Source organism: Anopheles merus, chromosome 3L, assembly GCF_017562075.2.
Source record: "Anopheles merus strain MAF chromosome 3L, AmerM5.1, whole genome shotgun sequence".
In the NCBI taxonomy this organism is placed as follows: domain Eukaryota; kingdom Metazoa; phylum Arthropoda; class Insecta; order Diptera; family Culicidae; genus Anopheles; species Anopheles merus.
The window spans coordinates 940,641-1,010,780 of NC_054085.1; the positions used below are offsets into that span (position 1 = coordinate 940,641).

Below are 70,140 nucleotides of genomic sequence, written 5' to 3' on the forward strand. Positions count from 1 at the left end.
CTAGTATCTCACTCCGCTAAACATTCCTTTTAAATCAGAGGTTTGAAACCTTTGGGGAATTCCCTCCAAGGGAGAAAGTATTACTGTTTGGGCGGGATTTTTGATCAAAATTGCCCTAAATTCCATTGTACCATGCGCTCTCCAACCGCTCAAGAGCTTGTGAGTGAGGAATGAGATCCTACATGCACCCTCGAAGGGCGAAAATCAGCAAAAAGGTAGAAAAGCACTGCTCTAAACACTCGGTGTGATATAGCATTGTTATATAGCGGAAGCGATATAGCAGAAGTAGGCCATTGACAATTTCAGCGATTCTGTAGAGCTGACACTTTCGTACCCCTTGGGCTGCAGCTTGGATCATTCTCATCAGAAAGTAAACAAGCGGTTTTCTAAAAAATATGCTTGTTACTAATACTAATATAGGATAAACGTACCTATAGTGGTGCTAGTACCAATAGTGGTGATATTGCACTAAAATGCGTCTCATACGATAAATTAACAGTAGTTAAGTTATCTACGATAGTGTGAAATGTTCTCTAGCCTTTTGCAAAGGATTTAAAAATGAAATGGGGCCATTCCGTTTCTTAGTGACCGAAAAATCCATTGTTTATTGAAAGGTATCAACATTTGTCCAAAATCCTTAGGATTTAATAACGATACTCATAATTTTGTTAACGTTCTAAATGACCACATGACAACGCAATTATAAGTTTTTTAACATAATTGTTATCAAAAGATATCGTTTTATTCTAATTCATTGGCTTTTGACCATATTTACGTATGTTTAAGTGTTTTTTACGATAGTGACATTATAGGTACACCAAACAGACATGTTCCTATAGTGATCCTAGTTCTAAAATCAATAAAAACAGGTAATTTTTGAATTTTTTCGACGACATTTTTGACATTGTACATACTGTTTTCATTAAAATAAGCAACAAAAATGAGTTTTCTGTAAGTAATTTACCAAACAAAGGTCAAAATTCGCTTACTTGGCTGAGTGAAAAATCGACTTCAAATCAAGCAAACTCTTCTGGGTATGGGTTGACGACAGGTGTAATGCAGTACTTTAGTCAATAGCTTCATCGATCAAATTTATATTTTTTTTACGATCAAATTACGCAAGAAACCAATATTATGGCAGTAATCCTTGCTATTCATACGAAACAGGTTCGAAACTAAGTTTCATTGATATTATACACCGTTTTTGATGCATCTTTGTTTACCACCACTAAAGGAACACAATACGACGACTATAGGAACCATACCACTATTATAGGTACAACGAAGCAATCACAAAAATATGTATTTTTTCGTAAATTTGATGTGTTTCATGGTAAAAATGGTTATGATTGCGAAAACATATTCCAACTGTTAGGTGTTAAAATATTCAGAAATTGTCCTTCCTGACACTTTAAATCCATTAAAACACATCGGTACCACCACAAATTGCACCACTATTGGTACATTTACCCTATGTATTAAACAGCTTGGGGAATGTTTATTTGCTAAGGACAAAGCAAAACAATCGAACAAACGTATCAATTATATGCAACAAATTCAGTTACGTTTCTTAACAGTTACAGTATTTTTTTTAATCCATGCTTGCATAAGTGGGTTACGCAAATTAAAAACTTATTTCGGTATTGAAACTATAAAAGGAACTGATATGAATATTACATGAATTATTTGATGATATGTGTAAAGTTGTTCACCAGTTCAAATTTTGAAACAAAAGCGCTAGACTGCCTGGTATCGTTTCTTTCACCACCTGGCTGTCAGCTTTCATCACTGACAGCAAACATTTTACTCCAATCATGCAGACATCAAAAACTGTCAGCCCGTTCACAGAATTGGGCAACACAAAATTGATAACTAAAGTGCTTTTCAACACCATTTTTATGAAAATGAGAGTATTCAATAAACATTTTTTCTACCCATTTCCATTGAAAATGGAAAAAACACACAATTCCTGTAAACGAAGTAACCGAGAGTAAACGAAGGAAACGCGTGTAAACGTAGTAACAATGTATTTATCGAAGTAGTCTTTAATACATTTAGGAACGATCGATTCATGTTACTGTAAGTTGATTGCAAATAGTTCCTATGGGTTATGGGTTCCTATGGGATGATCTCTTCATTCGCGAAAACGGCTGTGAGAAGGCTATAATGAAACATAAGAAGGATGTGATTGCTGTGGCTCATACTCGGCGAAACCTTTACGAGTTGTAACTAGAGCTGGAGACACCCACACGCCCACTAGATAGGATACATTTAGATATGTGTGGTCCTATTGATCCTGTTGCATGGAACGGATCCAAATATTTTGTTAGCTTCATAGATGATTTCACACACATTGCGGTAGTAGGTATCCAATTACAAGAAAGTCTGAGGTATTTGAGCGATTCAAGGAGTATGAAGCAATGATAACAGCTCACTTCGAGAGAATAACAAGCAAAATAACCGTAGATCAAGGCCGTGAATATTGTTCCAGTGAGCAGCTAACATATTAAATGCAAATTTGGATTCAATTGCAGTGTATGGTAGCCTATTATCCACACCAGAATGGCGTTGTAGAACGTTTTAACAAAACGTTGGTTGAGAAGCTCAGAGCCATTGATTGTAACATGACAAAACGAATGTGGTCAGAAGCGGTGTTGACGGCTATATATTTTATCAACCGCAGCCCAACAAGTGCGTTGGAGGGCTATATGAAACCTGCTAAATGTTGACTGAAGGTAAAGCCAGATTTTAGAAACCTTCGAATTTTTTGATGTAAGGTTTGTTTATGGATCCCGGACCAGAAAAGAAAGAAGCTGGGCAATAAGAGTCTTGAGGGAATAATGGTCGGCTATGCTCCAAACGGTTATCGTATTTGGGATCGTATATCTGAAAAGATTATTATCGCGCGAGACGTTAAGTTCGACGAGAAGTGCTTCCCGTTTCGTGAAATGAAGGATGTTGAAAATCATAATAAACAAGTTATTTCACGATGATGCCGACAATATCATGCAAGCACTTCAAGATGTCGCATGTAATGATGAAAATGAAACCACACCTCATGATGCATTTGATGAACACAACGAGGAATATCGCGATGCAGTATGTAATGACGAATCTCGTGAATCTGGCAAAAGAGAAGAATCATAGACAGTTGTCAACTGAATCACCATGTACATACAGCGAAATCGTGGATCGGAAATATCGTACATTATAGATGGAAGCTATCGAGGATGATTTGTTGTCATTGGAAAATAAACAATGTTTGGACATTAGTGAAGCGACCGACATCGTATAGACCAGCGGTCGGCAAACTTTTGAGGCAAAGGAGTCTAAAGTTGGAGTAAATGATCGACTGCCGCGGCCCTGGTGAATGCGGTTTTTATTCTTCTTCTTCTTCTTTGGCTCAACAACCGTTGTCGGTCAAGGCCTGCCTGCACCACTTGTGGGTTTGGCTTTCAGTGACTAATTGATTTCCCCCCATAGCAGGATAGTCAGTCCTACGTATGGCGGCACGGTCCATTTGGGGATTGAACCCATGACGGGCATGTTGTTAAGTCGCACGAGTTGACGACTGTACTACGAGACCGGCGGTTTTTATTATTGCGCTTAAATTATTATATTTAATTCTTTTAGAAACATTTTAAGTAATATTGTTGTTTTTCTCTAATTATATCATCCAAGTATGGTTCAAAATTAATGATACCTACTTTAAAAACTAATTCTAATCTTTAATCATTTGAGAATCGGCAATAGAGGGCTAAAAATGTGATCAGTCAAAAAAATAATAAAGACCCCATCTTCCCACACCACAAAAAATATTTAATATATTCCGGGGATGATACAAAAGTCTGAAAGGCTGAAAAATTATCGAAGCAAACATAGATTCAGTAATTATAAAAATGCTTTATGGACAAGTCAGATGTCATGCCATGTCAGATCAATTGATAAATTATGTTGCCCATGAGACAAAAGAAAACTCTAAACATGATGACCAAAAAAGTGAACCAACCAACTTATAAGCGTGCGCGATCAACGAATGACATCCCGTAGCGTCTTAAATGGACTGCGTACAGAAGTCTGACGTCGGACAAGAACATTTCTGCTTATTGATCACCAACATCTTGGCCCTATTAAGCAACAATCAAAGCATCGCAGGAGAGCCCAGGTTCATTTTTTGAGTTTCCAAAAAACCAAAAAATAAAGACAGAGGCACAAGTGGCTACATTACTGGGTTACCTGGGCCGGGAGATCGATGCAACCCGCCAAACAGTGAAATAGTATGAGAAAATTAACACACATATTAGGAAGCAGAAATCACGTCCACTGACTTCGCAATGGCAAACAATGACGCCAAAACTCAATGCGTTCATATTAGGTGAATTTCGGTAGAATTTCGACATGACACCCTAGTCCGCAAACTGGTACAACATCCGTCACATGTGTTCCATCGAATTTTTCTGGGCCAATATGATGCAAAAGCTCTACTCTGACAATTTTGTCGCGAAAACTTAAAAGCGAAAGGCCACGGGAGTGACAAAATGCTGACAAATTTTTCAAAATGTGAGCTTTTGTCACTTTTTTGAGCTTTTGTCAAAATTTTGTAACCTGGAGCAGCCAGGAAAAAAGTTGACAAAAGTTGACAAAATTTGACGTTTGTGAAAATGCGTAAACAAATAGCTATTTGGCGCAGTTTTGACCCATTGTTATGATAATAATGCTAAAATGCATGATTCTAATTGATTAATGTACCTATTTAGTGCTTCTTAAACAAAATATCGATGATATTCAGATGTTGGAGCTTTTTGTCGCTCTTGTGTATGTTTTTGGTGCGGCCACGAGAAAAGCTCTTTTTTGCAGATGACAAGCAATTATGACAAAGTTGAAAATTTTTTCAACCTTTTTTCACCCCCGTGGCCACGCGCTATAAGATGCCTACAGGCATGTCTTCGTCCATCATGGCGAAAATTCCGGATAACTGATGAAAGGCAACTCCCCAAGTCTTAGAAAGGTTAAAGAAAGCTTAAAAAAATTCCTTTCAAATTATGTACATGTTAACAAATTGTCTCTCCTAGTTTTTTTCCACAGCCAGCCGAAAAAAGGCATTTTTTTCTTGTAAACGTTACGGGGATATTGATCACTAGTTCGAACATACTGAACGATCATTCCATAGTACTTTAATTAAAGTTGAAAGAATACGATGGTATAAAATGTTATTCTAAAAGATATTCAGTAATTTGTATACGAATAGTTTCTTCACATCTTTCAAAATCAGTCAAAACCTTTCGCGGGCCGGATTGAATGTTGCGGCGGACCGCATTTGGCCCGCGGGCCGGACTTTGCCGAACGCTGGTATAGACCATTGAAATCAAAATGGGTCTTTCATGAGAATGATAATCCAGTAAAGTATAAAGCGGGACAGGTAGTGAAGGGTTTTCTACAGAAGCCTGGAATGTATTATCACGAAACATACACCAATTCGAGCAGTAACACCGGTGGCAAAACTAACAACAATTCGAGCAGTACTAGCCGTTGGTGTCCAAAAGAGATGTTATTTCCATCAAATGGATGTCACGACAGCATTCCTTTACAGTCAATTTCAAGAAGAAATTTATATGGAATTCCACAAGGCGTAGAAACTGTTCTGGTATTGGTGTGTCGTTTAAAGAAATCGTTATATGGGCTAGAGCAGCTGTGTCAAACTCATTTCATCAGAGGGCCGCAACTACAAATTTTCAATGATTCGCGGGCCTCAAAGATGAGAATGGAAAATATACCCCAATATTTATGTAAAATACTTTTTTAGATTTTTATTGTTAAACAAATTGACTTTTTGTACACCACGCTTCTTGTCTGGAATCGTTTGTTATATAAATTCGCTATGCTATTTTGATATGTGCTCTTTATTATATGAGAAAAATGTTTAATGTACTTTCAATGTTATTATTAAAATAGGACATTTTTCATTACTCGTGTTCTGCTAGAAAATATCTGTCAAACACACTTTTTCACTGAAGTAGGGCAAGTCTAGCAGCCTGTAGTGAATCTTTTTCAAACAATCCGAGCTATCCATCGCTGGATGAATAACAAAACTATTTGCTTGCAATTTTTTGACAGATCAAGAGAAAAATTGTAATAACACGTGTTTAAACATTATTTTTCGCTAATTTCCAAGTTCCTAATGTTCTGGTGTATATTCATTTCTTATAACAAGAACCCGAATTTCACATTTTTTTATATCCGAGTCATAGATACGACTTGTAAGTTGATCCTATCCTAGTGGGTGTATTAAGTTATTTTCATTCCTTTTTCGTTTGTAGACAGTTGACGAAAATCTATTTTTCCATACAGAATGTGCAATCGGGTGTGCACAAAATTATGCTAATATTCAGAATTTAATCGAACCATAATACGACTGAGCATGCATTCGATCCAATGATTCTTAAGGGTCTCGATTGATATGTACGATTGTGTAGAATAAGTTTATGAGATGTTATGGGTACATTCATGTTAGTTCCGAAAAATATACCAACAAAAGGATTGTTCTTCTTTGGAAAATTTAAAACACTTTGACAAATAGTAATAACAGATTTATGGTTTGCAGTGCTTTTAGCAATTCTCAAAATATTCTCGAGGGCCGCATTCAGAATCAACGCGTGCCGCATGCGGCCCGCGGGCCGCCAGTTTGACATACCTGGGCTAGAGCAATCTCCTCGTTGCTAGAATGAAAAATTCAATGACGCATTTTTACAGCTAGAATTTGTTCGTTCGAAGCCTTTACACATGACCAGTGCTGCAAAATGTCATGAGTATCACGAGATTTTTACCAACGAAAACAATGAACATATCCGTGGTAGCTTGATGCTCATTGCTGATAGTCAATAAAAGTGCGTCATGACATGCTGAACACGACATGTGAATTCTTGAGTCCAACGCAATGCTCTGACTGACAAGCTTAGCTTAATGCCGGCGCAAGCATAATCATGATTTTTTCTGGCTGTGAACAGTGCTGCCAAATGCCACTGTTTCAATCATCAACACTCATCACTGAAACGAAGCTCAAATCAGATCACGTACACAACTGAGATGATCAGTGACGATACTCAAACAGTGGGAGAATCAATCACATGCTTGGTGACATTTAGTTTAGCACCCAACTTTTGGTCACTCATTTGGTAACGACATTGTTGTCGGCGATAATCGCGACATTCTTGGAATATATGTACTTGGCGCGTGGGCTCTAGCAACAAAATGAGCATGCTTTCTCCCTCTATCTGTTTTGATTATCTGTCGGGTCAAACAGAGCGAGAAAACATGCTCATTTTGTTTCTTGGAACCACTCGCACGCACCGCATATCTCCCGTGACCATCGCAATGATCACCGACTGAAAATGTCGCGACCAAGTGACTGACCAAGAGTTGGTTGCACACAATGTCACCAAGCATGTGATGGTCGCACCAATTGTTTGAGACTCGCCTCTGATCTTCGCAGTAGATTTCGTGACGCTGAGATGATTTTGTTTCAGCCGGAATTTGTCATGACAGCAAAAAAAAAGTCGTGACATAGTGACTGACTAAGCGATGGTCATGAGCATGTATTAGTCACACCAATCGTTCTGAGTATCACCTCTGATTATCACAATTGAGTACGTGACGCTGATATGGATTTGGTTTCAGTCAGATTTTTTTTATGACATTGATAGTGACATTTTGTAGCACTGCACGTGACTCAGCAAAGAAGGTAACGAGTACATATATATTGTACTATATATCAATGATTTAATAGTAGCAAGCACAAACAAAAATACCATCATAGAGCTGAAATTGAAGTTTATTATTATTATTATTATTATTATTTATTTAATCTTCAACGAGCCCGTATGGCCTAATTAAGATGTAACAGTTCAATTGAAAAAAACACATAGCAAAAACAAGATTTGCATCGCAATTCACTGCGGCCACGGCTAAAGCCGGAGACGTTCCTTGAAGCACTGAGTTAAGATGTCGAAGTCGAAGCAATCCGAGACAGTGTTGAAGACAGCCGACATGCGGAACATAGGGTCCGACCGACCAGCACTGGAACGGAGCTGAGCGAGCCGTAGAGTTTCTCTAGACCTAAGTGTTCGGGATGGTGCATAGATAGAGTTAGAGGAAATATTCGAGAAGAAGGATTGTGGAACTTTTTGGTAATCAAGATCGACTACGATAAAAATGCAGGAATTATAGAACTGTCACAGGTTGCCAATATCGATCGGGTTCTTGAAAAAATTGGAATGGCAGATTGTAATTCTTCAAGAACACCTATGGAGAAAGGTCTGAAACTTGGAACATAAGATGCCGGTATAACAGAACCTTACCGTGAGCTTCTGGGAAGTCTCATGTATGCTGTGATGTCCACCCGTCCGGAGATCTGTTATTCTGTTGGATATATGGGTCGATTTCAACAGAATTCTGTGACACCAACACCAGATCGCTCTGAAGCGAATTATACGGTATCTCCAAGGTACAAAGAATTTGGTACTGACTTTGAAAAGGAACGAATAAGTCGAACAGCTCTTCGGATTTGGAGATGCAGACTGAGCAGCCGATACTACATATTCAAGGCTTATGGAAACACAGTTTCATGGTCAAGCCAAAAACAATCAACTGTAGCCACATCATCCAGTGAAGCTGAATACGTCGCTTTAAGTGCTGCTACGGCTGAAGCTATCTGGTTGAAGGGACTTTTGGAGGATCTTGGACTAAGATTTACAAAACCTGTCCCAATATTTGCAGATTACACAGATCGGTAAGTCGAAAAATTTATAATGTAAACGGGTCAAGCACAAAGATATCAAATACCATTTTGTGCAGGACCATATTGCAAAAGAAAACATAATCGTTGAACCTATTTCAACTTTCAATCAACTAGCATATATTTTAAATAAAGCTTTACCGCAGGACTCCACACAGCATAACACGGAGCGCATCATAACAACTGACAGCTGCCAAACGCTTCAGAAAACGCATGGGAAAGGAGGTAAAGCGTTTCATCAACTTTCGGTCATCGGAGTAGGTTGGTAGCTTTTCTACGAGCAATGAGCGGCCTACTAAGGATATTCAAAACATGGTACCAGCAATAAAGCGTTTGCTGAAGCGTTTGGCAGCTGTCAGTTGTTATGTTACGCTCCGTGTTATGCTGTGTGGAGTCCTGCGGTTAGAAGTCGATTCGAAGTCCTCAGGAAGAAACTTGGTGTGAACGATCGAGAGGGGGTGTAAACGAAGTAGCCGCGTGTAATCGAAGTAACAATTTATCGAAGTAGTCTTAAATAGATTTAGGAACGATCGATTCATGTAACTGTGAGTTAGTTGCAAATCATCTGTTGAAGAGAACGGTCATATAAAAAACTTGTTAAATAAAACTTCTTAAGCGTTTCAAAGCAGCGGGAGCAGGAGCGAGACTATCCGGTATAAGGTATTTTGCAAGCCACAAATGGCTTGCAAAAAAGAATGTTAGACTTTAAGTATAGAATTAATCAACCGATTAAAAGAGGCAAATGAGGCCAATTGGCTTAAAGTCTCTATAAAAATAAAGGGAAAAAATCGACCTCCAATCTATTTAAAAAAGACACCAGAGTTTATCACTTTATCATATTCATCCAATCCATGACATATTAAAAACATTCCAGCAAAACAGCGCATGGTACATCTTAAGCTACCAGTTACATATTGTCAGAATATAATTGCTTAACGCAAAACAAGACCAAGTATTGAATCAACAACTATCCAAATAAGAAAATGAATTTATTTTAAAATCTAAGAGCAATGCCAAGAAGTAATATGCTTAACTTAAAGTACTCAAACGGAAAAAGACATCAATTTTCATACTACAGTGGAACGCCGTTTATCCGGGCTTCTCGGGACTTGACCTCGCCCGAATATTCGAATAACACGGATAATGAGTCAAATGATATACTTTATCACTAATTCCTGATAAATGTTTGGAAAATTGTCTCATATTTTGATTAAAATAACCCAATTTTTATTAACTTCATGTTTTTCCAATGATAATATTTGAAAATTGTCATGAGTTATCATGTCTTTTGTTATGACAATGTGCTCTTTTAACCGCTTTTTCAAATATCTTCCTCATAACGCAATGTCACCATTGTATTGAACTGTCATTTCTCAATAGCACGGATAAACGGACAGCCGGATAACAGGTACCCGTATAAACGGCCACAAACCAATTGCATCTTGAAGAAACCACACGTGCCATTTTGAGCAGACAGTTTACAAGGACAGTGAACCCAAAAGCACAAAAGATAGAGACATGTGGAGTGATATTTTGTGAATTAGACGAAACAAATCGAACAAATAAGTGAAAAAGGACACTAAGCATACGAATTAGCGAAACGATGGGGGTCAACGACCCCGGAGGGGGGGGTATTTCCCTCTCAAACTATTATAGTGGATTAGGAGTAGATTTCCAAATAAGATCCGCAGAGGAACCTAGAAGGAAAATAAAAAAGAGACCCAATTGGGGAAAATAGACGAAGTGCACGAATCGGAAGAAAGATTTTTGGTGATAGAAGCGGAAAAAGAAGACAAAGACTTAAGTCGTGCAAACCCATTCTTAGTGCAAAAGACAATTGATGTGATAGTTGGAGAAAACAATGCTAATATTACGAGAATAAGAGGAGGAAAACTACTTAAAAGTCTAAAAAAATCGGGGTGGGAGAAAACGAAACAATTATTGCAGTGAAAGAACATCCCACACTAAATACGTGCAAATATTTAATAAGGTACCTGGACATCGAATTCCTCACCGAAAGTGAAATCATGGAAGACCTCACCGAGGACACAGTGACGGAAATAGTAATATTAAAAGGAAATGTTAATGATAAAGTAATAAACACACGCACGACAGTAATTACTTTCAATACGACCAAGGTGCCTAGAAAAACAGATTTTGGTTGGTATCCGTTAAAAGTAGAGCTATACATACCGAAGCCAATGCGATGTGGAACATGCTTAAAAATAGGACGCACAAAAAAGGGTGTAGACGATAAAAATTATGCGCCAAATGTAGTGAGAATGTACACATTGAAGAGTGCAAGAACCTGAAATGCGTATCTTGTGGAGGAGATCACCATACACTTGACAAACAATGTCCAGTGTTTGTGGATGAGATGGAGATCCAAAAAATAAAAACAGTGAACAAAATAACGTACGAAAAATACGCAGATCACAATGCCCGAGTATTCCAAGAATATTCACTAACGCACAAACATACGCTAAAAAAAACAAAAATAACAAATAACACAGAAAATAGAAACTAAACAGAGAGTATAAAAAACATATTCAAAAAAATAATAATTCAAAACACAACACATACAGAAAATAACAAAAATAATGAAAACATAGCAGAAAAAAACACAAGAAAACACACAAAAAGAAAGTAACTTTTTTTAAAGAAAATAACACAACAGAAAAAAACAGAAAACACTAACAATACAGACAAAACCATTCACATCAGTGAAACTAGACTATCAACAAATTCTAATACAAAATGAAAACGGTGAGCTAATCCCACTGCAACATGACGAAAAACAATAGAAAAAAAGAGTAAATAAATGTAAAAAGAGCGAAAAAAACAAAACATAATATGATATCCCTTTTCTCCATAAAAAACAATATTTAAAAAATAAAGATAAACAACTAAAACTAATCCCTTAAATGAATGACTTAAATATCTTACAAGCAAACGTACAAAGCTATAGAAAAAACAAAGATGAGATAGAACACATACTAAAAATGGAGAAAATCAATATAGCATGCATCCAAGAAACATGGATAAAAGAAGAAGATAATACAAAAATAACGGGATATAATATTATAACAGAAAACAAAGAAGATGGATATGGCGCAAGCACGATCATCATAAAAAAGGGAATGAAATTTAAACAAATAAAAATAGGAAATATGATTAATAACATACACATATTAGCAATAGAGGTAATAGAAAGTAATATAAATATAATATCGATATACATGAGCTCAAAAACAACGCTACAAGAAATAACAGAAGTAACACAACAAATCTATCACAAATCTAATCAATGACGAGCTATACAAGATGTACGGCGACCTCACTGTCGTGCAGCGTATCATGCTCGCCAGGCTCCGGTGGGCTGGCCATGTTGTACGCATCGAAACGGACGACCCAGCCCGTAAAGTCTTTTAAGGCCGTCCACAAGGACAGAGGAGGCGTGGTAGGCCCAAATTGAGGTGGCAAGAAGGCGTGGAGGCGTCCGCCATTAAAGTCGGGATAACAGATTGGCAGACGAAGGCGCGAGACCGTGAGCGGTTTCAGACACTCCTGAGGTAGGCCAAGACAGCAAAGCGGTTGTAGCGCCGGATAAGTAAGTAAGTAACACAACAAATCAACTCAATATTCAACAGAAGAACAGTTATAATGGGAGATTTTAACTGTCACCATACATTTTGGGAAGACAAAAAACAATCGATAATAAAGGAACTAAATTAATTGAAGAATTTGATTATACAAACTTTTTAATTTAAAAAAATGAAAAAAAAACACATGCATATCAAAAGATCCAAACAAGAGAGACACTTCATTAGATTTAACCATTATCACACAAGATCTATTTACCAGAATAGAAAAAAAATAATAGAACAACATATAGGAAGCAGCAAACACAGGATAACCAAAGCATGCATAAAAGAAAAGACTTAGAAACAACAAAGAATACAAAATAATATGGAAAAAGTACTTAAAAACTTGCAAACCCTTAAAATAGATACTAACAATTCCAAATAACAAAATAATGAAAAAATAATAAAACAAAATAAAACTAAGGTAAATTATGAGCCTAAGTCGTGGTGGAATAAAGACATTAAAACGACACTAAAAAAACAGAAATATAGCAAGAACAATATACAACAATACAAAAAATATAAAAGATGCCATAGAGTACAAAAAATGAAGCACTACTAAAAAGAAAAAGAAAATTGAGTAAAAAAGAAAATTGAGTTCTACAAAAACTCAATAGAAAAAATAAACAAAAACACCACGACAAAGGAACTATGGAGGCTAGTTAAAAAGTTAGATGGTAAGGAAGAAATGATAAGAGAAGAAAATACAATCTAAAACAACAAAGAATCGACGAAAGAACTTCTCAGAAAAACATATGGAAAAAATGAAAAATTGATATTGAATCAATAAACATACCTTAATTTATAAACGAAAACAAACTGATAGACGAAGAAGAGTGGCATAAAATTCAAAAAAAAAAATCAGCTCCAGGAGTAGATAAAATAACATACGAAATGCTGAAAAACATGAACCCAGAAACATAAAAAATTAGAAGGGACGAAAAAAACGAGATGTGGGAAAAAGAGAGACTAAAAAAAGAGCTAAAAATAATAAAAAAAAACCATAGCAATACAAAAACCAAACAGGGACAAAACAAAAGTAGAAAATTATAGATTCATATCATTAATTAATACGATCATGAAAGTAGGCAATTCGGCAGTCCTAAAAAATCTTTTGGTTTCAGAAAAAAATAAATCAATTCAAATGTGCACAAACTATTTGCTAAACTGGATACAAAAAAAAAACACACACAAAAAGGAAAAATAGGTATTATCTTTGCAGACTTAGCAAACACAGATAATATCGTAAAACTAAAAATACTTAAAGAAGAACTTGTCAAGGCAAACATGAATAGCCAAATAATAACCTGGATTAGTCAATTTAAAAAAAATAGGACCATAGAATTAGAATGTAATAAAAAAAATCAAAAATCTAGTCAGTGATAGACTGCCACAGGGTGACGTGATGTCCCCAACATTATTTAATAAATAAAAACATAAATAGATAAAAACATAACACTACTAAATAGAACACTCCAAAGAGGTATAATAGAATTCCATACAGCAATAAGCGAACTAAAATTGCGAACTAGTATTGCTTTCCTGACGATAACTACTGTGTTCATGATATTTTCGGCTTCTATTCGTGGCTCTTTCGACGTTCATCCACAGCTTGCATCTAAAATGGAGGACGTGTGTCATGCATGTTCTGATGCACTGGGCCCGGTTGAAGGCTCAATTACGTGCCTGTATTGTGAGGGTACTTACCATCTGGCGTGCACGAAAGTGCCCATATCAGTGATCGACGAAGTGAAAAGGATGCCTTCGCTGCACTGGAGTTGCATTGCGTGTACTAATGCGATTGGTAATCCGCGAAGCAAAGTGTTTAAGGGTACGGGTAGGCAAGTTGGCTTTCAAGCCGCCCTCACAGCTGCCGTTGAAGCAATGAAGTCCAGCTTAGTACCACCGGTAGTGCAAGAGATTCGGGATGGCTTTGCCGGATTCGCCGCGTCCCATTCAGCATCCTTCCAGCACTGCATCCAATTTTCCCCGGATGCAACGGAAAAACGGAAAAAGACGGAGATTATTCCGCGAAGTAGTTGCATCCTCGGATACCATGTTTGTTGACAGTGCAGCAACCTCAAACATCACAAATACCAACAACACTCACCGGATCGATCGACATACACTACCACCTATTATAACAGGCACCAATACTACCTCAGCTCCTATACCAACTGTGCCACAAATATCAAAAACTGATTACCTGTGGTTGCACCTATCAAGACTGGCTGCATCCGTCACCACTAAACAAGTTATCTCGATGGTGAGTTCGCCGCTGGACACCCCAGACGTAATCGCTTTTAGCCTATTAAAAGCTGGAACGGTTCCTAACTCCCTGAGTGCGATAACATTCAAGGTCAGGATCCCCGCTGTCCTTCGTAGCAAGGCGCTTAACGCAGCCTCTTGGCCGGCCGGGCTCGGTGTGCGTGAGTTCATCTCGCTCCCGCCGCGATCTCTTCAATCACGTACACATCACATGAACACTTACATATCACTACCGCAACAATCCCGAACTCAACATTCTCCGGTAGCGCCACAGCCCTGCACTCAGCTCTCACCGTTACCACAACAGTCTCCCATTCAACACAACAATCCTTACTCACCTGCACTTATCCGTGAACCTTCGCAGACACAAGCTGAACACTCACCAACCGATATGTATCGCACTCTCACTTCACCTACTCTTCCGTCCACATCACGAGCAAAAACGCGTCAAACTACAATGGCTCAATTTTTTCCGAAGTAACCGCACCACAGCAACGCAGTCATATGGTACTCACACGGTCCGAGCAATCCCTTCGACAACACAGACACTCATCATACACTCACCATCTACGATAAGCTCCGTCATTTCCAACATACCAGCTACTAACACTTGATTACATCAAGCACCCAGCGATCAAGCGACGCGTATAACCGCGTTTTTTCAAAATGTGCGTGGTCTGCGCTCTAAAGCCGATGAGTTCCGCTTATCGGTAATGGATACTGAATACGATGTATTGGTGCTTACCGAAACCTGGCTTGATCCCTCTATTCCCACCGCTCTCTTGTTTGGTGATGAGTATCGTATTTACCGTTGCGACCGAGATACCACCAATAGCTCTCACTCTCGCGGGGGTGGTGCTCTAATTGCATGCAGTGTTTCCCTCTCGTCGTACACGAATCATGTGCTGTCCCAGACACTCGAGGTAACATGCATCTGCATTCAGCTAAGCAACCATCGTTTGTATGTTGCTGCAGTCTAACTTCCACCAAATCACAGCACAGACGAGATGAAAATAAATGAATTGCTAAAATGGATCAATGAAATTTGCGCCTCCTTATGTCCGGATGATAGATTTTTACTCATCGGTGACTTTAATCAGCCTACTCTCTCTTGGTCACCTGCACCTGTCGAACAAGATACGGCTTTTAGTTTTTTCGAGCCTCATACTCAATCAGCACGATGTGCCCAATTAATTGACGGATTGCACCTGAACGCTTTATATCAACTCAACAACAAGAAAAACTATCTGAACAGAACTCTTGATCTGATTTATGCAAATTGGCCAGCTGCTTCAGCCTCATCGTCCATAAGGACCTCTGATACCCCTCTACTACCGGTCGACCACCACCATCCACCATTGGAGTTCAATCTCAACATTGATACTCCTACCGCCCAACTACCATCTAATGTTGCGGAAAGGCGGCTCGATTTTAGTCGTATTAATTTGCCTAAGCTCGAGAGATTGATCTCACAATATGACGAATCTTTTGACTGCTCGAACTTTTTAACTCTTGACCATGCTGTCGATGATTTCTCTCAGTTTATGCGAACGGCACTTAACGAATGCGTCCCCGTCAAAAAGCCGCATCGAGGTGACGCACCGCAGCCTGGGGTGACCGCACACTACGTACATTGAAAAGAGCGAAACGTGCTGCATATCGTAACTCGCGTGATCCAAGGTGTCCCGCTTTGCGGGTTTACCACAATAGCGTCCACGCACTTTATCGACGTTATAACAGAATCTGCCACCGCAGGTACTTACGTAATATAGAAAAAAAAAAGCTGCGCGTGCATCCTCAACACTTCTGGACCTACGCAAACAATAAGCGCAAATCTTCCGGTTTCCCAGGTTTGATCCGCTACAAGGGGAACCGAGCTTGCACACTCCCAGATATGTGCGAATTGTTTGCAACACGTTTTGAGGAAACTTTTGTTTCTGAAGACATGCACCCCGAGGCTCTTCATGCTGCACTTACTAACACACCCGCAGATGCACTTCGTCCCATGCTTCCGGTCATTAATACCTCGTCAGTCACCCGCGCCATAGACCGCCTAAAGATGTCCTACACCGCCGGCCCTGATGGCATCCCGGCAGTGATCCTGAAAAAGTGCACTGCGTCGATTGCTCCGATACTAGTAAAAATCTTCGATGAATCACTACGTTCATGCACCTTTCCTGTCTCCTGGAAGGTCTCATGGTTAACACCAATCCATAAGAAAGGCTGCAAGAATGAGGCTTCTAACTATCGCGCAATTACATCGCTAGGGGCCATTGCAAAAGTGCTTGAGCTGCAACAACCACAAACCTTATGCAATTCGTCAGTAGCTGCCATAAATCCATTGATGCTCGCCTTCAAGTAGATGTCATTTACACCGATTTAAAAGCCGCCTTCGACAGGATATCTCACGTCATATTACTAGCAAAACTCGACAGACTTGGCCTCCCAGATCCCCTAGTTGCTTGGCTGAGATCATACCTAATGGGCCGCACTTATTCCGTTAGGATGGGGCCCCATTTATCTAGATCCCTCCGTGCTTCTTCTGGCGTCTCTCAAGGCAGCAATCTGGGACCTTTACTATTTGTCCTTTATATAAATGATGTTTCCACGATCCTTCCTGCGGATAATCACCATCCTGCGGATCCTCTATGCGGACGACACCAAAATCTTTCGGCAAATCCAGGGACCAGACGACCATCGCATACTCCAGGCTTCACTAGAAGAATTCGATAACTGATGCATGCGAAACTCCTTAACCATTTGTGTTGATAAGTGTGTTACCATCACCATCAGCCGTTCGCGCTCTCCAGTGCATTTCGACTACACGCTAAACGGGCAAACTTTGCAGAGAGTCGATTGTGTCAAGGACTTGGGTGTTTTCGTCGACGCGAGACTCACGTTTGAGCAACACCTTGATCACGTTGTAACAAGATGCAGTCAATTGTTAGGTTTAGTCGTTAACATGACTCGCGAGCTCTCTGACCCAATCTGCACCAAAACTCTTTATTGCAGCGGCCGGCAAACTTTTGAGACAACGGGCCAAATTTAGTTATTGATCTGCAGCCGCGGGCCAGGAGAATGCGGTAATTCAATTATTGTGATTTAATTATTACTTTATTAAATTTTATAAAACAAAATAATTGATTAATGATATCAAGCAATGTGATTGGTATTATTGCTGTTTTCCTATAATCGTGTAGCATATCTGCTATACAGAACATATTGTAATACACACTATCAGCCATAGACACATAGTAACACACTTTGGAAAGCCAAATCACACCATTGCAACACATCCATTATAAAACACTCAGCAAATCAGATCCTACCATACACACCCGGAAGAGCTCAAGCCACACCGTTCATATAAAAACAATTGTGACACACTTAACAGAACCAACCGAAACGTACAACATAAGCAGGAACAGTTTATGCATTATAACCCAAAGCAGGAACATTTTATGCATTATAACCCTAAGCAGGAACAGTATAAGCATTAAACCCAAACAGGAACTTAGTGACAAGAACCATCATTCTTGTCAACAAAAGACAAACGTAACTAGCTTAGTGAAAACAATAACTTTCCAACATACAACCCGGAACTAAATGTGAGAAACCCTTAACTTCTTTTGAGTATAAATAAAACCATCTCCGATCATGGCAGGTCAGATTCGTTCGGACTGTCAGGATAGGACTATGCCCATCCTACATCTATCGAGTTCTCATTTAAAGAGTTTAGATATGTCCCCCTGCCCAAGGTAAGGCCTCTAAACTCCAACGTTTCCAGTAAGGGAAACCTCCTAAAGGTTTCTATGATCGCCTGGACGATCAAGTGTCGAACGTCCGCTTCGAAACAGTATCCACCTCAGTTCTACTTAATTCGGCAAACGATGACGAAGGCCACCCTGACCAACGCGAGTTCAAAGTTACTACATAGCAACCGTCCCAAAATCGAATATACCGTGACTATCCCAAAACATACCACATGGCAACCGTAACAGTCATCAAACACATTACAATCGTGTCATCCAAGCATGGTTCAAAATTGATATAACATACTTATTAACATTTTTTTTAATATACAAAAATATAAATCATAAAATTTCGTATGCGATCTTCATTTCGATAGGCTTATTATGGTGTTAAAATGATGTTAATATTACATAACGGTTGCATTAAAAAATGGACAACAATTATCGATTTTTCATGGGTTTATCTTAACCCGCACTAACAAAACGTCATTACACTTTATCACCAGTAGTATCCCATTAGTTAACAGACAAAATTTGACTCCTCTATCAGTCGAACTCTAACCATGATGGCCAAAAAGTGAATCAAAAGCGTGCGCGATCAAAGAATGGCACCCCGTAGCGTCCAAAATGGACTCCGTGCGGAAGTTTTTGGACGTCGTATATACCCGTTTTTGCATTTTGGTCGCCAACGTCTTGGAACTATAAGGCAACTGTTGTGGTCACGAAGTGGAAGGCTCCCTACATTCGGCGTTAAGGACGTATGCAGCCACTGAGTGACTGATGAGCGGTTAGCAGACGAGAGAGCGCCAGACGCTCGTGGGACACCGTCGGGAACACAAGGGCTGATCGTGTAATAAAGTATTGTGTATTGTTTATTACGTGTTCGGTGTAAATATAAATTGTATACTCTCGGCCATCCGAACACAACAGTGGCGACGAGGAAAACAAAATAGACTTTTGGGAGTTTTTCGAGTAAAGTTTACATGTTATGCGTGTGTCAGTCGTTGCTATAACTCTCGTGCTAGCGTCGCGCGTGTGTATGTGCGTCGCGTGATCGTACCGTGTCTCGGGTCGTATTTAATTTGTTTTATCGGGTGTTCTGTGCGTACTGCAACAATTCCTTCGTTACGGAAGCGGAGAAGAATGAACAGCCCAGGAGATCAGCCCCCATCGGAAGAGCAGCGTCGAGCATCGCAAAATTGGTACAGCGTTCCCGGTGCAGCAAGAATGCCGCAGCAGCCGCAGCAGCCATCATTAGTAGCAGTGCCACCAAATCTACAAAGTGCAATGCCCTCAGCATACCAGAATCCAGCGCCATCGCAGAATTTTGTTGAAGGGTCATCGCACCAAGCAGCGTCATCGCACCAAGCAGCGTCATCGCACCAAGCAACGTCATCGCACCAAGCAGCGTCATCGGAGCAAATGATGCAACTGATCATTTTAATGCAGAAACAGATAAGCCAACTCACATTAATGCAAAATAATTCGGCAATTGCCAAGCCCCCAGAAAATGTATTAACTTCCGCACCTTTTGCAGAGCAAATACTCGATTCTTTATCGCACCACATAAAGGAGTTCCACTACGAGGAGGAAGCAAAAATGACCTTTGCTTCGTGGTTTGCTCGATATGAGGATTTGTTTGAACGAGATGCTTCAAGGTTGGATGATAGCGCAAAAGTGCGGCTCCTCATAAGAAAACTGGGCGCAGCAGTATATGAAAGATATACCAATTTCATATTGCCAAAGAGTTGTCGTGATTTTTCGTTCAGCGAAACGATAAAAAAGCTGTCATCGTTATTCGGAGTGAAAGAGTCATTGTTGCATAGGCGTTATAAATGCTTGAACCTAATGAAACGACGTAGCGAAGATTATCTGGCATATTCTTGTCGTGTGAATCGATCCTGTGTAGATTTTGAAATTGGAAAATTAACTGAGGAACAATTCAAGTGTCTGATATACGTATGCGGACTGCGGGACGAAGAAGACGTCGAGATTCGAACACGTCTACTTGGAAAGATCGACGACCGAAACGACACAACACTGGAAAGTTTAACAGCAGACTGCCAGCGTATTTTGAACTTAAAAAAAGACAGTGCTATGATCGAGAAAGCAGCAACCGAACAAGTTTTCGCTGTGCAAAAGAAAACTGACGAACCAAAGTTTTCTGAGCGCCAAAATTTCCAGAGCAGAAAGCACGAATATAAGCGTCCTCAAACCCTACCTGGAAGAAATTGCTGGCTTTGTGGAAAAAATCATTGGGCGCGTGATTGTCCTTTTAAGTCGAATGTGTGTCGTGTCTGTAAGAAAAAGGGTCATAGAGACGGTTACTGTCCAAAACCGAAACGTTATTCAGATAGTCCAACATACAGAAACAAGTTTTCATCACGAGTGGTTTCGGTGAATACAACGAATGTTCAGCAAAGGCGAAAATATATCAATATTTTTATAAATAATGTAAGCACTCGATTGCAGTTCGACACAGGATCTGATATAACGATCATTAATCGAAACGTATGGCAACGTCTTGGAAAGCCTGAACTAAAACGAACAGTTAGCGCAAGAACAGCATCAGGAAGCGGACTCTTTCTGTTAGGAGAGTTTGAAGCGAATGTTACCATCGGAAGCGTAACTCATGTGGCTTCTTTAAGAGTAGCACAGGCAGACATACTATTGCTCGGAACAGACTTAATAGACCTGTTCGCACTTGGTTCTACCCCCATGGATGCTTTTTGTAGGCATATCTCATCTGAGGATTACTCTAAGACGGTTGAGCGGAGATTTCAAGAGGTCTTCAACGGCATGGGTCTGTGCACAAAGGCTAGTGTAAAACTGCAGCTGAAGGAAAACGTTCGTCCAGTATTTTGCCCAAAGCGACCGGTAGCTTATGCAGTACAGGAGTTAGTCGACAAGGAACTCGATCGACTAGAGCAGATGAGCATAATATCTCCAACGGATTACTCTGAATGGGCAGCACCTATCGTCGTCGTCCGCAAGGCAAACGGCAGCATTCGGCTTTGCGGGGACTACTCAACTGGACTAAATGACGCGTTGCAGCAACATGAGTATCCTTTACCATTACCTGAAGATATCTTCGCTAGACTATCGCAATGCAAAATATTTAGCAAAATTGATCTATCCGATGCTTTCTTACAGGTAGAAATCGACCCTGCCTACCGATCTTTACTCACCATCAATACACATCGAGGTTTATTCACCTACAATAGATTGCCGCCTGGTATTAAGATTGCTCCAGCAGCGTTCCAGCAGCTTATCGACACAATGCTGGCTGGTGTAAAAGGAGTGTCATGTTACATGGACGACATCATTGTCGGAGGAGCCACTGAACAAGAGCATGAAGCAAATTTAATGGCAGTTTTGAAAAGAATTCAAGAGTATGGATTCAGCATTCGATCGGAAAAATGCGCTTTTAAGGTTCAACAACTAAGATATTTGGGTTACATCATCGACACCCACGGATTGCGCCCCGATCCAGCGAAGATCGATGTCATAAAAAGGCTTCCAGAACCAACAGATGTGAGCGGCGTCCGATCCTTTCTAGGAGCCATAAATTATTATGCCAGATTTGTCCCAAACATGCGAGAGTTGCGATATCCACTGGATAACTTATTGAAGACAAATGCACAATTTCGATGGACCGCCGATTGTAAAAGAGCGTTTGAAAGATTTAAATCCTTGCTATCATCGAACTTGTTGTTAACGCATTATGATCCAAGGCATAAAATAATAGTATCGGCAGATGCATCATCAATAGGTATTGGTGCCACTATTAGCCACATGTTTCCCAATGGTACCATACGTGTGGTTCAACACGCCTCTAGAGCACTTACAAAAACGGAAGAAGGATATAGCCAAATAGATCGTGAAGGACTGGCAATCATCTTCGCGGTAACGAAATTCCACAAGATGATATTTGGAAGGCGTTTCCAGCTTCAGACAGATCATCGTCCACTACTGCGGATCTTTGGGTCGAAAAAAGGGATCCCAGTCTACACTGCCAACCGCTTGCAGCGTTTTGCGCTCACGCTATTGTCATACGATTTCGGCATTGAATATGTACGCACCGAATCATTCGGAAATGCCGATGTACTCTCCAGGCTAATTAACAAGCATGATAAACCGGATGAGGATTGTGTAATCGCTTCTGTTGCACTAGAGATGGATGTAAAGTCTATTGCAACAAGCGCTTTAGTTACGTTTCCCTTGAGTTTTAGAGAGGTCGCTCGAGAATCGAATCGTGATCCTATAGCAAGGAAGTTGCATTACTACATAAAAAACGGGTGGCCACGTAACATTGCCCTTGGCGCAGATTCATCTCGTTATCACAGCAGGAAGGAAGACTATTCAACGGTGGAAGGATGTATTTTGGTCGGAGAGAGAGTGTTAATACCAGAGAAACTACGCAAGCAATGTCTGTCCCAGCTTCATCGAGGACATCCTGGTATCCAGCGCATGAAGGCGATTGCGCGTAGCTATGTGTTTTGGCCGTCGTTAAATGAAGACATCATCGATCTCGTCAGTAATTGCCATTCATGTGCTCTGGCAGCAAAATCTCCTGCTCATGCTGATCCTTTGCCGTGGCCGAAGACAACAACGCCATGGGAGGGTGTCCATGTGCACTACGCGGGCCCAATAGATGGAGACTATTTTTTGGTAGTAGTCGATGCGCATACTAAGTGGCCAGAGATCATCCGGACGGCTAGTATCACAGCCCGCATAACCGTTAGTATCTTGAGAGGGTTGTTCGCGCGTTTCGGTATGCCCACGACACTGGTGAGCGACAATGGCACACAATTCACCAGCGGTGAGTTTTCAGAGTTCTGTTTGAGTAATGGTGTGCATCACATTACGTCTGCCCCGTTTCATCCGCAATCAAACGGGCAGGCAGAAAGATTCGTAGATACGTTTAAGCGCTCGTTAACCAAGATAAGAGTAGGATGAGCACCGCTGCAGGAAGCACTGGACCTATTCCTACAGACATATCGAACCACGCCAAACCCTCAGTTAGAGCAAAACAAAACACCTGCTGAAGTTATGTTTGGACGACCTATACGAACGTGTTTTGATTTACTCCGTCCCCCAAGGAAAATTCAACATGATTTTAGAGAAGGGAATGAAAGATCGTTCGAGCGTGATGACCTTGTCTATGCTAAGGCGTATAGTAGGAACAATTGGCATTGGGTTCCAGGAAGAGTGATTCGGAAACGTGGAAATGTTACCTACGAGGTACTGACTGGTCATCGCAGCGTCATTAGACACATTAATCAACTGAAAAGGCGTGGACCATTAAACAGCCAGGGTCCCATGACGGAACGTTTCAATCCATTACCGTTGGATGTATTATTGGATTCCTGGAGCATACCCGTTACACCATCAGCGCTCCCAGATGTTTATCCAACACAACTTGCACCGCCAGTGGCGACTCCAACTGAGCCGCCATCTCTTCCCCCACATCGATCCATTCCTCAGCATCAACGTTCACCACGTCGCTCTTCTCGGTCTAGAAGAGCTCCACGTCGGTTCGATCCGTACCTACGCTATTAAAAAGGGGGAGATGTTGTGGTCACGAAGTGGAAGGCTCCCTACATTCGGCGTTAAGGACGTATGCAGCCACTGAGTGACTGATGAGCGGTTAGCAGACGAGAGAGCGCCAGACGCTCGTGGGACACCGTCGGGAACACAAGGGCTGATCGTGTAATAAAGTATTGTGTATTGTTTATTACGTGTTCGGTGTAAATATAAATTGTATACTCTCGGCCATCCGAACACAACAGCAACAATGAAAGCATCGTAAGAAAGCCCAGGTTCATTTTTGAGGAAGAACAAAGAAGCTGAAATGAAGACAGAGGGACAAGTGGCTACATTACTGCGTTAGCTGAACCGGAATATCGATGCAACCCACCAAACAGTAAAATAATACCTGGGAAACATGAAGAAACAGATCAGGAATTAGGAATCGCATCCACTGGCTTCGCTGTGGCAAACAATTACGCGAAAACTCAATGCAATCATTTCAGGTGAATTTCAACAGAATTTCGATATAACACCCTAGTCCGCAAACTGATGCAAAAACTCTACTCTAACAATTTTGTAGCAAAAACTTAGGAGGAATTGATGAAAATCGAAGGTAGAACTTAAATCATGGATGTCTCCGTCCACCGTGGTGAAAATTCCTAATAACTGACGAAAGGCAATTCACAAAATCTTTAACTTATTTGTGCAAGTAATCTGAAATAATTCCCTTTCAACAGATGTAAAAGTAAAGAAATTATCTTTCCTAGTTTTTCTACAACCAGCCGAAAATGGCATATTTTCATCACAGTCGTTATCAGGTACACGGTGGCGGTGCAAATCGAACCACAAAACATGGTTGATTGAAACTTGTAGTGTTTAATTAAAACCTGCTCCGAAAGGTCACAAAGCACAAGCGACTAACTGCACTTTAAAGTTTTCAAGTTTTTTACATTATCATGCTAAAGTTACGGGGATATTGACCTCGAGCTCGAACATACTGAACGGTCCGTCATTCCATAGTACTTTAAGTAAAAGTTGAAAAAGTACGATGGTTTAATATGGTATACTAAAAGATCTTCAGTAATTTGTGTACGATCGTTTCGTTTCTTCGTTTCTTCCCATCTTTCAAAATCAGTCAAATCCTTTCGCGGGCCGGATTGAATGTTGTGGCGGGCCGCATTTGGCCCGCGGGCCGGACTTTGCCGACCGCTGCTCTAGAAGGTTAACATAGGCTCTCCACCTCCTACTCCTTCTCAATACGTCCCCATCGTACAGAACGATAACATGTCTCTCAATTATCCATGCTTGGGTATGCGGAGAAACCCAACCCCTTGGGCGGATGGGTTGCATGGCTAAATTGAGAGGGGGGTAGATGATTGATTTTCATGACTCTACCTGGGAGCGTCTGTTCTCCATGTTAGGAGCGGCTTCCCCCCAACGTATGTCTCTTCCCGAAGGGCTGCGCTGGCTTCTTCCGTCTTGGCTCGGTGCAGGAATCTAAAAAGCCAACGAGCGTAGGCCCTACGACAAGACTGGAGGTTAGGGGAGAGGCCTTGCAAGCCACCCTTGTAAAAAACCGCATGCAACGAATAGTCAACAAGAAGAAGTACCGTATCGGACCAATCGATTCAGACCTACGCACCGAAAAAGGATTTACGTTTGGAAGCTCGGGACATGGAACTGCAAAACCCTCTCATCGGATGTGAAGACCCGAATTGCGTTCGATGAGGTCTGAGCCCGCGGTTACGAAATAGTAGTACTTCAGGAGGTATGCTGGAAAGGCGTGACGGTGCGCCAGTACCGTAGCAACTGCACGATCTACCAGAGCGGTGGAGGGACGCGCGAGCTCGGTACTGCGTTCATGCTGCTGGGTGTGATGCAGCAGAGAGTGATCGGGTGGTGGCCGGTCAACGAACGGATGTGCAGGTTGAGAATTCGTGGCGGATTCTTCAACCTGAGCATTATAAATGTGCATAGTCCGCACCTTAGGAGCACCGATGACGAGAAGGAGGCCTTCTATACGCAGCTGGAGAGAGTGTACGACCGCTGCCCAAAACATGACGTGAAGGTCGTCATCGGATACCTTAATGCTCAGGTCGGACAGGAGGAGGCATATAAACCAATGATTGGAAGCTTCAGCGTCCACCAGGTGACAAATGACAACGGCCTCAGGATGATAAACTTTGCCTCCTCCAAACACATGAGCATCCGCAGCACCTTCTTCCAGCATGCACACCGCACACCTGCACACCTGGAGACACCCGAAGAGCGATTCAAAGTCCCAAATCGACCACGTTCTGATTGACGGAAGGCACTTCTCGGATAGTATCGACGTTAAAACGTATAGAGGCGCAAACGTCGACTCAGACCATTTCCTGGTCATGGTAAAGCTGCGCCAGAAACTCTCCATGGTTAACAACCAACGGAGTCACGCCATCCCAAGGCTCAACCTGGACCGGTTGAAGTGTGCTAATGTGGCATAGGGGTATACGACAGCACTTGGGAAAGCCGAGAACCGAGAACAACATCGCCGCGATTCCCCTCGCAGACCACTGGCGTATGGTGGAACGAGATGGTTTGACGAAGAGTGCAGACGAGCACTATCCGAGCGCCAGCATGCTACTGCTCTTCCAATCCAAGCAGCGCCGTTTTGAAGAGTCAGACAAACAGCTACTGGACCAGCTTTCTCAGTCGGGGGACATCCGCTTGTTCTACAGGAGATTGAAGGAGGCACGGAGCGGGTTTGCTTCTAAAACCGCAATGTGCCTGGATGCGGAATAAAATCTCCTGACGGACGAGCGGGAGGTGATTGAAAGGTGGAAGTGCTACTACGAAGGACATCTGAATGGAGTATAAGCAGGAGAGGCTGGCGCAAGTGGCAGAACAAGGCAACCACCACAGCAGCAGCACAGCAGTAACAACAGCGACAGCATCGGTGCAGACGACAAGGTGCCCCCGCCATCTCTGGATGAGATTGCCAGCGCCATCAAGCAGCTTAAAAGCATGGAGCCGGAGAGGCTTACCGTCGAAATGCATCGGCTGATCGTGAAAGTCTGGGAACAGGAAAAACTACCGGAGGAATGGAAGCTAGGTGTTATTCACCCAGTCTGCAAAAAGGGCGACAGGCTGGATTGTTCGAATTTCCGAGCCATCGCAGTCCTGAATGCCGCCTACAAGATCCTGTCCCAGATCCTGTTCTGCAGACTTGCGCTCCTTGCTATAAATTTTGTCGGCAGCTACGAAGCTGGGTTTGTTGGAGGAATCCACCACCATCCAAATATTCACTCTACGGCAGATCCTCCAGAAGTGCCGAGAGCGCCAGATCCCAACGCACCACCTGTTCATAGACTTCAAGGCGGCCTACGACACCATAGACCGGAAGGAGCTATGGAGCATCATGCAGCAGTACCACTTTCCTGGGAAGTTGATACGGCTGTTAGAGGCCACCATGAGAGAACATAAATGAACAAATGAAAAAAAAAACATACTTTCAGATGGAAATAAACAGAAAGAAAAAAATGGAATAGGAATATACATACAGAAAGGACAAGAAAACTGGTATCATAACATTAATATAACGAAACATGCATAGCAAGCATAGAGCTGACAGCAATTGAAATGGCTATGAAAATGCCAGAAGAACTAAATATGGATAAACCAAAATATACACGGATAGTCTAACAAGCTGTGATATGCTGAAAAAAGCTAAAGATGAGGAAGAAATTGAAGAAACGATATATAGTATAATAGAAATAGGAAATAGATTAAAGGCAAAATATGATGGATACCCGCACGTGTAGGAATACATGGAAACGAATGTGCTGATAGATTAGCCAAAGAAGGAACAATATCAAATATAACAACAGAAAACAAATAAGAATGGTAGATGCGTATGAAAGATTCAAAATAGAAATGATAAAGAAAACAAAAATCTGATACGAGGAACAATGTCAAAACAAAGGGGGAAAATTCCATGCATTTCGAAGAAAATTTGAAATGATACCTTGGCAAAAAGATATAAACATAAACGCGGAAGAAGTTAGAACAATAAACAAATTGTCACCACGACGACCGATTGACACGACTTGTCACCATTTCGGCTGGCCAAAATGAAATTAGTAGAAACAGGAGTTTGCCAAATATGCCAAACACAAAACACAGCATATGGTTTTTAACTGCAAAAAATACGAAACAAACAGAGGAGACATAACATTTCACAGGTTAAAATAAAGAGTGGAACTCTGAAAACTCTGAAAACTCTGAAGAGTGGAAGAAAACTCTGAATACATTTGAAACGTCAAATGTAGGAGAATACATCCTCACTCGCCTCATACAAGAAGAAGAAGAAGAAGAAGAAGAAGAAGAAGAAGATAAAGGGCGCTCCACTGTATAAGGAATAGGAAATAAAGATTTAATAATTACTTTTGTGTCGATGCATCTAGGTCTTGGTTATTGTTTGAATTGTTTTAATCCCCGTGCATCCGACACAAAACACACAATAAATTAAAATCATTAAAAAAAAAGTGTTAAAGGCTGTCGGATATAATCAACCGATTTTATTTACACAAAACTGTTACGTTACCTTAACTGCTTATTATTAATTTTAGCCACTATTCTCAACTTGTAAACAATCAATTTAATGCTTTTATTTCATTTTAGATTTGAGCATTTAGATTTTAATCAAACATATCAAACATATTTCCTAAGGTTATTATCAGCGCTACATATTTTGTTTAAAGTCCCGTTTAAAGGAATACCACAGGGGCATTAACAATGCGTTTACATTCGACGAGCTTTAGTACTGGGACTGGCCGTAGACGAAGTTCTTCAAACCCGTTTAACTACAATGCAATGATACGTGCAATGAGAATAAATCTCGGACTAACCCGTGATTGGAATTCTCGCAGATTCTAAACAAACTGTAACATTCTCTATCGTTCTAGTAAATGCATCGAAATAGTCACAATTCAGGTCCATTGGCTTATTCCCTGTGCGTCCATTTAGGACTGCGCTTTTCTACAAAGCTCTTAATTCCCTCACGACCATCAACCGTTGCTAGATTATCAACCATAATTTGCTCACCGAGTTCGTAAGCTGCACCAACGTCTAGCGATATTTGTTTGTAAAAAAATGTCTTTCCTAGTGTAATCACAGTACGGCTTTTCGATGCAATGGCCTTACAAATTTTGCTTACCTCTTCGTTCAACACATCTTGAGGAACAACTTTACTTACAAGTCCAGCCTGTAGAGCTTCATGTGCTGTGATAGGCAGCCCGGTGAATAGCATGTAAGCAGCTCTCATACGCGGAACGGCACGCACCACAGCAATTCCCGGAGTTGAGCAAAATATACCAAAGCTGGCCCTGTTGTGAGTAAAGATATGCAGTAAAAACAATCATCCCGAGCAACACTTTTCGCATGCGTTATTAGTTTTGGTCGTTCGAAAGGTTCTATTACCCAGGCGTAGAAAATGTGCTACTATCACTGCATACAGCCATATCACAGGACGCAACAAGCTGGCATCCAGCAGCCGCCGCTAATCCGTCAACTTTTGCAATCACTGGAACGGGCGCTGAATGAATGGCGCTTATCAGCTCGGAACATTTGTGAAACACTTGTTTATGATGTTCCGATCCACGCTCGGCAGTCAATTCTTTGAGGTTGTGCCCGGCTGAAAACACACGACCTTTCGCTGCCAGCACGATGCACCGCAGTTCCGAATCGTGCTGATTTTCAACAATATTCCTTTGAATACTGTTCATCATTTCCAACGAAAGCGAATTGCGCGTTTTCTCATTGTCTAGCAAAATGGTGCCCACTCCATCTTTGCAGGTGTACGTAGACAGATATCTTAGCGATACACCAGCACAGTGAAGCTGTTTCTACAGGATTCGAGTTCAAGTAGCAACGTTTATCACATTTTTATCCGCATTTCAATGCAAAAATACTTACCAGAAAGTTGCCGTAGCGGGCTAACATTTTGCCGGCGTGTGAACTTGCTTTGTTTTTCCTCGCTTGACATTCGACGCTGCTTGGAACAGAATCGGTCAGCTTATAACAAGCCGCATTTACACTGAAGGGTTTAGTCTTTTGGAGCGAGGCCACGGAGGTGACAAAATGTTGAAAAAAAATTTCAACTTTGTTAAAACTGCTTGTCAACTGCAAAAAAGAGCTTTTCTCGTAGCCATCCAAAATCTACACATGAACGACAAAAAGCTCAAACCTCTGTAAATCGCTCAATATTTGGTTTATAAAGCAATTAATAGATACATAAATCGATTAGAAATTTGCATTCTAGGAATATTACCTTAGCAATGCGGCAAATAGCTATTTGTTTGCTTTCTTGTTCACGCACGTCCAATTCATTTTTCGTAAACTTTTGTCAACTTTATTTCCTGGCTACTCCAGGTTACGAAATTTTGGCAAAAGCTCATGTTTTGCTAACTTTGTCAGCATTTTGTCACCTCGTGTCCATTTTAACAAATAGCAACGAAAGCTCGGAATGGGCTTTGGCTTTGCAGAACTGAACGTTCTGTTTCGATTCCTTGTTTATTCCCACAATTTCATCACGCGCATCAATATTGTTTTCTTTTACACAAAATTTTCATATCATCTCAACCGTTCTGAATCGCCATTTATTGTCATACTTATCCATTATCGAGCTTAGCTTAGGCGTGAATGCTAGAACCACTGTTATTACAGCTTATGATGTTTTGTGTGAACACATGCATGAGATGAAATTGGTAAATCATGGTTAAGTAAAAAGCGTATCCTTCGTAGCAGAAATTTCAATCGCAGTACGTCATGCAAAACGCTCGCCAGAACCTTTGTGTTATCACGAGTGCATAGAATTTGAAATCAGTAGGTAAATTATTCGTTGATATCAAAAACAAACGGAACACCAACGACCGATGCAACAGCATAAGAAATAGTAGAAGAAAAAAAAATCATATTCAAGGTGATTGCATTTTAAAAGTTGCTCTTCTCGGCAAATCACACCATCCGTCTAAACTTCGGTGATGGGTCTCTTAGCGATGTAAGCTTTGACATTCTCATTATCTAGCACCTTCTGGACCACCTCCTGCAAGTTCGGGAAGTTCTCGAGCAGATTTGTCTTGGTCAGGTAGTTTAGATAGTCTAGGATACCAGCAAAATAAACATCAGCCCAGGTCGGCTTGCCAAGCACCAGGTGGCCATTGTTCTCCTTGGCGATCACGTTCAGCTTAGTCAGATAAAACGGAATCACCTCGTTGTTCAGGGTAACCATTTTTTTCTCCTTCACCATATCGTCCGGTTCGTAGGCGACAATCGCAATTTCTACGAGTAAAGAATGAAATAATGCGTCATTGGTATGGTCGCTATCCCACCATCGACCATCAATACTCACTCAGACGAAAATCATTGATCGTATCGACAATGGCATCGATTTGCAGAGCCTCTAACGGATTATCACCGGCCAGATTGATCTGCTTGGCCACATACCGGCACATTGCCAGTGATTGGTGCACACGCTTACCATCGACCTCCAACACCGGCATCTGGCCCATGGGCATTGCTGGAAAGAGAAACGCGGACCATTGGACGGATAACGGGCAGAGGGAGGGGAAAGAGAGAAAGAGAAATAGCGGTGTTAAATTTTAATAGTAGCTGGATTTGCGAGCGATGTAAATTTTGGTAGCTTTCGCAATGTTTTTTTTTTTAAAACATTGTTAAGTTTTTTTTCTGTTTTGTTTGTGTCGTTGTATGAGATAAGCAGCTGAATCTTGAATCCATTGGTTCTACAAAAAGAAACATAAAGCGGAAAATTCGTCTTATCACGGAACCGAATATGGCGAATGCATAGCTATGATACAGTAGTAACAACACATATCAACAGGTTTGTACTAGAAAAAATAAAAATAACACAAAGGAAGAAGATCCGCCAACAACCCGGCCCAACCTAACGTGACTATGCAACTTTGCACGGTCCGAAGGATGAGTATGCTGGTTTGTTAGTAGATAAGATTATGAAACGAAATCATTGTAACTGCAGCAAGGAAAACGGAAAGAGCTTTTTAAACTGTTTTTTGTTGGCTCCCGTCAAGAGGGCAGACTTTGATTTTTACGGTTCTTGTTTGCCCGTGCTATCACGAACATGTTTATTTCCATATTTTTGCTGTATTTCAATTATTCCGACGCATATCTTCTGCAGAGAAAAAAAATCGTTCTGCCTCTAACTGCTTCGCGGCAGTGCAGTCGATTGTTGTTGGGCCGTTGGCTAGAATGTATATTCGGTGACACAGTTCGTCGGTGCACGCATTTCGGCGCCAGTGTATTTAGCGTTTTAGATTTCAGTCTTTGGTCGTTTATCAATCCAGCTACGAATGGATTCGATCGATGTTACGTTGTCAACCACTCTCTGCAGATACGGATGGTTTGCGACCAGATCGGACTTGGTCATGTAGTTCAAATAGTCCAAAATGGCGGTGAAATAAATGTCGGCCCAACTCAGCTGAAAAATGAGGAAAGAAAAAAATAAATAATGGATAATGGTGAATGTTCGTGCATGTTTTGCCCGAAACCTGTGTCCATCACACATCGGTCGATCATAATTGCGAACAGCATTTACTTTAGAATTGGCCAGGTATCCATTGTTATCACGTGCAATGTCGTCCAGCTTCTCCAGATAGAATGGAATGACCTCGTTGTTCAAAGTAACCAATTTCTTCTCCTTGATCTCATCGTCCGGCTCGTAAGAGACAACGGCAATCTCTAAAATGTTACAGGGTTTTAATGTGCGAGGTTCAGATTGAGTAGTAAAACTAAATGTCCCTACTGGTAGGAATAATCCAATCGGCCATTTTTTGCATCCTTTTCGTTAGGAAATTGCGTTTGCTCAATGGCTACTTGGTTCGCTGTGTTCAAAGGAAAACACACGTTATCAATCAATAACATTCGAAGGGTGTGCGAGACCCATCAATGCTGCCATGCGATGTGTTGTGCACATCTTTTTGCTACAAAAATCGTCCTTCCTACAAAAAAGGATTGCAAAAATATGGCCGGTAGAACCATCCGAGCAGAAGGCACTTTGCAGTGCCTTCAGAAAAATAGGGACACCGTTTAAGCGGACGCGCTTACTTAGACGGAAATCGTTCACCGTGTCGACCACGGTGTCAATCATCATGTTCTCCCAATCATCAGCGCCGGCCAAACCGACCTGGTTGGCCAGATAGCGAGACATAGCGACCGACTGGTGCACTTTTTTGCCGTCAACCTCCAGTACCGGCATCTGACCCATCGGCATTGCTGAAACGAAAGATGGAATTTTTGGTTCATGGCAACTGGAATGATGGCCTTCGCAAAATTCTGAAGGTTTCGATGTGGGCATATACGTATGAACAACGCTGTGGAAATGGATGGATGAATCAAGCGAGACTTGAGAGGGGGGTAAATTTGTAGTACACGGACCCAGTCCGTTGCAAAACGATGTTGAAATAAAAATGCACTCCCTGGACTCCAGAATCAGCTGCTTCGAGTGATTGTATCATGTGAACGCGTGTACATGTGGGTTTATCTTGTAATCGAATGTTGTAATATCGCATATCAAAATGTATAAATTCAAAATCCAGCCAATATTAAAATTGAATCTTATCCTTAAGGTCATATTTCGCATTTTGAAGTACATAAAGCAAACACTGTTTTCATTGCTGCATTCAAGATCATATTTAAAACATAAGTTACAAAGGAGAAATGTACACTAAAATACTACCGACACACAAAACCAGATTAATCACATGGCGTTGAATCTGCAGTGAAGTTATTTTAACAAATCGTAATCATCACCACCGATACATACGTACATTGGGGGTACCAAAGTGGTACGCATGTGTATCGAATGGGATCAATCGATGGCTAAAATTATAGTGCATCTATTGACGACAATGACGATTTCACAGAACACGAAACATCGATAGTATCCTAACTATCTCGGTTAGAAGGTCAATCGAACCGTGCCAAACCAATCGTGACATCGGCTTTTCATCACGAGAGCATGTCAGTGGCGAGGGAATACAAAACTCGGCAAGGGTCGTTTGGCCGGGGACGTTGGGCGTGGGACGTACATGTATTTAGAAACTATTGCGGTTGGGATGTGATGTTAAGGCTGCGGGTGGGGGGGAAGGTTAATTAAATAATCATGAGAAAGCAATGTACTATCGATTTGCAGGTGCGATAGTGATGAATAATTCAATTTTAGCAAAACCCTTCTGTTAGCAAATGCTAACAACAACAGTACAGAGACAAACTAGACATGGACAGATTGTCGAGTGACTCACTTGGCTTGAGTGCTGGCCATTCTTCGCGGGTGATCCTCACATCATCGAACGGAAGGTTGCCGTAAGACAGCAGGAACCGCAGTGGTTCGCCCAGAGCTTTTACGTTGAAATAGTAAACCTTGTAATCCGGCATGATGTTGCACTTAAGTGAAGATCTAAAGAGAAACAAATGGAAAGAGCGGTTATTTTTATAGAAAAGCGCTTGAAACATGTTTAAATTGTACTTAAATAATTGTCATTTTCATCTATAAATTGGAATGATCTGCAATTACTCCTATCAGATAGAATACTTCTTCTATCAGATAGAATAGTTAATTTTGAGTCTCTAAATTATCTGTGTTGCATAATGAATTAATTCATAGCATTATTAAGTTGTTCCAAATTCTAGCTGGTTTAAAATTTGCCTTTGCTGTTTGATATTTTTATGTTCACATGAACATGACAAAATTGGGCCGGTCTGGTGAAACAGTCGTCAACTCGTACGACGTAACAACATGCTCGTCATAGGTTCAAGTCCCGAATAGACCGTGCCCCCATACACTGAAAACCAGGCTCACTTCACTAGTGGGTACAGGCAGGCCTTTGGCCGACAGAGGTAGTTGCGCAAAAAAAAAAAAAACCTGACAAAAATACAAATTTTGTAAGCGATGCAGCTAATACTTAAGCACAATTGGATCGTGATCGAACCTCATTACCAAACCAACACAACAATCGCTGTACCTCCTTATTCTCCATCTTTTCTAGAACTACCTTTGGAGGTTAAACTATTTCTATTCGGATTTTCGGTAACACGTTTTCATAACTACTTCAGCTTTTTGCCAGTAAAAGTAAATCTTCTTAAGCGAAAACAAGATTTGTGTTTAGTAAACACCATCAAAAATCATGCGTATCCTCACTAAACCGACACACCGGACTACTTGGATGAAGATTGATATAACCTTGACCACCTAATTATGCTGATGCGACTGACTTCCAAACCGGTTGCTCCAGGACCGGTGCCGCAAACTTTACCCCATGCAAACACACGCTTTTAATATTTTTTTGCACCATATTCGCTGTTTCGTAGGGCATAGGACGCAAAGATTTCATAAAGGTTTGCCAACATGTTAAGCATTACACGGCTTTTGCATTACACGTACTGGTACTGCTACAATACTGCACTGCACCTCGAACGCAACTCGAAGCGAAACAATACATTTTATTTCCACTTTTGCACCCCATTATTTGCTGGTCTCTGTTTTGATCGAGCAATGTACTTTCGAAAGCGCTCATCACCCACTGGCATGCATTATGCTTTAACCTTCATCGACGCGCACTAGCTTACCTGCTGATCGAACTTGAGCTAAGAATATGGTCAGACTAAAACAAGCGTGCGTACCACTCGCTTATTTATCCCAAAACCCGGGACCCGGTAGTGTGGTATTCGTGCGTATTCGGGACCATGTGTAACGCGCACACTCGTCGTTGCCATACGAACGTGTCGTAGTTACTTGAACGATCAGTCTTATCTCCGTGCTATCGCACCGTCGTGCAAGGGCTCGCTCCACCCGAACTTCTGTGTCAAAGTAGGTTTTATTTTTTTCGGTGTCTCTCTCGAAGAATATTATGAGAACTTATGATGTGTTTTTGTTTCGTTTCTGAGATACAACGCGCTGAAACATTTGCTATATCAATAATCATCTTCATTATCGAGCAGAATCCGTCGCGTAATAATATTAATTTTTGAAGAGATTGTTTCAATGCAATACGTAGAAGCTTGCCAACGTTTACTAAACTTCCTGGACCACGTTCTTACCTAAACTTCCTGGACCTATTTTAATCATCAGTCGAGCGGTTGAAAAATGAGACACAAACAAGGTACATGGTAAAAAAACAATACTTGCTAAGCTGGGCAACAAAACCGCCGATAACGAATATCTGAAACGAAACGATAGATCATGCAATAGACGAGTCATACCACTGTAGTGGTATTGGGCATGCCCTACATCACAGATCCATTGATCGTGAAACAGATTTTCGAATTTGTTCAATGCTGCGATACATATCGATGGTAGCGGGCTGTTTTACGCAGTTTTATTTTTACTCATCACGTACCCCCATCCACCGTGTTGTTACCCTGTTCGAGTGGCCTGTATTACATTTTCTTGGTCAGCGTGCGACAATTACATCTGAACGATTTTGTTCCCATGTGAAGCCCTTTTTGGCTATTGGTATTATGCAATGTAGTACAGAACGAACAACAGTTTAGCATATAGGCACAGTTAACCAATTGCGGATCAGCTAAGATTTGTTTTAACTTTTGATTCTAATTAATTTTGCAACAATATTTTATTCAAAAAAATAAAATCCTTCATATAACAAAAATTATTAAGCACGAAGATAGCAGGATGGACTCGTTTGAAATGGTTCCAACTGTTTTGTAAAGTGACCTGATAAGCTTATCAAACATTGATACTATGATATGATTCAGTTGAAGTTTTCTTACGCCGCCCAACAAGGTGTAGCTTCTTTACTTGTTGTCTTCTTCATTTAAACTTCACGGAACGCTGGAAGGTTCTTTAATGATAATTTTTAGCCATCATTGCTTTTTTTAGAGCATCCCGTTATCACGAGCGATGCATTGTATATAGAAATAATGACATCATGCTGTCTGTTTTTGAACAACAGTATTAAATATTCAAATTTAATTACAATTGCACCTAGTATCGAAGCATGGACACGTGCAAGCGAGTGTAGCATATAAAATGTTACTTTATTGTTTTAATATTCAATATACAATTATACTAATCGAAGTAATGAGATGGAATATAAACAAGTTAGTTACAGCAGTGAAACATTCGGCAAGGTCATTGGCCACGTCTTGACCTCACTTCACAGCACGTCAAGCTCCGGCGGTAGTGGAATCTTTTTCGAAAGAGCAAACTTTCGCAATGCCTCGTATTTGTTGCGGAGCGAATCGTTCTCTTCCTGCAATCGACCGGTTTCCTCGTGCATCAGCTCCATATCTCGCCATTCTTGTGATTTTTCCGTCTCCAGTTCATCCTTCTGCTCGATGCGCTTTATGCGGCAGCTGGCGGCATACCCTCGATTTTCAACGTACGACGCCGCTGCTTCATGCGCACAATTTCCTCGCGGGTTAGACCTCTCATTTTAAGCGTACGATTGAGATCGCGTACCGTAATCGATACCAGCTCATCGTCACTAATATCGGGGATGGGACAGGGGGATAGTGGTGCCTGCAAATCATAATTAAGCAAACGGATCGATCGGTTTTACTACGAATGGATGTTAAACTTCGCGGTATGGATAATTACTTCATTCCAGTGAATAGATTTCGGGCGCATCATTGACTACAAATACAGAAAGGGGTACACATTTCGATGGATATGAGATTAATTCTAGCACACTGTACGAAACGAGTGGTAGACATGTTGCACATACGCTGCTGGCAACACATTCAGGGGTAATTGCTACCGATAGTTAAAATAGATGCTTCATTTGTGTATTGAATGTTACTTTACCTGAGTAGTTTTACGTTCTCGTTTAATTTCCTGCGGCATTTTACGTGGTTTGGATCTTGCACAGCACACTACCTGCTCGGCACTTTCTAGAAGACGCACATCTATTCAGTTATCGATCTAATCCTACCGAATGTGTTCCTATGGGTAGAATGCTTTAGGTGACGCCATGCAATGAAAAAAGCGCACAAACCAGATAGTGCTGAGAAAAACGAATAAAGCAAATTGCAAGTCATGTTCGGGTCATTATATTTGTACACTTACTCTGAGCCCTATAGAGCTGCACTGCAACCAGAACCAATGACGAACGCTTTCGTAGCCTCTCGACACTTTTGAGATTTGAGATATTATTGTATATGATCTGCACCAGCTATAAAGTTTAATAAAACTCTTGTAGAATGCTGTTCGAAGTTATTATGAATTCTGCACAATTCCGATTCCTTATTCCAATCTTTGAAATTCACGAGATCAAGGCTTCTTCTTCTTCTTCTTCTTTTGTGGAGCAGGATATAGTCTTCTATGTTTTATAAAGCCTATGCTTAATAAAGCCACATTCAAAGACGTACCGCTCTTAGGTTTTCGACTGCCTTAGTCATATACCTCTCCAATGTTGGTACCGTTGTATTTGTGTTGTTTACTTGCTGATGGTTTTGACATTTCTATGTTGTGTTTATGGTTTGTCTTTCAAAGTTCATATGATCATGTTGTCTATGTTTTTGTGTGTTGTTCAAATTTGCAGTTATTTTTTTTTTTTTTCATTATAGGGAGATTTTGTGTCTTGTATGAATCTAATTATTTCTTTTATTATTTTTCCATCATTATTTTTCCAGTGTTTGCTAAATAGATCTTCTCGGATGTTGGGGTATTTCTGTCTTTCATTGTTGTATTTTGTACAGTGAAATATTTGGTGTTTGCCCGTTTCCTGTACTTGGCAAACATTGCATATATCATTTTCTTCAATTTTAAGTATTTTTAGCCAGTATTTTGAGAAGTCATGTCCTGTTAGTATCCGATTCATAGTCTTTATTTCATTTGCATTTATATTTATCGTTTTATGCCAGTTATCTCTTTTGAATTCTTTCTGGTATTCTGCGAATTTTTTCCCTTTATGTTGTATTTCCGTTGTGTACCATTCCTGCGTTTCCAAAATCATTCTTTGTTGAAACATAAGTTTGATGTCACTTTTTCTTAATTTGTTTTCCATAATGTTGTCTGTCGTTACTCCCTTTTTTGCTAAGTCATCCGCCTTTTCATTACCTTCGATATCAATATGTCCCGGTAACCATCTGATTTGAGCATTTATTTTTAAACTGTTTTTAATAATATTGTATGTACTTTCCTCTATGTTGTTGTTATCTTGTTCCCTTTTTATGATGCTGCAAGCCGCTTTACTATCCGTATATAGTATAGGATTTATTATGTTGTTTTCCACTGCTATTTGTAATGCCTTGTCTATTGCAGTCAGTTCTACTGAGGTAATGGGTGTGTTGTTTTTTAATTTATATTTGTAGCTCCAGTACATATTTTTGTTGTTGTGTGGCTTGATGTATATACCTATACCACAACCATCGTCTGTTCTGCTTCCATCCGTGTAAATAATTGTGTTTGTTTTTTTTAAAAACTCTATTTCTTGTTGGTAATATCTTTTGAGGATTTGTTTGTTTGTATGTTGATTTTTCGTTATATTATCCGGGGCATTGTATATTATCTTTACTCTTTTAGTGTTATCATTTATTACTATATTATCCATTTTGTTTATGATGTTTTGTTTTCTTCATACAATTTTTCGTAATATGTTTTGTACTTGTTATTGTTGTTTCTGGTGTTGTGATTTTGGTTTGTGTCCCATAGTAGATTTCTGTGAATTTTTGAATGTGCAATCTCTTTTGCTTGCTCATTGCTCGCGAGGTACTTTGCTCTTATGCCTAAAGGAATTTCTGCCGCTATGGCCATTAGTGAGGGTATAGGAGTTGTTTTGGTACATCCTGTAACTTTTCTTAGAGATTGATTTTGTATTGTATCTAACTGTTTCAGTAGTTCTTTTTTGCATTTCTTATTGATGCTGTTCCTATTTCTAAATTGCTTCTAATAAAACTTCTGTGAATTTGTATTGTTTTGTTAGGATTTAATTTATTGCGGTAATTGCAAATTCTTTTTATTGTCATTAGTCTTTTTTGTGTTTTTGTTTTCATTGCATCTATTTGTTTTTTGAATGTTAGTTTATTATCTAACCATAATCCTAAGTATTTGTAGTTATTAACTTTCTCTATTGATTTTCCTTTTATCCTTATTTTTATATTATTATTTTTCGTATCAAAAATCATGAATTTATTTTTTTTTCTGTTTTTCTAGTTTTAATTCATCCGTTATGTCTGAAAACTGTTTCATGATCTCCTGCATTTTTGTTTGTAGTATGTGATGACTATGACTTTGTGTAATAATTGCAAAATCATCCGCATATTGAATTATTTGTATTCCCAACCTATTTATTTTGTCATGTATGTCTTTAGTATATATGTTAAATAGGCTTGGCGATAGCACATCTCCTTGAGGAAGTCCGTCTGATATTAGTTTATTGATTATTGTATCTTCTGTGTTTAATTCTATAGTTCTGTTGTTCAAAAAAGCTCCTATCCATCTAATAATTTCTTTTGGTGTTTGATATTTTTCTAATTTAGAGATAAGTATATCTGTCCTTACTTTATCATATGCATTCGTTAGGTCTAAGAAAATTATCCCTGTTGCTTTTCCATCTCTTTTATTTTGTCCTATTCGATTCGTTATGTAATTTGTGCAATTGTTTATAGACCTGTTTTTGATAAATCCGAATGTTGTTCCTGGAATTACTTTATTAATATTCCAATACCTGTTCATTTCTTCCAACACTGCACTATTGGCCATTTTGATAATAGCTGGTATAAGAGCAATACCTCTATAATTCAGTGGATCGTTTTTATCTAGGTTTGCTTTTGGGAATGTTATTATTTTCATTTTTTTGTAATGTTTTTTTATAATTCCTTTGTGCCACATTTCATTTATTTCATTAACCATTACAAGTCTTGTTTTTTCATTTATTTTCTTTAGTATTTCATATGATACTCCATCGTGACCTGGTGCTGTATTTTTTTCTTTTTTAATAAGCGATTCCATTTATGTATATCTATGATATCTTTGTTAGGTTTAAAGTTTCTATAAGGCTTCTTGTTTCCTTTTTATTTTTAAAAAATGTTTGTCTAAGAAAATTTTTGCTGCTTTCCTGTCAGTTTCTATTATGTTTCCTGCTTTTGTTTTACTCTTGAATTTCCCTTCCATTTTTTGTAAGAATTCATATAGTTTTATTGGATCTCTGTTGAAATCTACTTTCTCTAGTTTGTCCTCAAATTTTTTATTTTATTAAGTCTTTTTTTCGTTCTAAATTCAGCTATTCCTTTATTCATGTTAATTTTATTTTCCGTGCTTTTGTCATTGTTGAAAATTTTTCTAAGTTCATTTTTGTTTTTCCATGCTTTTTCTGTTTCTATATTCCAGTATATTTTTGGTTTTTTTTTCGATGTTATTTTGTTAGATTTAATTAATTTTTGAATTTGTTTTGCTACCTGATATGCTGTTGTGGTTTCTTTTACCTCTATTGCTTCTATTTCTTTGAACAATTTTGGTTTATTTGTGTATGTTACTGTGTGTTCCTGTATTATTTCATTTATTTTTGTTATTATGGTTTTGTGATTTGTTGCACCCATATGATGTTCTGTAACTGTTCTTTGGCACTTATCTATTATATCTTCTGATATGATAGTAAGGTCAACAGCTGTCCCAAGCGCCACAGATTAAGCTTAAACGACTGGAAAATTGAATATCCATAGGAAAAAAATGAAAGCTTCACAGCTTCATTGGTTTGATCAATAGATGGCGTATTACAACTCATCATTATATTGCTATCCTTTTCTTGCAATGTGTTTCGACAAGTTTCATCTTATAATGACCTATATAGCCTTATAACTTTCTGAGCAAAAATCTATATGAATGGTCGTGTGGTCAGATACGTGGGTATCAACACCAACGACCATTACTCAAATCTCACTTGCTTCAGTACTGGTGGTTTTCGTTGGAGTTTAGTATTTAAACAATCGTATCGCCGTTCTAGTTCTAGCGATGCATAACTTCAATGCGAAACCATACAACAGTACAGAGGAAATGAGAAAGCTCTCCTCCAAGCGAGGAAGCTCCACAGGTTGGGTAGATGGCGCCACAAACAGATGGCGCCACCAGCTTTTTTGCTATTTTAGAATGCATGAGTCGTTTGCCGTCTGCTAAACGAAGTCTTTCTATATTCCGTTTAGGTAGAGAATTTGAGGCGTTTAGAAGCGTTTAGTGGTCGTTTAGTGGATTTGTGGCACTTGGGGTTTCTCTTTTGTTTCTATCGGTGGGTATTAGTGTTTTTTCCTTGTTGTGTAATAAGCATAAATTTGAGTCATTTAATTCATTTAATAAAAAGTTCCCTTTACTGTCATTTGTTGGGTTCCCCCATATTTTGTGATGACAGTTCAAATCTCCTGTTATTATGTTTTTGATTCCCTGATCTGTTGTGTAGTAACTTACTAACATTTTCTCTAAATCTATTAATTTTTAATTGAGGTGACATGTATACACTTACTATATTTATTTTTTCCCTGGTTAATTTTATTTCTGTAATTTGAACTTCTTTATCTGTTATGTTATGTTTGATAACTTTGTATGCTAAATTTTTTCTAATGTATATGGCTGATCCTCCATATCCATCTTCCCTGTTGGTGGTAACTAAATTGTAATTTGATACGTTTACTTATTAATTTCCTCTTTGCATCCATGTTTCGGTAATGCACGCGATAGTAATTTTGTTTGCGTTCATCATCCTCTCTAATTCTTCTTTATTTCGTTTTAAACTTGTTATATTAGTCTGTAATAGACTAATTTCCTTTTGATTTATCGTCGCCATTTTTATTTTCATTTAATTTTTCTTTATTGTTTAGTTTATTAGTTTGTGTTAATATCTTGTTTTGTTTCCTGTGACAGAGTTTTTGTTTTTTTGGGTCTTCCTTTTAGTTTTTTTAATTCGGTTTCTGTTTCCATGCAATTTTCATCCTCAGTTTCTGTTGTAGTGTGGCTGTCCACTATTCCTGTGCGCTTCTGAGCATTAGCTTTGCTAGTGCTAGGAACTTCTTCTACGCACTCATACGCTCGTCGCTCTTTTATTGTGTTAACCGGTTTTTGAACAAAGTGTTATCTTGTTTTTTTTCCTTCTAAGTTCAAGCCCTCTACTTCTCTCTCTAACTGTAGTCTATTCTGTACCGAACTCTTTACCCTTCCTTCCGTACCATATTGGCATACGTACCTTCATCCTCGTTGTTATTTGTCACCGTTCTTTTGTACTGGAGACAGGTCATGCCTAAATGCATGTTGAGTTCGCAGTACTTACACGTTCTCTGCTGTCCATTGTATTGTACATGCGCCTTTTCTCCTTTTATAGATACGAATGATGGTATTGGTGTATCTATTACAATGGTACCTCTCGGTTACCATCTCTTATTCCCGCTATCGGGGATGGCGCTTCCCATACACAGTCAATGACTTTCTTTACTTCTCCAAATTTCATCATGGCTTTTTTAATCTCCTCATTAGTTATCTGATCCGTGCAGTTTTTTATTATTACTCTTGTCGAGTTGTCTTCCATTTTTATGGGTATGAAATATTTCTCCCCATTGTACTCCACCGCGTGTTTGCCATCGTGGTTATCAACTATTTTTATAGCCTCTCCCGATTCTTTTATTTGCACCACTGCAATAGCCGTTGTCGTCATAAGTTGCACTTTCAGCAAACTCTCCTTTTTATTCCAATTTTTTCCAAAATAAATTGTATCACATAGCCCGGACTCGGCCTTTGTGGCATTGGATTGAAATCCACTTTGAAGGTATTGTCCTTCGTCACCATTTTGCAAGATCGTTTTTTTGTATCACTCGTTCAACGTTTGATTTGAAAGCACTGTGTTGTCCGTTTGACGTACCAACATGGAATGAGAGAGATCAAGGCTAGCTAATTGTTGTTCCACGACTTATTTGTAAGCAAAGAGCTTCATAGTGCAGGTTGGGCCAAATCCACTGATCTGACATCAGGAATAGCATGAATGTTTGACATTTCAACGGTTATAAAACATTTTCAAACCTTATGACGATTTCAGTAATTAAAGTTTTTAGTGCTCTTTATTTACAAATTAAGTAATTAATTAAATATTCTTATCAATTGCCGTAGTTCAAATCCCGGACTCTTTTAAACTAAACCAGATTTATTTTAATGATGGACGACTGGAAATAGACGAACCGAGATCATCCCGGTTCCGCGAAATTCGCACCTTGTTTATAACAGTTGTAGAACAGTTGAGCTGTCAAATCTTCCACGCCTAGAATCGCGCCTGCTGTTTCGCAGAGATACCCAACTTCGGTATTGCTGAGATTTCCGCGGTAGCGCGAACAGATTATTTTTACTTTTTCTGGTGGATTTGTGTGAAATTCGTGTCGAGAAACGAATTTTGTATTTTATTTTGCATGAATTATGTAAAATAAATAATTTGATTCGCAAATTGATAAAACAATATTGCTTCTTGGCACATTCAATCGTCACCAGACCTCGGATGGTTCGATACACGAACCGCGATTATCTCGCCTACCTGTCAGATTTTATAACAGAATTGACAGCTCAAGTCATACGCGATTTTCGCGGTACCGCGACCAAAGTGGGTTTATTATACAGGTGGGCTTATCCCGAACAATTTGACAGCCGTGCTGTAGAAAAATGAAAACAAAATGACAGGAGGGGATTCGATCATTTGTTGATGTATGCGTGTGAATTTCAATGGCTGGTTTGGTTGATGTGTCGTAGTGTGGGTGAAAAACTACGTATCACAATCCAATCCCCTCCTGTCATTCGTTCGTCCAATATGGCCTTCCCGCCAAACCTATAAGCCCACCTAGTCCCTATACCCACTTTGACCGCGACGATCTCGGTTCGTCTATTTCCAGCCGACGAGCTCCAAAACTCGTTGAAGTGATGTAAACAAGATATGTGCCTTTGCCGCAAAAGTTGGAGCACGTCCGCAGAATACGAGCAGCTCACGGCGCGCCATTTCCAAACGTCAATCGGTATTGTTTACAGCTGAAATAAAGCGGCAATTGATATCAACGATGGATGCAACGAATTCAGTTTCAAAGGTTTGTTTTAAGAAAATAATAAAATAAAACACTTTACCACATCTTAATGCTCTTTCAATCTTTCAGGGGGTATTTGTGTTTAAAAATGGAGCAACACGTGTCAAAGGACGCAAAAAGATGCAGCGCTGTAACAGCCTCCTAGACGCGAGCACAACAAAGCAGCATTGGTTTCGTATGTACAAAACGCACTGGGAACGTTTGCGGCAAATGATACTGAAGATGCAAACAAACAGCTATGGAAAAATTATCGATGACTTGTTGAAATTTATTGAAAGCTGCCAGCAAACGGAAATGTACGAGGGATTTCTTCCTACTGCGGCATTGCTTACCGGCATCAATCAAACCGACCATCTCTCCCAGTTCGAGAAGCTTGCCGAAGATATCCACAACAACACACTCTCGATTGTTGTGCTGCTGCCGTCCCGTGATGGATCCAGTCTTAAGCAGGCCGTGGAAACGATTGTTGCTAAATGCATACACGGCCAACAAACAGATACTGCAGAGGAGAAGCCGCTTCGTAAAAATCAGCTCAATCTGGACGTACTGCATGCATGGTACACTGAAACGCATATAAATTGTCGCGTTAAGCCAAAACTCACCGTCATTATCCCAGACTTTGAACTGTTCAATCCGCTGGTTCTGCAAGATCTGATACTTATACTGGAGTGAGTAGTTTCTGTCGGCCGTCAAGTTTTCCTTTTTGTAAACCATTTTTCCCTAAATTTTTAGTTCTTATGCAACAACGCTGCCGTTCGTGCTTGTATTTGGTGTGGCAACTGCTATTTCGACTATTCACAATGTACTGCCATATCATGTCACCAGCAAAATCAAGCTATCCATTTTTCAATCGGAACCATCGGGGACCAATCTCAACAAAATCCTAGAGGAAGTTCTGCTAACACCTTTCTGCCCTTTTCATCTGTCCGGGAAGGTGTTTAAACTGCTTTTAGACATTTTCCTGTTTTACGATTTTTCCGTCAACGGTTTCATTCAAGGGTTCAAGTTTGCCTTCCTGGATCATTACTTTCAACAACCAATTAATGCGCTCAGTGCCATCATCGACGACGCAGACGATTTACAAGCAATCATCAACGAACTGACATCGGCCGAGCTGGAACAGATACGGCAGCTACCCTCATTCCGTCCTTATGTGGAATCTCTTCAAAATCCCCAGGAAGTCATCGATATCCTTACGAACGATGACCAATTCAAGCGATCTCTCACGCCAATAATAATGAAGGTGCATAACTATTGGTTTACTTTTCACTGCGCATTGCAAATACTGCATACACTTGTATCCGACCTTCCCAAGGCACCGTTGGGACGGCAACTCCGTGAGCTCTATTGTCAGTGTGTGTCTTGCGACGTTACTGAACTGCCCGAGTTCAAGGAATGTATGCACTTGTTATCGTTTCTGTCGAAGGAAGAAATGTTGTTGAAGATTAAACAGGTGCTGGATGTGGTGTTACAGTGGGTTGATAGGAACGATCAATTGAACATTGAAGGTTGCTTGGTATACGAAGTAGCACCGTTGGAGGCAATGGCAAACGGTTTGGCGATACTATCCGAGGAGCTAGCAGTTGCTAGTCACGAACAAATCGACGTAGATACAAAGCAGGACAAACAAACTCTACTGTCTAGCCAAATGGGACGCCAAGAGCTGCGGGAAAAGCTGCTGACGGCGGCCAAACATGCTAAAAGTGAATCTGCTGCCACCCGAGCTGTAGGCAAGATAATGGATTATTTTCTAGGCAATATCTTCCAACGACACCTTCACCCACCGACAGGCAAAAAAGTGCCATTAATTGAACTGTTTCTGTACAATGACAGTTCGTTCATTCGTCGGCACATCATTGGTGCTCCTAGGGCCGCAGTTCATACTGCTCTCAACAATCCCCAATTTTACACGCAATGTGAATGCTGCACTCTCGATGAATCCTCCTGCATTATACCATCCTTACCAGATCTTTCAATCGCATATAAACTCCACTTGGAGTGTGGTCGGATGATAAATCTGTTTGATTGGCTGCAAGCATTCCGTACCGTAATCGATGATGTCAACAGTGACGGTGCAGAACAACAGATCGATCCAGTAATTCAGTAAGTACTAGTGTTTTTCAATACTCATTGATTTTGTGTTGTAATTTTTAAAATTCTTTCTCTTTTTTGAACAGGGCTCGCTTCACTCGAGCAGTTGCGGAGCTGCAGTTTCTAGGTTTTATAAAAACATCCAAAACCAAAACCGATCACGTCACAAGACTTACATGGTGAAAATGTAGCATTACAATTACAGAAAATAAGTATAGTGTTTAAATACCTGTCGGTGTGCTTAAGTTTTCTAAGTATCCACTATTTATGTTAGGCGTGTTCTCAAATTTCTCTATAAATCTTAAATATTGTATAAATCCTTATCGAATACATAAAGTGCACCAAATCAGAATCCATTGGTCTGGGAGTTTTGTGTGGTAATGGTGATTAATTGATTCACAAAATAAACTTTCTAGATGAAATGCTTTGTCTAAAAATTCCTGTAGCATAAAATGAATTCAGTTATATACGTTTGAGTCCATTCTGTTAGATTATCAAACTAATGATTGATTGAAGTAAACCTTGATTTATAACCAGTTTTTAATATATTATTATTCCGTTCCCATCGTTCATCAAGAGAAGTTGCATTTCCCTAAACTCCTTTACATTCAAAGTATGTTGCAATATAAAAAAAAGTTATGCTGATAGTGAAATAATGGTTTTTATCATGGATCGATTTGCGTCATCGTTCGCCTAAACAGCGTTCCACTATCTACACAGTATGTATCTGAGATATGCGGTTTTCTAAATTTAATAGTCAAATGGAAAGCAAATTGACTTTGTTTTAATTAAAAAGTGCTTAACTGCCAGAAATATCAAAATTATTGGTACAAGTTCTATGAAATCGCCGGAGCGTGGAGCGCCGTTAATACGGGTACCTTTTATTCGGCTGTCCGTTTGTCCGCGCTGTTCAGAAATGACAGTTTAATACAAAGGGAACATTTCGTGCTAAGGAGGATATTTGAAATAATGCTTACCAGAGCACATTGTCATTACAAAAGAACGCTATACAGTAGAACGTCGATTATCCGGAGACGGATTAACCAGCGGGTTGCTTAACCGTGCGCATAAATGTGACAGCTGTTCAAACGTATGGCGAACATTTGCAGCGATAATCAAGTGGGCAACCAGTGTTTTGTGCAGCTCTGTAGTGTCTAGTGGTATTTTCGAAATTCGTTTTTGTTCATTAACAGTTGTTAAACCTGTAGTTATTCATTAAAATAATATTGTACAAACGATTAATCGATTAACTCAAAGAGAATTAATCATAAAACTGGTAAATTTTATACTTTGACTCATTATCATTATCCTTCTTCTTCTTCTTCTTCTCTTTTTGAGGTTATACCCCGGTTCGGTACACGGAGTCCAGCTTCCTGGGCCCTCCGCCACTAGTCCGTGGTTGCGTTTTACTGCGAACCTCTTTAGTTTAGGACCAGCTACTAAGGCTATATGTCCTGCTTTTCTTATTTTCCTTTTTCTCGTTTGATTTGTTCTATCGATTTGTTATTTTTGTCTGTGTTCCTTTTTGTGAATCTTGTGTTGTTATTCTGACTGTTGGTCTGTTTATGAGTTAGGATAGGATTCTAAGGTAGATCATATTTGATTATTTGAAAAAAGCGTTGTTTTAGAACGATATCTTATTGTCTTTGATGAATTCTGTGACTATTTTCAAAATTTTGATATTTTTTGTTTTCCATGCCTTTATGAAGTTTTCTTCATTGAGTTTTTCTTGTCTGTTTCTCTCGATCTTATATTTCTGGCAGTAAAACACTCTATGTGATCCTGTATCCTGTTTATTGCAAATCGAACATGTTCCATGGTCGACTAACTTCATTTTCTGGAGCCAGTAATTTCCATAATCATGACCAGCGATTAGCCTATTGATGATTTTTATTTCTTTTGGGGGGAGTTTCAGGTTATGGTGCCACATTTTTTTGGGAATGGATTTCTGATATATTGCGAATTTCTTTCCTTTAGTAAGGCATGTCTGGGAATACCAAGTGTTGGCTTTCGTCCTAGCTCTATTAGTGAAGAGAGTTATGGCATCCGTTAACCTTAGTTTGTTCTGTATCGTTTGAGTTGTGGTACCCATTCTTGCTAGCATATCTGCAATTTCATTCCCCGGGATACCCACGTGGCTGGGGATCCATTGAATATGGCACTGTGTCCTTTCACAATTGTGCAAGATTTTGCTGAGTAGTTCATCGATATGCATTTCTTGCTGCGCTGCCAGTAGTATGTAGCATGCTGCTAGACTGTCTGTATATAAGGTACAATTTATTATGTTTTCTTTGCTGGCGGTTTCTAAAGCAAGGTCAATGGCATATAGTTCAGTTGTGCAAATGGAAGTCGGGTGTTGAAGTCCTTCTGATAATTTAATTTCTTTGTTGGTCATCGTATGTAAACTCCAATACCACATTTATCATCTATTCTGCTTCTATCTGTGAATATTTTTACTCCTGATTAGTTGTTTATGGTCTCTAGGCTTGTTTGTCTTAGAACAGTCATGTTGTAGTTGTGTTTGCTGTTGTCTATATCAGGGATGGAGGTGTTGATATTGGTGAGGAAGTGACTATTTTTGGAGTGGTTGAATTCATGTCGGGTTATGTTATCGTATATGCTTTTGTTGGCTATGTATGTTTGTTCTTGAGCTGATAATTTACGAAGGGGTGTGTTTCTATGGATGTTGAGTGCTTGAGGATTAAATAGTGAATGGGCTATTGCTTTAGCGAGTTGTTTTTCTACCAGTAGTGAGCTTCTTATACTGAATGGTATTTCTGCTGAAATTGCGAGTAGTGTGTTGATGGGTGTGGTTTTAGTGCAGCCAGTTATTTTACGTAAGGTTTGGTTTATTATGGGATTTATGGAATTTAACACGTTCTTGTTAGCATTTTTGCTGAGAGAGATGCCGTACTCTAAAGTGCCTCTCACTAGAGATTGGTGGAGTTGGATGGTTTTGCCAGGGTTTATATTGTTTTTATTGTTGCATATTATTTGAATGAAATTCATTTTCTTTTTAGCTTTCGTTATTTGATGTTTTATGTGGGAGTGGAATTTCAATTTGTCATCTATTTCTATTCCCAGAAAGCGATGTGATTTGACCCTCTCGATCGGAACTCCGTTCATTTTCATTTTAATATAGTTGTTATCTTTCGTGAACGTCATTATTTTTGTTTTTTCTATGTTTATATCCAGTTTTAGTGCTGCTAGCATGTTTGCTAGTTGGTTCAGGGACCGTTGCAGTTTTGTTTTTAGTTGTTGTAGGGTAATTCCGTTTTCTATTAAAGCAAAGTCGTCTGCATACTGGATTAGTTTGATTTTATTTGTATTTAAGGCATGGCAGTTACTGGTGTACAGGTTAAATAATAACGGAGATAACACATCACCTTGTGGGAGACCGTTAGATACCCTTCTTCTAATTATTTGGCCATCTGAAGCTATTTCAACCCATCGGTTGGTCAAGAAGTTTATTACCCATCTGATATCTTCGGGAGATATCATATTTCTTATCATAGTTTCAGCTAAAATGTTCACATCTACACTGTTATACGCATTTTTTACGTCAATAAAAATTACGGCAGTGTGTTTGTTATTTCGGTTATTTTTTTTAAAATTATTCGTCAGAAAATCGACGGCTGATGTTGTTGCTCGATTTTTCCGGAAGCCAAACGATGTTGAAGGTAGGAGTTGGTATTTTTCAGTAATCAGTTGAATATTTTCTAGTATAGCTGTATTTGTAATCTTTGTTATAGTTGGTAACAAGGCAATTGGTCTGTAGTTTGCGACATTGTTAGCATCTTTTCCAGGCTTGTTGATGGCAACAATCTTAATTCTTCTTAGCTTTTTATCCACTTTTCCCGTTTTGTACATTGTGTTAATTTCTTTTATTATTGCATGTGTGTTATCTCTGTTCAGAAGCTTTAGGATGTTGTAACTTATTTTGTCTACACCAGGGGAAGAGTTCCGTTTAGATCTTATGATTCTATCCCATTTCTGCTCGTCTAAAATATTTACATCACTTATAAATCGAGGGGAAGAAGGTCTTATTTTATTGTTATTACTATTGAAGTTTATTTTTAAGAATTCTTTGGCTTTTTCAGTGTCTTTGGCAATTATGTTTGATTTTGGAGGTTTTCCCTGAATGGTCCCCATTAGCCTCCAGAGTTTTTCGGATGACGTTTGAGAGTCTACCTCTTTTATCTTTTTTTCGATGCTGTTCGCTTTACCTCTTTTCATTAGGAACCGAAATTTTGCCAACTTTCTCTTATATTCTATGTGATTATTTATATTTTGATTGTTATTATAAAGTTTCCTGGCTTCATTTTTATCGTTCCATGCCTTTTGAACGTCGTTTGTCCACCATGATTTGGGGATGAACGTGGATTTGGACATGTTGTTCTTAATAATTTTGTTGATGTCCGTAGCTATAGTATCGATGTTGGCGTTTTGTTTAAATGGTAAAACTCTAACTAGACTATCTATTTTTTTGTTATTATAAATTAATCTTTGGTTTGGGGGAGCTGGAGTCTCATCTAGTGAGGATATTATTATCCGATGACCACTGTTTCCTATATGCATATCGGTTACCTTTCTCTGTGTAACCGTTGAAAGATGCCTCGATGTTATTGTGAGGTCAATGGCAGAATTTCGTTTATTGGGGTCTGGATTAATGAAGGTGTATTCCTTATTATGTATAATTTTCATGTTAGATTTTATGATTGTGTCTAGAAGTGACTTTCCTTTTCCATTTGAGTAATGATTTCCCCATTCAGTGCTGTGTGCGTTAAAGTCGCCTACTATAATTGTTCGGTTACTTTTTTTTATTCTAGAAAACATTTTGTTACATAGCGAATTGAACTGCTGTGTAGGTGTATTCGGTTTTACGTATACCGAAGCGATGACTAAACCCGAACGTTTGATTTTTATTGCCGCAACTTGTATGTATGGGTTGGGAGCGATGATGTCGATTTGCTCGTAGTTGAGTGTGTTGCGAATTATCACTAGGCTTCCACCATATCCGTCCTCTCTGTTTTGAGCAATGGCGTGAAATTGAGGTATCTTAATTGTGTTGAATGTGTCGGTGTTCAACCACGTTTCTTGTAGGCATGCTACATCTATTTTTTCTTTAAGGAGCAATTCTCTTATCTCTTCTTTATTATTTTTCCATCCTTGTATATTCGCTTGTAATATATTGAAAGCATTTCTTTATATTTGTAGATGTAGAAGGATTGTATTTTTTTATATATATATGAATTTTTCTAGTTGAAAATTTCGAATCTTTCGTTGTCTGAGTTCGGTTCGTGCATATCTGTGTCTGTTATTTTGGTGTCGGTTGTTTTTGTAGATTTGTTGGTAGTAGGTGTATTAGTTATTTCTTGTACGTAAACGGAGTCCTTTGATCCGATAGAGGTATCGGATAGGGCATCCAGATCGTAGATGATTTCTGTGTCTTTTGTTATGTTTGTATTTGCATTATTTTTTGGAGTGTTGAGGGTGTTAGTGATGTGTTCTTTTTCTGTTGGTTGGTTAATTAATTCTGTGTTGGTGTTGTGGTTGATTTCTGTAGGTTTGGTATCGCTGTATTTACTCGTGGACGGTTTTGGTGATGGAGCGTTTGTCTTAGCTTTGGTTTTCTGTGCGTATGAGTGTTCTGTCGTGTAAATTCTTGGAATGGTAGGGCATTGACGTCTACGTATGCGTTTAGCTTCACCGTATGTTATTCTGTTCTCTGTCTTTATTTTGTTGATTTCCATCTCGTCAAGGAAGACGGGACAGTTTTTGTCCAGCGTGTTGTGGGCCTCCCCGCATGACACGCATTTTGTTTCCTTGCAAGAGGTTTCATGTACCGGTAAGCTGCAGTTAGCGCATGTTTTTTCGTTTTTGCACCATTTTTTTGTGTGTCCTAATCTCATACATGTTATACACCTCATTGGCCGAGGGATGTAAAGCTCAACCTTTACTGGGTACAGTCCAAAGTCTACCATGCGTGGTATTTTGCCTGAGTTAAACGTGATGATTGCCGTTCGTGTGTTTTTTAATTCGTTATCTACTTTCCTTTTGAGGATATTGACCTCTACGACACGTTGTTCGCTCAGTCCTTCCATGATTTCAGTCTCAGTCATGAATTCTATGTCAGGGCATCGGATTACTCCTTTGCTTGTGTTGAGGGTTGGATGTTCTTTTGTTAGCACATTTACGTCGCCTCGACCGTCCGTTAGTTTTTTTAGTTCTTTTAGTTTGTTTGCCTGTTTCTTGTTTGTTACTTTAATCAGTAACTTGCCCTCTCTAAGCCGAGATACTTTCAGGGCTTTGGTGCCAATTGCATTTTCTATTTTTTTTGATACCAAAATGGGTTCACTTTGTTCAGATCTCTATTTGAATTTATTGCTTCCATAACCAAAAAGACCTCTTCTTCCGAACACTCGTTCACAATAGCTAGCCTTTTAACATTTTTTCCCATTTTTCTTTTGGGTTCATTTTGCCCCTCCAATAGATCGTAATAATTCCCGAGGGGAATGCCCCCTCCCGGGTCCTGGACCCCCATGTCTCCTACCTTGAGACCACCTCTTGTGGTTTTTGTTGCTTTTCCCTTATGTGATTTTTTTTTTTAAATCAACTCCAAAACTGAGGTGAATAACACTTTTCTTTGAGCTTTCGCACACTTGTTCTAACCGTCACTTTAATTTGCACACGTCTATATCCTTCAGCTGCCAACTGTCGAATGGATTATCATTATCCGTGTTTGCGAGTATCCGGGCGTGGTCGAGTCCCAATGGGCCCGGATGAACGATGCTCTACTGTAAATGGTTAAGTGTATGAAATTGCTAACTTTTTACTACATAAATGGCCATTTATTTCATTTATTTTAGCCGAAAAACATGATATTCGATCGAATACCGTAACCGCATACCATTTATATAGCATTTTCATCGGGTACTGCCGATTCATGCTTCGGCGGGTACTTGTTCAGAAGTTTGACAACCCAGATGAGCGATGTGTCAATCATCCTATGCGGTTTGAGCATGTTTTGGTTTAGTTGCGTTAAATTACACCGGTGCTAGAAATCAATTAGAACACGTTAGAAATGTCTGGGTTTGTGAAACGTAAACGCGCTTTAAATATAAATGGAACACGGCTTTCAGTGCATACGGGACAGTCTATAATTTCTTTGGGAAACCCTTCATTAGATCATGTTTTCGGTGGTGGATTTCCCATCGGTTCCATCATTGGAATAGGCAAGTGAAAACGAGTTTTATAAAATCCTTTCCTTTATCGTAATAAAACAAATCACATTTTTTCTACTTTTACGGTCACCTGTCCTTAGGTGAAGATAAGCATGGAAATTATGCTAGAGTGTTGTCTAAATATTTTCTCGCCGAAGGAATTGTAAACAAACACCCACTTGTGGTGGCCTCAATGGATGAAGATGCTACCCAATTGGTAAAAAAGCAAAATTTCAATTTCAAAACACGTAGCGCATTAAAGTTGAAATTATTTTTTAGATAAACAAATTACCAACACCGCTTGAGGAAATCAAAACAGCAGAAAACAACTCCACCATGCCAGAACCGGAAACTATGCGGATTGCCTTTCGGTACAATCAGCTAACTCCTGTAGATTCCGAACAGAAACCTGCAACTTTGCTTGGACACTACTTCGATCTTACCAAAACGATGAGTCCTGATATGTTATTAGCCCACGATGTAACCTGCTGGAACGGAGGCGAACTAGAAACAAATGCGCCAGAATTTGGTTCGTTCAACAACCCAAATTACGCTTCCCTTTTATCCTGCATCCGTAGTAAAGCCGGCGAACAACAGTTTAATGCTGCTTCGGACGAAAGCTCTAAAAACGTGCTACGAATTTGTTTAAATTCTATGGGCTCACCATTGTGGTATGACAAGAACTTTTCTGAAGATTTTCTGCGTTTCATGGTGTTGTTAAAAGCTATCGTGCGCAACACGCTTTCAGTTTGCCTTATTACCGTACCACTACACCTATTCAACCATCTCGACGATGTATACCTATTCAAAAAGGTGAGAAATATGTTCGATTTTTCGTTTGACTTGGAAGCATTTGCTGGTCAAATGGAAGAGCAGGCAAATCCCGCTTTCAAAGAGTACCATGGCTTGTTGAATATTACCAAAATTACACCGTTTAATAGTTTGGCATCCTATCACCCGAAGACGCTTGATTTAGCGTTTAAACTGAAACGCAGCAAATTCGTTATCGAAAAGTTACATCTTCCACCGGACATAGCGGATGACGACGGTGCAAGCAAAAGCCAAGTGCCCACAATGAGTTGTGCAAGCGTAGGAGGCAAAAGCAAGCTGGATTTTTAGCCGCACGTCCTAAGGTTGAGCAGAGCGTCACGGTGCACAAATACAGTACACGTTTATCAACTGGGAAATAACACTCTTTTATTCGCGCTTATAATATACAATTTTAAAAATGTTGCTGAAAAATAGCGTACCCTACACGAGGTAGCTTTTTGAGATCTGATAATAGTGAGAATTATTGTTAAAAGCCGCATCGGAACGCTGTTTGGCATATTCCTTTGGTTGTATGTACGTTTCCCGGATGGTTGGTACGGGAATGGACGTAGGCAACTCATGCTCGTAGATATTATCCCGGACCCGACGGTTTGCCGGCAATGCCGGTATTGGAATGTGGGGCAACGGATTTGTTCGCAGCATTTGCGTCGCATGGTTCTTCCGGGGCAGCTTGGTACAGCTTAAAATAATACTAAGCAAAACGCAAAATTCAACCACCGCTACAATTAGTCCAGCACAAAGAAACAGAAAATACTGCTCTCGATACCACAGCTCAATTTTATGCAGGCAGCCCTAGGGGTAAGACAAATGATAAAGTTAGGAAAGGAAACAAATGTTACAAATAATCGTTTGATTCATTCATTACTTACATCCAATGACGACTTTTTTCATAATCTTGAGTTTGTAGCGCCTGGCAAAGGGTAGCATTGAGCGGAACCGGATCTAGGTACGCCGTAAATTCGAACCGATTCATCAGCTTGCAGCACGTTAGCGGAACAGTTAGTTCCTTGTTACCCAAGCTTTGCAGCTTCCACAGTGAGGTATCGTAGTTGATACTCGTGTTGATGGCACAGCATTCGAAAATTGTTTGCGCCAAGTCCATTGCTGCTGTAAATTGCTCGTTCCCGGGCACGCCATAGTTGGCTTGGAGTGCCTTAACCATTGCGGTTTCGTTGAGGTTTAATCCTAAGCACTGAGGCCACGCAGTGATCATGAGACATACGCCAAACTCAGCCACCAGTAAAGAGAGAATAATGAGAAAGTACTGAAAGAAGCGGTAGGTGGAGGGAAAATTTAAGTATTCAAATGATTTTTCTTTACAGCAGTTGCGAATATTGCGCGTAACGTAATACTCACCATACTTAAAACACAATACGTGTTCATACATGTGGCCCAACAACCAATCAAGGAGGCAATAATGGCCACGAGACCTGCCACGGTCAGTGCAAACGCCACATAGTGAAATAGCGGCTGCTCCAGTTCGGATAAGGGCGTCTTTTGCTGATCGGATGCAGATATTAGCAAGCGGGATAACAGAATCCTCGGTGAATCGGTGAAAAGGTAAAACCCGGTGGAAAGCAGCGTGATGCCACATAACTGAAAGTTCAAAGAGGTAAAAAATGGGTAAGGTGTTGAGAATGATTGTATGCTTTACATGTAGTCAAGCCTAGCTCTAAGAGTTACACATTACTTTTGAACAACCTTTAAACTATAGATGATTCATCAAGTTAAGCCCAAAATGTTGATTCTTTTTTTTAAATCACCTATCATTCATACTTTTTGATTACGGATGATTCTCAAATATTGTGCGATATGTGTTTTTTTAAATATTTGTATAAACGATTCTATGATTAATTGTGTATTATTTGTCCCACCGGCAGAGAAAATCGGTTGAAAATCATAAAGATCCATAATTTGTTTTCGTGATCAAGTAGAATCATCGTTTTGTGCGTTAAATGAAATTTTTCAAAGCAATTGGCTTGGTATGCAAAAAAACCTTGTTCACGAAAGCCATTGTATATGGAAAAATAAAAAGTACAGTATCCGCTTTTGTTTGCAATTGCAGAGCAGTTTTAAGCAGAATTAATAACATCAGTTGCGTAAAGGGTCCACATCCGGACTAGTCGGAGTTAACCAGAGTTGAATCCGGATTTGATTCAAAGTCAAATTAAGTTTTCCAAAACCGGAGTCCGAGCGGATCTACGAGTTATCACTAATATATGACTTTACTGATCTATACCAGAATTATTAGAATACCACACATAGGGTTTCGTTCCAATTCATTCTGAAGAGCAATGGCACAGATAAGATTTCGGCTGGCCTTGTATTGCACTAAACTGGAAAGGGCGCGTTTTCTCCTCCTTTACTCTACATAAGCAATGCATTTTGCTCAAACAATTACAAATATCGTACATCGCCATATACGAAAGGAATTATTGGATGCATTTGGTGTTTCGTTCATCGCACTCTCACACGTTCGATGTTCAATGCCAACAAAAGTGCGTTGACATTAACCCATACACAGCTATACAAAAAAAAACAATGTCATCTAACGTTGAGTGTAATAGTAAAACATAGAATAATGCTACTAAACAATTGTACGTTTCACCATCCAATGGACGACAGCGTCATGCTTTGCGTAAACATGTCAACAACGGCTGTGTAAAAAACGTGATCTGGCATGTGTAACGTTTGTCCTACATGCATATTTTAAGTTGAGTTTTTTTTGATTATTTTTAACACCTTTTTATATGGTTTTAGGGATGTGGAATAACACATGTCGTGGGAAATATTACAAATATTACAATACAAACTAATTAGAGGAAACTTGTTGATGTCGAAATTCGGAAAAATACTACAAAAGCCATTTCACGTAAGAAAAGAAGGGTTAAAAGTGATGCATTATTCAAGTCAGATTTACTGAAGATTTACTGAAATGTAAGTAAAATGGTTTGAGCCCTTTTTTTAAAGCGTTACTAAATATTGCTCCAAAAAATCACGCAATTTTTAAATAACTAGCGTGTTAGCAAATAACAAATAGCCAACATAGTTGTGTAGTCCAACAAGTAAAGCGCAATAATATATTTATAAACATTGATCATTGATCATTGACCAAAAGAAAAAAATAAGTCTAGAAACGTGTTTGCACTACTAATACTAGTATTTAGATATATTATCACTTCTGTTTCTAAAGTGGGGTTCGTTTTGTTAAGAAGTACACTTAAGAAGTTGATGTTTTCTCGATAAAAATTTCATGCATTATAAGCGCTAATGACTGCGTGAGTGAGAGAAAATCGCATAGCGAAAATTGTGAGCCAGAGATGAAAATACCATCACGAACGATTACAGTTGAATTGTTGAACGGAGGGAAAGGGTTTGCATCAGATACGTTTACATGTTCTGCAGTGGCTGATTTTCACCTCTAAACCAATGCGCAATGCATTTGCCCATTATAGCGCCATAAGTTTTGCAGGTACGTTAAATTTCAACTGTTCTTTACCCCTTTCAAACACTGGATCAGCAGCATATATTTTATTATTAATGTCCCCCCCATCCCCATCCTCTTTTTTTACGTTCGGCTTTTACACTCAGTTTTGTAATCTTCCGCTTTCGCGTTGCGTATTGCGTCCCGCACTGCTCAATGCCTGCCTGCCAATGCATCCAATTTTGGACGCTCACTGTAGAGGGAAAAGGTAAGGTACCACAGGACAGGTGCACAGACAGTTTGTGAATCCCATCAGAAAAATCACAACACAGACCCGCTTTAGAATCACTCAACCGTACCCACGTGTGTGGTACCTTTCCCCGCCATTCGGTAGTTAACTTTATTTTACGTTGCGTTCAACTTTGTTCTGATTCGATGGGTGGTAAATAAATTTTAATAGATGGTAGATACTTTTGAACATATTTTAACAACGGCTTGGTTGTATTCCTTAAAGCACTTTACAACAATAACGAAGCTATTTAGAATTACTCATATGCTCTTACTGTGACCGTTGTAATCATGTATTATTGAAACGTCGTTTTTTTTTTTTTGGTTTGATTTGTTTGCATCCGCATGTTCTATATGCCGTATCTTCAATCACTTGTCACTGGTGCGATGGAAACACGCGATCGTTTTGCAGCATGTTATAACAACACAATAGAACGCATTCATGCAGTGCCAGAAGGTAGCAACGGAAGGGATGCATTACTACAATAATCTAGCACACGGGCAAAACCATCCATACAATCATTTACCATGAATATTAGGTTACAGCTGGCCAGCACAAACTTGTGATTAAACACTTTACTTAGTTTCATGATTTTTATTTTTATTTTTTGCTATGCTATAAACACTTGTATTACTACTACACCGCTACATGCAGTAGCTGTCTCTTGTGAGTACTGCAAACGGTAGGTAGCTACTTCTCACTTGGTGCGATCATTGCTTCACGAAAGCTGACAAAGAACTGCTGACATCGTAGTGGACGCTCACTGGACAAGCACATTGATCACCGTTTGCGTTTGCGTCCGGTGAGTTGCGTGCGCATGAAGCGTTACATATTTGTGGCGCAGGCCGAAACGGCGGCAAGAACAACGCATAGCGGCGATTCGGACCAGCGCGTGAATGTTTTGGTCTGGCCGGCTAAATTTGCTTCGTATAGGGTAAAAGAGTGAACAGAAAAAAACTGGGTTTGATACCATCAACGTTTGCCTGCATGAACGTGATTTACTTCTCACCTGTACAACCATGCAACAGCACGTGCAGCGACGTGGGTGAGGAGCTAATATCAAACGCTGTATTAATGTACGCAAAAGTGAGGAGTTTTAGGACACTCCGACAGGAAGTTTGTACAATAAAAAAAAACTAAACCTGGTAAGGTCCTCACATCGTGGTGGCGAAAAAAAAGTGTGTTGAGTGCATGTCTTATTACAAAAAAAGCACACTGAAAGATCTGCTGTAGAAACTGGAACATACTCTGCTACATATCTGCTCCGATTCAAGCCTTGTTTTAATCTGTTCATTTGGAGAAATCGATTATAGATTGGTATTGTTCTTAATAAAGACCTAATTGTTACATATTTACTAGTTTTCTATAGAAGGACTAAGGACTGCACCATAACCATGACATCGAAACATTGTTATGAGTACACCGAACAAAAGAGATGTGGACAATAAAGATACTACTAAGATTTTTTAACTATGTTTTTAAAGGTTTTGTGGTAACTTCAGAATCAAAGTAGAAAAATTAGAAAAAATATGTTCACGCCCCAACAGACGTGAACATTTGTGTTCTATTACACATCGATTGAGATTTTGAACCCATACACATACATACTTACGTCCAAAAGCTGGCATGTAATCAAAACAATGATTTTACAAGCTTATCCAGAATCAAATTAAAATGTATTCGCCTATAGTTCAATCTAGACGGTTTCCTGATTTTTCATAACCACCAGCGCCCTTATCTATTGTAGGTGAACATTGCTCAAACCGGGGGATGCTGGTGAACGCAGCTCCATTGGAGTTGACACATTTTGTGCAGACTCAGCGTAACATGTGTTCTGCGATGTTTTGCTGCATTAAACTATTGGCTAGACTGGTATGGTATGCTTTATGGTATAAACTATCGCCAAATGAAGTTATCGTATAGTAAGCTTCCGTTAAATACGATCTTCATGCCATCCGTTTAACGCAGTGATCGGCAAAATACGGCTCGCGATCCGCATGTGACTATTTGTTGTACAGTTTGCGACTCTTTACCGTTGGCACATTTCATAGAACTTTCAAACATTTTTACTCTTGGGTTATCTATTTGGCTTTTCAGGTAGAACACTACAAACATTTTTGTAAAATTTGGCTTGTTGGTCGCAAAGTTTGACGTAACTATACTGGGACTGGCAGACGAAAGCGCGAGACTGTGAGCGGTTTCGGATACTCCCGAGGCAGGCCAAGACCGCAATGCGGTTGTAGCGCCGGATAAGTAATACTGGAAATAAATATTCGTTGCAAACGACAATTTTTCGCTTTCGCTTTTTCGCAAACGACTACTTTTTTTTGCTTGTCATATTCATCTGCTTTATTTCTTTTTCCAGACATACATAAACTCGCGAGTTAAACCCTAATATGGTCCTAGCCCTCATACGCAGGACTGTTTATCCTGTTTTGAGGGCAACTACCTATGTTTGTTAAGGACGTTTAATGACGGGTTTAATGATACATTGATTATGGGGTTGTTAGAAGGTGCCACGTAGTCAGTAGAGGCTTTGTATACTAGAGGTCAACAAATTCCGGTCCGCAGGCCAAATACGGTCCGTCAGGTCGATGTATCCATTGAGTTTTGGTTATTGTTTTGTCCAATAAGTGGCATTATTTTTTCAGCTTGCCTATGAACTCTGTGATTGTGTTTATATACAGTGGCAGCTACCTAAAGTCAGACACCTCATATTTTCACCTATTATCTGTATTTGAGGCGCATTGGATAATTCCGGAGGCCAGTGCTCTCCAAGCTTTTTAGGATCGCGGACCACTTGACTTTGAAAACACATTTGCTGCGGCCCACATCCATAAACTTAGTTCAAAGTTTTCGATCACAAAAAATGTTTAAATCTTATTCTAGACATGTCTGTTGAAAACTTAATCCTGATTGTGGGGGAAAAATGCACAATATATAGAGTAATAAGATTTTCTTTTTCAAAGATAAATCCTCTCGCGGACCATGTATATTATCGTCACGGAGAACAGGTTGGAGACCACTGCCCTAGCCCACTTATCGGAACACTTTTTTCACCCTTCGTTGAGGTTCACTCTTCAGCTATGTTAGAGCAAAAAAATAGAAAGATATCTTTTAAAATCTCGGATCACCATGTATTAATGTGATAAATGGTGTTAATTGTATGCAGTCCACTGAAAGCCGGAGAGGGTTCACTTCATAGCAAAATGACCACGTAACTTGCCAATATTGACCAATATGGTGCTAAAATAATGTGATATCAGTTATTATTGGCCCATCGACTATTGTTGGATATCACAGTACACATGTACAACCATATAGAATAGTTATTGTACGATTGTAGTATACATGTATAACCATATAGAATAGTCAGTTGGAATAAAGCTTTTAATCTGAACACATCGTAGTCTGGCAACTAAGTATATAACCATTGGCGACGAGGATAGTTGAAACTAAAAGCAAGAATGTCTCTCGAAAATCAGAACATTCAATTAGAGATTTTGAAGGCTCTGCAGAAGCTATCAGAAACATCTTCTTTCTTCTTCTTTTGGCTCAACAACCGTTGCCGGTCAAGGCCTGCCTGTACCACACCACTACTTGTGGGTTTGGCTTTCAGTGACTTATTGATCCCCCCATAGCAGGATAGTCAGTCCTACGTATGGCGGCACGGTCCATTTGGGGCTTGAACCCATGACGGGCATGTTGTTAAGTCGTACGAGTTGACGACTGTACTACGAGACCGGCTATCAGAAACATCAACGGGTACAAATAATACGGAACGATTCGTGGCAATGAACATGACCGAGTTTACGTTCGATCTAGAGAACGGAGGAACTTTTCAAAAATGGTTTCGACGTTATGAAGATTTGTTCGAGTCGGATGCCAAAGATCTCGAAGATGTCGCTAAAGTCAGGCTTTTACAGAGGAAGTTGGATGCACAAGCACACAGGGGAATCTCTCGAAGATGCACTAACCATTTCCTTCAAGTATATCGAACCACACCATCTGGAGATTTGGATGGAAAAGTTTCTGCTGACATTATGTTCTCTAGACCAGCGGTCGGCAAAGTCCGGCCCGCCGCAACATTCAATCCGGCCCGCGAAAGGTTTTGACTGATTTTGAAAGATGGATAGAAACTATTCGTATGCAAATTACTGAATATCTTTTAGAATAACGTTTTATACCATCGTACTCTTTCAACTTTAATGAAAGTACTTTGAATGACGGATCGATCTCCCGGCCCAGATAACTCAGTAATGTACCCATTTGTACCTCGGTCTTCATTTTTAGCTTCTTTTGAAACCTCAAAAATGAACCTGGGCTCTCTTGCGATGCTTTGATTGTTGCCTAATAGTGCCAAAATGTTGGCGACCAAAACGCCGTAACGTTCTTATGCGACGACAAACTTCTGTACTAAGTCAATTTAACACGCTACGGGGTGTTATTCGTTGATCGCGCACGCTTCTAAGTTGGTTGGTTCCCTTTTTTGGCCATCATGGTTAGAGTTCGATTGATAGAGGTGTTAAGGTGAGGTGGCTGATAGAGGTTTTCTATTGTCTCATGGGATACTACTATTCAAAGTTCAAATAACATTTTGTTAAAGCGGGTAAAGATAATCCCATGATAGACCTATGAATTTGTCAATTGTGTTAATGCAACCGTTATGTAATTTTAACATTGATTCAACACGACAATAAGACTTTCGTAATGAAGGAAATCGCACACGAAATTTTATGTTGATGTGATATACTAAAGCCTGGTTACAATAAATTAATTTAAAGTTTTGCATGCGACTTGCATTTGATGGGAGATCATTAGACTTTCACCAACGCAAAACATGCAATACAAAATTTTAAATATAGTTAAACAGCTCCATACATTTTCACGCGATAATTCTTTTATTTTGTTTCATTCGTTCTTCTTAATTTGATACAAATCAGTTGGATTCCCTTTAAACTATTTTGGGGATATTTTTGATCGTATTTGAAAGCAAAACCAAATAATTAAAAATCCCTGTTGTTTATACGAGAACGACGATTCCACACTGTTGCTGTTTACGAGTACAACAATTATCAAAGTGCTTTTTCATAAGGAATCAGTTATCAATTGATCTGACATGGCATTACTTATCCATAAAGCATTTTCAAAATTACTGAATCTATTTTTACTTCGATAATTTTTCAGCCGTTCAGACTTTTGTATCATCCCCGGAATATCTTAAATATTTTTTGCAGCGTGGGAGGATGGGGTCTTCAGGAAGCGATATTGATTCCTTTTTGTTATGTTTTGACTGATCACATTTTTGATCATCTATTGCCGATTCTCAAATGATTAAACATTAGAATTACAGTCAACTCTATCTTATTTGAGAGGCGAGGGGACTGTCGAATAAGAGGGGTTTTCAAATTACAGAAGTTGAAAGTGAATGAAAGGTCCATAAAAACAAGCAAGAGGTAGAATATTTAGTATGCAGCCTTAACTGTTGCTATAGGAAACTGCGAACAGGATTGCCAATTTGAGCATACATCATTTAATAACCATGGCAACACAATACACAAATAAGAGGGATACAGATTTCAGAGGTTTTCCAAATTAGAGGGACAAAAATGTACTGGAAATCAAGGGACTGAGGAAAATGTTCAAATAAGAGAGGTTTTTCAAATTGGAGAGGTGTCAAATAAGAGAGGGTTCACTGTACTTTTTAAGTAGCTATCATTGATTTTGAACCATACTTGGATGATATAATCACAGAAAAACAACAATAATACCTAAAATGTTTCTAAAAGATTAAAATGTAATGTTAAAATTATGTTAATGTTAAAATTTAAGTGCAATAATAAAAAAACCGCATGGCCCGCGGCACTCGATCATTTACTAAAATTTGCCCTTTGCCTCAAAAGTTTGCCGACCGCTGCTCTAGACCATTACGAACTATATCGTCGCTCCTGAAACCAAGCGAGCACGGAGATGTTGAGTCGAGGAACAGAATGAAGGAAGCCGAATTTTTCAACAAAAAGCACGGGGCAGTGAAACGATGTTATCAACAGGGCGATGCTGTTTATGTCAAGATAAATCGTAGAAACTGCTGGCAGTGGGAAGCAGCAACCGTAATCGAGAAAATCGGCAACGTTAATTATAACGTTTTCCTTAAAGAAAAACAGCAGTTAGTACGATCACACACCAACCAGCTGAAATTTCGAATGGAAAACGGGCAAAACATGGCAGAATTTTCAACATCACTATCTGTACTACTTGATGATTTTGGTTTGAAAACACCTTTACCGCCAGCCCCAACAATCAACGTCGTCACAGTTTGTTTCCAGTGATGAACCTGTAACAACATCAAGCGATACAGAACTAGCATCTCAGACACTCTGTTCAACTCCAGATCATTCTGAATTGGGTAACATTAGTTCCGAAAATGACAACGCAGAAGAATCCGAGGGAGAAGAACCAGTTGTTCAACAGCAAGAGTAGCAATCATCAATTTTGGAAAGAAGTCGAAGAGTTATTAAATTACCAGAACGGTTCAAATATTACTGGATGTCGAATCCATAAGGGGGGAGATGTTGGATATCACAGTACACATGTACAACCATATAGAATAGTTATTGTACGATTGTAGTATACCTGTATAACCATATAGAATAGTCAGTTGGAATAAAGCTTTTAATCTGAACACATCGTAGTCTGGTAACTAAGTATATAACAACTATTTTGGGTGCTTATTACATAACCCAGGCCATGCGTTTGTATTCAATTGGAAACTCATTTATCTTTTTAATTCTTCTTCTACTTCTTCTTCTTTTTGGCTCAAAACCGTTGTCGGTCAGGGCCTGCCTGTACCACTTATGGGGTTGGCTTTCAATGACTTTTGACTCCTACTTTTTGTTGAGCCAAAAAGTAGTAGCAGTAGAAAAAAGAGAGCTTGGAAATAAAATTAAACTAAGCAAAGCCACTGCGGTTGCCTTAGTTTAGAATTTTTATAATTCTTATGGATTACTCCAACTATGCGCTAACTTTGAGAATTCCTGAAAAATTCTTTAACCTCGTATGTCGTCTTCACACATCGACGAGGATACTCTTAACAATTGCGGAAAACGAAGCATAGCCATTCTATCAATTTACGGTACTAATGTTCTAAAAATAGGTATTTTAATAGACACATGAAGTTCACATGCATCCGTTTGATAACGCGAATGACTAATAACGCTAACTCATCATTTTAGCACTACATCGGCCAATATAGGCTAACTATGTGGCCATTTTAAAGGAAAATAGAGTATATGACTTTTAGTGCAGACTCGTCTTCATAGAATCCACAACTTTATTTAAAGTACTTGTTTTTTTTTTACTATTTTTAATATATCAGTCTGATTTTTTTTTTTTGCAGAGGCTAAACAGTACCCTGATCAATGAAGTGAAGAAAGTGGTATTCCCATATGTGATTTCTGAAACCTCTAGAAAGGCTTGACCTCTAGAAATGAGTGCAAATGTGAGGATTTTCTTCAAGGTGCCTGAATATCTATATCGTGTAAATGGCTTTTGGAGGAAAATTAATACATTATCACACATTATATTAAATAAAATATAAGATTTCATAGATTCCTATTCTACAATTTCGGTTATGAACTTTGTGTTCACAGATATTCGACATACAACTTTTTCAACTTACGCCTTGCATTGGGACATTTTTGCGGTCCCAAATACAGTCGTATCTCGGGGGATAACTATATATGTAAGTAACTTACTGCACTCTTCGTTAATCGAACAACTAAGTCTGAATGTTGGAACCTTCATAAGTGGATCAAAATTAGCACATCCTTTTCTCTTTTCTTATAATCCACAATCTATTTCTGCTTCATTCAAATTAATGCCTTAGTACTTCGAGGACATCATGTGACCCGCGGCCCTTATGTTTGACATGCTGTAATTGTTGGAACTGACTGAGTGCTGCCAAACATAAACTGATTTCATCTATTTATTGAGATTTTTCAAATTTTCGCAAATTAATAATCCTGGTTGAGAAAATACATATTTATTATGCAAATAATTCAAATTCCTTGAAAAAAATCATACTTAAAACTTGCCGTCTATGTGGCCTGCAAGGGTAACAATGTAATCCTTTTTTTTAAATAAGTTAAATCAAACAAACGAACCCAATATTTTTGCATTTGTGGAAGCAACATAGTAAGACAAAACTTTGAGGCATCCCAAGCGCCAGCGATTAAGCTAAAACGACTGGAAAATCAAACATCCATAGAAAATAAGAACGAAAGCTCCATAGCTTCACTGGTTTGCTCAATAGATTGCGTATTACAACTCATCTTTATAATGCTGTCTTATTGTTGCAATGTGTTTTGACAAGTTTCATCCGAGCAATAATCTACAGTCATTATCTGATATACGCTAGCGTACGGGACCGAGCACAATAGCGTATCTCGAGTTTTCGCGTATAGCGGATTCCTATGGAAAAATAGTTTACACTACCGGTTCGAGGGTTGAAAAATATCGCCACAGAGTGTTGCATTAATGTTTTTTGTTCTAAAACAGGTATCTTTTGCACAAATTTAATGCAAAATGCTTTAAGAACATCAAGGAAATTCAAAAAGAGCATAAAATATTTCAAAGTATTAAAATACTTGCAAAAAACACATGATGTTGTCAAATTTAGAGGAATCGCGTACTGCGAGAATTCGCGTATATCGAGTATCGCGTACTGCGGATAATTGCTGTATAAGAAAGGTGATGTGGCCAGATACTTGGGTATCAACACCATCGACCAAATCTCACTTCATTCAGTTCTGTGTGGTGATTTCCGAAATATTTTTTTTTATTAATAACAACTTTTTATTCCGTCCAATCGAATATTCGCGTCCATCCTTGCTAAGATCAATCACAAGACTGGCGATTCTCCTCCTCTCTTCGAAAAGCCTCCTATTTTGACACTTCTATACGAACGGATTTATCGCCTCTCGCTATCTCACTCTCTCTGCGATTAGGCTGATTTTTATTTTGAATGCGCCGATACTTTTCGTTAATCGCTATTTTACTTAACTGTTTTCATGTTTCTACTTAATAAACTTATATTTGTATGTTCTTATCTGATATCTGATCATCATTAAATGATGTTTACTTGCCTTATTCGAATCTATGATATATATTTATTTTCCTTGCTGCTCTCGATCCCTACATTCTGGTAGTTCAAATTAAGTTAGTTTTAAGCAATCGTATTGCCGTTCTATTTCTAGCGATACATAACTTCAATGCGAAATCATATCGTTGTGTTTCTATTGGTTTGCCACTCAGGTACTGTTCTGTAAAAATTAATATAAACAGTACACAATAATAAATATAAGTAACAAGCACAATTACACATTAAATACTCGGCCGCGCACCAGCCGGGGAGTCCTGCTCGACACCCACTAAGCGATCCGCGCTTAGTGTGCGTACGATAGTGCAACTACTACGGCAAATCCAGGGGTCGTCATCCAGGGTTACGCTTCGTGTGACGTCCGTGTAAGCTTTAATAATTAAGCAGTTACATTCAGTCAGAATTAGTGGTGGTAGCTCGGACCTACCCGATTCCGTGTTCGGATTTAATTCCGGAGCCGATTCCTATGCTGAAGTCGATTCCGATTGCGGAGCCGATGCTGGAATCGATTCCGTTTCCGAAGTCGGTTCCGGAATCGATCCGCCGCGATCAGAATCGACTCCGGAATCGGAATTGACCTCGAAATAGCAATTTCCCCGATAACGGAATCAGGATATACAGGTGTCCCCCGAGATACGACTGTATTTGGGACCGAAAAAATGTCCCAAAGCAAGGCGTAAGTCGAAAAAGTCGTATGTCGAATATCTCTGAATACAAAGTTTATAACCGAAGTTGAAGAGTTGGAATTTATGATATCGTGTATTTTATTTAAAATACTGTTCGATAATGTAGTAATTATATTTTAAAAACCGTACACAATAAAGATTTGCAAGATCGGGTAGTTTTGGAATCTTTGGAAATGTGTGTATAACGTTTATCAGCCCAGATATTCAAAAAAATACATCAATTTCTTGTCAATGACAACTTTTAACTGTCAAAATCAAAATCGTCGTATCTGCGAATCGTCGTACTCGAGGGGGGTCGTAACTCAGGGGACGCCTGTACTCCAGAAATGGAATTAGCTTCGAATGAGAATCAGTTCTTGAATAGAAATAAGAAGTTTTAGAAGCGAAATCAGAATAAATCGTTTATAAGTAAAATTTGATTCTTTGTGACTATAAATACGAAGTATCATTGGACCCACACGACTATTTTTATGGAGATTCCGAAACCTACTCCGTTACGAAGCCGATTCTGATTTCGGAACCGATTCCAGAGCCGATTTTGATTCCGGAACCGATTTGATTCCGGAACCGATTTCGATTCCGGAGCCGATTTCGAAATCAATTCCGAAGACGATTCCAATTCTGGAAACTGATTCCGGACATACTATCGAACTTCGGAGCTAGCCGGAATCGATTCCGATAAAAATTTAATTTTTCCCATCACTAGTCAGAATCATATCCAATAATTCATAAAGCGGCTAAAACTACCTATACCTACTGGCAAAATTACGCAAAAATTAGTGACATTTTGGCTGGAAATCGCGAGAATTTATAATTTTCTGTTTTATAATTGTTGTACAGGTGCATGATTTATTTCGTTTCGATGTAATGAGCGTAACTTGAATATACGTAAATATAATATACGTAAATACGTAAAATGTAAAATATACGTAATGTAATACGTAAAAAATGTACAAAAGGAATTATTATCACAATGGAATATGTACACCACTAATAAGATATGTAAATTTGGCCAATGACACAAGGTTAAATGTTTGTTGCACAATCTACTAACCGAACCAAGATGGCTAACGGTTAAAGATAGATGAGTTTACCTCTCTTGTTTGATACTACACGATGTACGACTATGACTGTACCAGGTCAAAGAGATATTTGAAATTGTTTTGAAACGAGCAGCCGAAAACTCACACATACAGAGCGATTCGCGTCTGATGTCAGTGGTGTTGGTGAATAAGTACGGTTGTGTTTGAGAAATGGCTACACACATATTCATCTGCTTTAACGGTCGCTGGTTGTGTAGGTAGGCGCGCTTGGGCGCACTGAACCGTTAGAGCAAAAAGGACAAAGAAAGCAGAGGGAGAAGATGACTGTATGTGGTGTAAGTGT

The 70,140-nt window shown here is 39.4% G+C and overlaps 4 protein-coding genes and 2 pseudogenes across 8 annotated transcripts; 2 read left to right on the plus strand and 4 right to left on the minus strand.

Annotated features, from left to right (window-relative positions):
* Nucleotides 1–28,519: 28,519 nt before the first annotated feature.
* Nucleotides 28,520–30,051, minus strand: LOC121598951 (enoyl-CoA hydratase domain-containing protein 3, mitochondrial-like). The gene is made up of 3 exons (XM_041926333.1): nucleotides 29,940–30,051; nucleotides 29,445–29,869; nucleotides 28,520–29,350 (listed from the first exon to the last, which is right to left on the minus strand). Exons 1-3 carry the CDS (start codon nucleotides 29,964–29,966, stop codon nucleotides 28,969–28,971), a joined length of 834 nt encoding a protein of 277 aa, XP_041782267.1. The 5' UTR covers nucleotides 29,967–30,051; the 3' UTR covers nucleotides 28,520–28,968.
* A 537-nt stretch (nucleotides 30,052–30,588) lies between these two features.
* On the minus strand, nucleotides 30,589–35,752 carry LOC121598952 (glutathione S-transferase). Of its 3 annotated transcripts, none has more exons than XM_041926335.1 (5): nucleotides 35,625–35,732; nucleotides 34,301–34,455; nucleotides 33,105–33,272; nucleotides 32,596–32,738; nucleotides 32,086–32,478 (listed from the first exon to the last, which is right to left on the minus strand). In XM_041926335.1, exons 2-5 carry the CDS (start codon nucleotides 34,431–34,433, stop codon nucleotides 32,311–32,313), a joined length of 612 nt encoding a protein of 203 aa, XP_041782269.1. In that variant the 5' UTR covers nucleotides 34,434–34,455; nucleotides 35,625–35,732; the 3' UTR covers nucleotides 32,086–32,310. The 3 variants fall into 3 exon arrangements, with proteins under 3 accessions (XP_041782271.1, XP_041782269.1, XP_041782270.1); XM_041926336.1 differs by lacking the exon at nucleotides 35,625–35,732 and adding an exon at nucleotides 35,021–35,141; XM_041926337.1 differs by lacking the exons at nucleotides 32,086–32,478; nucleotides 32,596–32,738; nucleotides 33,105–33,272 and adding exons at nucleotides 30,589–31,304; nucleotides 31,375–31,542 and having other exon boundaries at nucleotides 35,625–35,752.
* A 1,279-nt stretch (nucleotides 35,753–37,031) lies between these two features.
* On the minus strand, nucleotides 37,032–38,477 carry LOC121598953 (annotated as a pseudogene).
* A 6,248-nt stretch (nucleotides 38,478–44,725) lies between these two features.
* On the plus strand, nucleotides 44,726–47,493 carry LOC121598950 (origin recognition complex subunit 3-like). Of its 2 annotated transcripts, XM_041926332.1 has the most exons (5): nucleotides 44,888–45,056; nucleotides 45,123–45,721; nucleotides 45,786–46,296; nucleotides 46,369–47,156; nucleotides 47,231–47,493. In XM_041926332.1, exons 1-5 carry the CDS (start codon nucleotides 45,030–45,032, stop codon nucleotides 47,325–47,327), a joined length of 2,022 nt encoding a protein of 673 aa, XP_041782266.1. In that variant the 5' UTR covers nucleotides 44,888–45,029; the 3' UTR covers nucleotides 47,328–47,493. The 2 variants fall into 2 exon arrangements, with proteins under 2 accessions (XP_041782265.1, XP_041782266.1); XM_041926331.1 differs by having other exon boundaries at nucleotides 44,726–45,056; nucleotides 45,786–47,156.
* Nucleotides 47,494–47,698: 205 nt separating this feature from the next.
* LOC121600112 (putative elongator complex protein 4) lies at nucleotides 47,699–55,686 on the plus strand. Of its 2 annotated transcripts, none has more exons than XM_041928422.1 (4): nucleotides 47,699–47,863; nucleotides 54,014–54,379; nucleotides 54,469–54,584; nucleotides 54,647–55,686. In XM_041928422.1, exons 2-4 carry the CDS (start codon nucleotides 54,229–54,231, stop codon nucleotides 55,484–55,486), a joined length of 1,107 nt encoding a protein of 368 aa, XP_041784356.1. In that variant the 5' UTR covers nucleotides 47,699–47,863; nucleotides 54,014–54,228; the 3' UTR covers nucleotides 55,487–55,686. The 2 variants fall into 2 exon arrangements, with proteins under 2 accessions (XP_041784356.1, XP_041784357.1); XM_041928423.1 differs by lacking the exon at nucleotides 47,699–47,863 and adding an exon at nucleotides 53,848–53,943.
* On the minus strand, nucleotides 55,553–59,690 carry LOC121600113 (annotated as a pseudogene).
* Nucleotides 59,691–70,140: the final 10,450 nt, after the last annotated feature.

Excerpts from the sequence above, each read along its gene's own strand:
- LOC121600112 (XM_041928422.1), top strand. The coding sequence starts at position 54,229 with ATGTCTGGGTTTGTGAAACGTAAACGCGCTTTAAATATAAATGGAACA. Across the intron at positions 54,380-54,468 it reads CGGTTCCATCATTGGAATAG|GTGAAGATAAGCATGGAAAT; the intron begins GCAAGTGAAAAC and ends ACCTGTCCTTAG. Across the intron at positions 54,585-54,646 it reads ATGAAGATGCTACCCAATTG|ATAAACAAATTACCAACACC; the intron begins GTAAAAAAGCAA and ends ATTATTTTTTAG.
- LOC121598952 (XM_041926337.1), bottom strand. The coding sequence starts at position 34,433 with ATGCCGGATTACAAGGTTTACTATTTCAACGTAAAAGCTCTGGGCGAA. Across the intron at positions 31,543-34,300 it reads ATGGCCAGCACTCAAGCCAA|CAATGCCCATGGGCCAGATG; the intron begins GTGAGTCACTCG and ends TTCTCTTTCCAG. Across the intron at positions 31,305-31,374 it reads GATCAATGATTTTCGTCTGA|AAATTGCGATTGTCGCCTAC; the intron begins GTGAGTATTGAT and ends CTTTACTCGTAG.
- LOC121598951 (XM_041926333.1), bottom strand. The coding sequence starts at position 29,966 with ATGTTAGCCCGCTACGGCAACTTTCTG. Across the intron at positions 29,870-29,939 it reads CCCGCTACGGCAACTTTCTG|AAACAGCTTCACTGTGCTGG; the intron begins GTAAGTATTTTT and ends CGAATCCTGTAG. Across the intron at positions 29,351-29,444 it reads AGCACATTTTCTACGCCTGG|GGCCAGCTTTGGTATATTTT; the intron begins GTAATAGAACCT and ends TACTCACAACAG.
- LOC121598950 (XM_041926331.1), top strand. The coding sequence starts at position 45,030 with ATGGATGCAACGAATTCAGTTTCAAAG. Across the intron at positions 45,057-45,122 it reads CAACGAATTCAGTTTCAAAG|GGGGTATTTGTGTTTAAAAA; the intron begins GTTTGTTTTAAG and ends TCAATCTTTCAG. Across the intron at positions 45,722-45,785 it reads GATCTGATACTTATACTGGA|TTCTTATGCAACAACGCTGC; the intron begins GTGAGTAGTTTC and ends CTAAATTTTTAG.